This window comes from Ambystoma mexicanum, chromosome 9, assembly GCF_040938575.1.
Source record: "Ambystoma mexicanum isolate Mex_15411 chromosome 9, UKY_AmexF1_1, whole genome shotgun sequence".
Lineage (NCBI taxonomy): Eukaryota > Metazoa > Chordata > Amphibia > Caudata > Ambystomatidae > Ambystoma > Ambystoma mexicanum.
In genome coordinates, this window is record NC_090931.1 from 88,607,093 (window position 1) to 88,679,181 (window position 72,089).

Sequence of the window (72,089 nt, forward strand, 5' to 3'; positions counted from 1 at the left end):
ACAAATCAGCCCACAACCATATCCAACACGTCCTCGACTTCAATGCCATCCTCGGCAAAAGGCAATCTGCATTCTGGAAAGGCCACGGCACAGAAAACGCTCTTCTGGATCTTAAAAACCAAATCACTGAAATCATGCATAGAGGCAAACCAGCTCTCCTTTTACTACTTGACCTTTCGGCAGCTTTCGATCTTGTTGATCACAAAATTCTAACCTCCCATTTCTCCCATGCTGCGCACTTCACCAAACAGGCCACCTCTTGGATAACATCCTTCCTAGAAGGCAGAGCCATGAGGATTTTCTCGGATCAGGCAAATGCAGCTCTCTGCACTATCATATGTGGAGTCCCCCAGGGATCTTGCACAGCCCCCACCCTATACTATCTCTTTACAAAACTTTTCTTTGACAATTTAGACTCACTCGGCATAGCATATACCAACTATGCCTATGATACTCAGGTACTCCTCCCACTCTCAGGTTCATATGACCAAGACACCATAGCTCTCCTCCAAATATATACCACCATCCAAGACTGGATGGCGGCTAATGGACTGTGTTTAAAATTAGATAAAACGAAGATCATCCTCATAGACCACAAAGAAATGCTATCCAAACTCGACCAACAATACTGTAACTTCACCGTTGACAATTCCATCATACCTGTCTCATCATCAGTGAAGACTCTAGAGGTATTCTCAGATTCTACCCTGTCCATGACACGACAGGCCAATGCCATTGCCTCGGTCGCAGCCCACTCCACTAAGTTAATAAATGCGTTAAAACCCTACCTGTCCCATCAGAACTGCCTCTCTGTTGCCAGAGGCCACTACTGGGGCCAAATTAGATTACTGCAACGCTCTTTTAGCAGGCACCTCAGCAAAAAACCTAAGCCGACTGCAAACAGTCTAAAATAACGCACTCAGAGCAGCACTCAATATGCCCAAAAGAGACCATATCACGCAGGCTAGAAAAGATACCCACTGGCTCCCAGATAAGGAAAGGATAACTTTCAAGACCCTCATTCTTACACATAAATGCTTAAGCCTCTCTTCCCCTCCGTACCTATCAGAGACAATAGCCAGAGACACTTCCTCACACCCCAAAAGAACCCGCTACACCAATCTACTGTGAATCCCGCCAGTCAAAAGGGCCAAAGCGGGAGGGATTGACTTCCCGCACATAGCTCCCAACTCTGTAATACATTGCCCAACACACTCAGAGCTGAGACCTCCCACTCAGCTTTCCGCAAAATGCTAAAAACCACACTTTTCAATTAACCCTACCTCGTCACACCACGTCCCACCCCACCCCCCTCTCCACCTACAGGCACCCCTGTTATCTTAGTATGTATTTATGTAATGTCATCTACCCAAGTTTTGTATTATGTACTGCTCAAGTAACTAAGTATGCTTTTTATGCAATTTAAAGTTGTCTGTAACAGTGCCACAATGCCCAAGGGCTGCTGCACGCTTTATAAATGTTAATAAATAAATAAAAGTACATTTCTCTTCCTATTTGTGCAAGCAATTGTATATGTTACCGACCTGACTGCTCACCAGAACTTTGTAGATGTTATCGACCTGACTGCTCACCAGAACTTGTATGATAACAGTCCATCTAATGTTATGCATTACATGATTATCTAATTCAATGGCAATTACCAATGAAGCTTTCATTCAAAGTGCTTATACAGGATCAATGATCCCCATACCATTTTGTGCCGGGACATGCAGCTACTCATGCTTCACCTGGATGCAGACGTGCAGGTCAACCAGCCCAGGGGGAGGAGAAGAAAAAGGAGGAGAGCCCAAGCAAGTTGTGCACCCATCCCCAGGGTGCATGCCCTCAACCTGGACCCTCACTGACACCTAGTTGGTGACTCTTTACCACCTAAACCGGGAGACCATTACTGAGCTGCTCAGTACAATACAGGAGGACATAGGGAGCAAGATACACATCCATATTGCTGTGCCCCCTCCTTAAACTGGTATCAGTTTTTCAATTCCTTGGTACTGGCAGCTTCCAGCACTCCGTAGCCACGATGCACGGCATGGTATTACCACTCCCTCAATGTGCAGGTGACCTGATACCCCAACCTCGTCATCAGCCGCTGCTGTGACCGCTTCCCAGGTTCCACCCACGACTTGATGGTCCTACGGAACAGCACGCTGCCAGGATACATGAAGAGGCACAGAGGACAACAAACATGGATAGTGGGTGAATTAAACTGCCTGCACGCATGGACTGTAAAACACTAGACCAAATGGGGGATGGGAAGGATGAGAGTAATGACACAAAGCATGGCATGATTAGTAAATGCAAAAATAGTACCTGGTCAGCCCCCGCACCAACATCACAGTACAGCCCAGGGAGCATGCACATGTTGGAAACACCTTGACTGACATCCCGACGCAGAGATACTGCAGCAATCCAAACCACATGCATGACTACAGGTACCACAATGCATCATGCATGATACATATCAATAACAAATAAAGTGCCACTTTGGATCATACAGCAGCAGCCCTGCCAGTGCCACAGACATGTCCCCATGTAAACCAATCCTGTAATTCTGACCCACTGCCCCCAGAAACATAGGGAAGGCTGATAGGCAATCCAGCATGCTACATGCAAGAGAGCAATACACAGCCAAAAGACAGCCACCAGGAAAACATGTCACAGACAGACAGAACACAAAACATCTGCTACAACGTAAATGGGTGCATGTGAAGTCAAAACAATGAATGATACCAGTGACACAGCATGTAGAGACATTGTAGAGGCACATGCCATGTGATAAAGCCCCAACTGCATGCATGTGATGTCCATTGCCCTGATACTGTGCAAGTCCACACCACACCAATCTCTGCTCCATCTCCTCCAGCATCTGCAGCACGGTGCTGCTTGGTGGTGTGTGGCATATGGGTGGGGGCTATGCAGGCGCCTTGGGCTTTTGTCAGGGGAGTCATAGGAATGTGTCTCAATGTCTGGCAGAGGTGTCTGGCAATGCTGGCGGCTGCAAAGACTCTACAGGGTGTGTGGCCACTGGCGGAGGTGAGGGCTCTCTGGGATTTGTGGCCTTCTGTGGGTGGTGACACTAGGCTGGTGTCCCCCTTTGTCTCCACTACCACCCTGCCTGGAGATGTTGCCGCGGTGTCATGCCCTCCAGCTGCAGGAGTGCGTGCAGTGGGCCCAATGGGGGTTCTGGTGGGTTGTGTAGCTGACGTGGGCTTAGCCCTGATGGCTTGCAGTGTCTCACAGTGGTGACAAAGCAAAAAACAATGGTGATGGCTGGAAGGTTTAGAATGAATCTTACAGCCATCACCTCTTTGTTTTTGCTCAAGGCTGAAACATGTTTGTGGATGCTTGTGGTCTCGTGCAGAAAGGATGTGACCTAGCAGTTTGAGCTGGACTGCCCCTTTTGGGGTGGGACCAAGCCTGATTTGCATATGGTCTTTCCCCTTCTGTAATGGCTTGGCATGTAAAGAACGATACCCTGGAGGGTTGCCCAGAGCAATGCCAGAGGTTAAGATTCATTCTAAACCTTCCAGCCATCACCTCTTTGTTTTTGCTTTGTCACCCCGAGTGTGACGGGTATGCCCAGACGTGGGTCCTGTGCCTCCTGGGCCTAGAGACCCAAGCTACCCGTCACTGATGAGGCCCAAAAAGGCCGAAACATGATTGGGGATGCTTGTGGTCTCGTGCAGAAGAGATGTGACCTAGCAGTTCGGGCTGGATGGATTACCCCTTTTGGGGTGGGACCAAGCATGATTTGCATATGGTCTTTCCCCTTCTGTAATGGCTTGGCATGTGAAAAACGATCGTCTGGAGGGTTGCCCAGAGCAATGCCAGAGGTTAAGATTCATTCTAAACCATCCAGCCATCACCTCTTTGTTTTTGCTTTGTCACCCCAAGTGGGACAGGTATGCCCAGACCTGGGTTCTGTGCCTGCAGGGCCTAGAGACCAAGCTACTCCACACTGATGAGGCCCAACAAGGCTGAAACATGTTTGGGGATGCTTGTGGTCTCGTGCAGAAGGGATGTGACCTAGCAATTCAGGCTGGACTGCCCCTTTTGGGGTGGGACCAAGCATGATTTGCATATGGTCTTTCCCCTTCTGTAATGGTTTGGCAGGCAAAGAACGATGGTCTGGAGGGTTACCCAGAGCAATGCCATAGGTAAGATTAATTCTAAACCTTCCAGCCATCACCTCTTTGTTTTTCTTTGTCACCCCGAGTGGGATGGGTATCCCCAGACGTGGGTCCTGTGCCTGCTGGGCCTAGACACCTAAAATACTGCTCACTGATGAGGCCCAACAAGGCTGAAACATGTTTGGGGATGCTTGTGGTCTCGTGCAGAAGGGATGTGACCTAGCAGTTCGGGCTGGACAGCTCCTTTTGGGGTGGCACCAAGCCTGATTTGCATATGGTCTTTCCCCTTCTGTAATGGGTTGGCAGGCGAAGAACGATGGTCTGGAGGGTTGCCCAGAGCAATGCCAGAGGCTAAGATTCATTATAAACCTTCCAGCCATCACCTCTTTTTTTTGTTGCTGTGTCTCATGTGGCACATCTGCCTTGGCGTAGCCTGTCTGTGCCTTTCTTGGGTGGTGGTGGTGGCAGGTCCTTGATGGACTGGATGCGCCAATCCCAGATGGGGCTGCCCCCTGATCCTCCTCCGATGCCTCTGGCGATGAATGAGTGCCTGTAGGAGACATAGGTAATGTTGCCAAGTACAGTTCTTCAACGTGTGTTGGCAGGCAAGATACAATTTCTATGGTGCAGAGTGGGACCCCACCCATTTGGCCAGATGGCCATGGTTGGTTAGGGGAGATTTCATGTGGTCACAGCATTGAGGGGATGGTTGCAGCAATGAGTGTGTGACACAGGCACAGTTGTCCTCTGCCCTGTGTGTGGGGTGGGCAGGGTGTCCATGCTGGGGCGGCTGATGTATGGATTGCATGCTATGGGTCCTTCATACCGTCACATCCCCTCCCCGTGTGGCACTCATCTTGTGGGAGAGAGGTTGGTGGCTTACTCTATGGCACTGGTATGGCTCTATGGGGCAGTGTTGGTCAGCCAGCAGGGTTGCGCTTTGGTGTAGTGTCATTGGCTATCTGAGCCCATGTCGGTGTAGGGGGACGTGTACTTCCATGTGACTTGTCTGCCATGCCAACATGCGGCAGGCCAACTGGGCCTGCAACATGCTGGTGTGACTGCTACACAGTGTTGTGGTTGCTCACGCACCGCAATCCAGCTGGCACTGGTCGCACCAGCAGGGGTGTGGTGTGCATGAGACGTGGAGAAGTCATTTGCCACCCCTTCCTGCTGCATTGCCGCTGAGGGGTGCCCTTTGGGCCCTGACCGACAGTTGCTGTGGAGGCTGGCTCATGTGCAAACCTATCACTCCACCCTGTTGGCATGCCCAGCTTCTGGGTCTGCTGACATGTGTCTGTGTCCAATGGGTTCTCTAATGCTAGGCTGTGAAGTGCATGCACTTGTGCTGGGGGCGGGTTGACTCACCTCCTGCCTCCTGGCTGATGGCACCCACCTCCCCACCTCTGACACACTCTATTCCTTCCATATCCAGCACTGTGCAGTACTTTTCCTTCCAGGCGGTGAGGACCAGTGGCTCCACAGTCCTCCTCTAGTCGCCAGGGACTCCTGGCGGTGTTGTGACAGCAGTCTCTGCATACTGACCCTCAGGTCATTCCACCGCTTGCAGCAGTCCTATAGGTTGCGGGGTACACTTGCCACAGCAGGCTCCTTCTGGCTGATGGTGGTGTGTAGTCATTTTTTCGAGAAAAAAAATGTCGAAAGACAATAATGTCGAAAAATCAATGTAGGAAAAAAAAAGTCAAATTCCTTTTTTTTAAATTATATATTTATTTTGGGGTCCGGGAATGAAAAAAAGGGGTAAAATAGAAAAAAGGGGAGTGAGGGGGGGACCCCCCCTTTCGAATAAAAAAGTCATTAAAATTTTTTTTGAAAAAACGACTATGAACCGCTGATGGCATGCCAGATGGATGTCCTGCGCTGTCCTGTGGTCTTACACTGGTGACTGTCATATAGTTCTTTTCAGTGGACAATGAACTCATCTGTGAGGACCACCAGCTCCCCTCAGTAAACTATGGTTATCACAGATGATTTTCAGCCACTTTGCCTTTGGTCCTCTTCTGAGACATTTTGGCTTCTTTCCTTGTCCGGATGGCTGTAGGAAATGGAGTTATTTGATGGAATGTGTTTTTAAAAATGACCACCGCATTGATTTCTGTTTCGGCGGTAACACAATTCCCTATTAGCACCAGGAACCCAAATGGTGGCGCTGTTTGTATCGATGCTTCAACAGTAACCCTTTTTTCAGTGCTGTTTCTGCCAGGCGGTAATAGTGGTACCTCTGGAGTGGGGCACGTGTTCACACCAGGTTGTAATGTGGCGCTAATACTGCAGCACAACCCGAAAGCAATGCTATTTCTGCTCAGAAGAAATTGTGCCGGATCACTGCCCAACTCGTGATGAGGCCCACCGTCCACTTTTCCATCAATGTAGCATAAAAGTGAAGAGTAACGGTGATTTTGCCTATGTTTTACATTTTTCACTACGTGTTGGAAAACTTGCACAGAGGGACCTTTTTTGCACTTCAATGCAAATAGAAATGGCCCCCTCCATAGAGTAAACAATTAAAACCATAACGTCTCCCTTCACGTCTTTGAATCCATTGACTTTTTGTTCCTGACATAATGTGGTGGACTTCCCGGTCAGACGACAAGACGCACAATTGCAAAAGCAGTAATTTCCACGTGCAGGTGGCAGGCCACACAGCATGGTCCAAAGTAATTTAGTTAATCCACAGAACCTATATAGTGTTGCATTGATACGTAGCCTGTGGTGGCACTGTGTCTCCACCTCTTGCTTTCCCTCTTCAGGGCGGAGATGACAACGTGCACATCTGGGTGCCATTAGAGTGCCTTGGGCTGGCAGGCTTATTATAGACATACTTGGGTACAGAAGGTCTGATACTGAGATGCAACTCTGTAGCTTGCATAATAAGGAGGTCGAGGCGCATGTTCATCTTTAGAAGTTGGAATAAGAGAATACAATCCTAGATGGACTGGACGTCTTTGGAAATAGGCACAGGGTTAAATATTCTATGACCATGTGTGGTGCCTGAGGTCAATGTTCTTCTATGTGATGATCCTGAGCGTAGCCTAACTGTAACCCTCGTACCTCTTAAAAGTTTGAGATTTTCTTTAAACTCTGTATATGCTAAGGGTTTGGTTTTCACATAGTTATAGATGATTACGTTTACTCATGTTTAGTTTCTATAGTTACAGAGAGGAGGAGATAGACCTATAAGGCTGTGTTTGAAAGAAGGGCATGAAATGTCAATAAGGTTCTAATAATAGAGCTGAGGATGGAAAGGACCTTAGTGAAGGGCCTCTAGGTTTTAATAGTGGTATAGACATTTGAGGAAATAGCCACAGATCTCTGTGCCATTGCCCTGGAGCTCTAAGCAATGTGGCAGGAGCAGAGACTTAGCCTGCAGCAGCACAATTGTGGATCATGGGTTAATGTTGGTGATGTTGAATTTGAAAAGTTGTCTGACTTCACTTTGTAAAATGTTTTGATTCTGGAGACACGTTGCCCTAAAATAAAAATATCACACCACTTACATGATTTCAATTATTTATTACGATTATTTGCAAAGCGAAGTTAACACACACTGTTGCTATACATACAGAGTAATCTGAAGGTTCATGATGGTCCCTGAAGTGACATTTGTCTTGCACTTTATATCGAATAGACATATTGTTATCATAAAGCAGAGGCTATGACAATTATCACTTACTTTAGCCCCATAAACATACTCTGATTAAACACTGAGCTGCATTTTGTAATTGTGTACTAGTTCTGTTAGAGAACCACAAGCAACCTGGGCATCTCTGCGTAGACTAGAAAAGCCATCACCAACCTAAGCAACACGAACCACAGCCTAAATCTGTATTTTGTTGTAGATGACATTTACATTTGCAATCAGTAATTATTTTCCTGCAGCGCTGGGCAAAGGCTGCCACATGCCAGGTGTGTAAAATGGGGCATTCATTTTTCTTATGTGGCTCACATGAGTACCAGTGAGATTGTAAATGTTACCATAGTGACAGTGAATGGTACCCCTGAAATTCCACTTAGTCTGGGGTAGAGCAATTCACATGTAAAGCGTGTATCCTCTATTAACACTTACATGAGTACAAATGTATTTGGTCTTATTATAGTAGGGGAGAGTTCATGGAATATGTGTACATCTAAAAGGCTTGAGAGCACCTCCCTTATAATGTTTGAAAGTCAAGTGAAATGTAAACCTCTAGCTCTGCACTGTGGGAGCAAGGCTGGATCGAGAAAATAGAAAGACCAAAAATGAACATCGACTATATGCATATGCTGGAATAGGGCTGAGAGCTCCGAGTGTCATACCTACTAAAGGTTCCACGCCAAAAGATGAGAAATCGCTTTATGAGATTCTGCTTAAATATTCTTCCCACAAAACAAATCACAGTGACCTACAAGAAGGGAGATGGAAACTGCTTCTGCAGGTTCTGCCAGAAGGCGGAAGTGGTGGAGACCTTACAACACATCACACTGTTCTGCCCGAGCCTAACTAATAAGCAAACTTTCTACATAGGCAAATTCATCGGCAGATTCCCCTCCTACGGATCAGACGATTGGTGGAGATTGTTGTTGGTGGGTGAAAATACACACATAGCATTTGCCCTTATGAAATTATTTGGGGACATTTTATATACTAACTAAAACCAGGCATGTTGGGGAAGTGGAACGTTTGTTTTTCTTTGATTTTTATAAATGATTTCTGATTATGGAATATTTGTTATTGTGAGCAATTGTAATGAAAGAGAGAGGTTTGCAATAAACCAAGTGTCTAAATAATATTAAAAAAAAATCAATTCAATTAAAATAAAAAGCTTGCAATACTTTGCAGGGTCATTTAAGTTTCAAGATTTCAGTATTTAATGTTACCCCTTCTGTTGACTGTAATACCATACGGGGAGTTAAAAGACTGATTACATGAAAACCTTTGAGCTAGGTCAAATTAATAGAGGCAGGGTTCATGGCAGGCAATCACTCCACAGAGGCGATTGGGGCTGGGGGAGGATCAGTGTCAAATCAAGCACAGATGATGCAACCCTTCATATGTCTGAGGTTGCTTAAATGAGTCCATCAAGATTTTTAATATACCAAAGAAATAGTGCATTGTGGGTATGTGCGCATTAGGAAGTATGTAGCACAAGCCTAGCGGGTACACATTGGAGTGTTCTACAGAGAGGAAGGTATAGCAGAATGAAGAGGCAGATCAAGGTGCAGTGGGTTGTGGTAACAGTGGTGTAGGGAGAAGTGTCTCAGAATCATGAGTCTTCAATTAACAGTGGGGGAAGGCAATAGTGATAGACTCAGCTTGTACCTTTGAAAGGTCTACAGATCTAGAACAGAGCCAATCAAATGTGAGCCATTTATCCTTCAGAGGTTACTTACACGAGTACTTACGAAGTTAGTAATATTACAATAGCGATTGTTTATGGCTGGCAGTAAGACTGCATCTGTGAAAGCCCAGTATGTGAAAGTATGAATACCTGAAAGAAATGTGTTGCTTGGAATTTGGTTCAATGTGCCTAGTAGAGACTATTGAGATGAGATGAGGAACCTTTCTGATTGTGCTTGATAGGAAGACATCTATTTGTAATTAAGGATCGTAGAATGAAATAGGGAGAGGAAAGTCTGAAAATAAGGACCTACTTCTGAACCCTGGGGTTACACACTGCAACTAGTGACTTCCATTTGAAATCTTTTTATAGCCCAATCATGGTTGCAAAGCTTATTTTTAAATTATATCTGTTTTCACTCATTTACTTCCAAAACACAAACTGCTATATCCTTGAGGGAAAATTAGTAAAGGGAATGAATCTAACACATGACCTGGCTCCCAGAGTTCTCTTTTACGGAAGTACACTTTATCAGATGTCTAACCCTCAGTTTCTTTGCGTGCATATAACATCATGAAAGCCGTGTAATCATTCACATCGAACAACTCTTCACATTTCCGTGGCAACACGGTTAGTTCTTCAATACAATAACCAATATCGGTAACAGCTTTCCGCAGAAAACCCTCATCAAGACACAGGTGAGGAAATTTGAACTTGCCAAACATGTAAAATGTGGTTTCCTTGAGAACAATCATGATTAGAGCCCCCCCAGGTTTTAACAGTGATGAGATATTTTTCAGGGCACTGCAGAAGCCCTCTTTGGTTAGGGTATGGACCTCTAGACAGTGTGTGAGGAACAGGCAATCCACTTGGGGCAGGACTATGGGAGCGATTGGGTTATGTTTGATGACATTATACTTGAGTGCTTTTTTCATCTTGCTTCGTATCATGCTTTGCTTCTCCATCCATGTTTCCCTGCAATAAAAGACACATATATCATGAATTGGATATATTCAATGAGACCTGCTGTTTTCAACTTCAGCCAACATCATGCTTGCTATGCATACAAAGCGTCATGAGAGGTTTCATAATTTGCAAGGATTCATAATGACCCTGTATGCAAGGTTTCACAATGCCCCCTTAAGTACCTCCCAGCATTCCATTGTTATTGGATAATTAAATGGAAAAATCTGTCTTCTCTCATGAAGCTAATGCTAACCATATATCAATTCATTGTGACCCCCCCCCCCCACCGACCAGTCTCTCACTAAACATGTTGTTATTGATTTTGCTTTTTGTATTGGTTATTTCCTAAAGTATTAAAATTCATCTTGATGCATATATTGTAATGCCTGATTACTTATGAGTACTTGTCATTACACTGAGTTATACTCCTCCTCATCCCAGTCATTAAATAATTAAAGGGATTCACGGCTAGAGAGATGCACTTAGTCCTCCCGCCCCCTCATTTTCTCTCCTGAGGATGTATGAATAAAAAAAAGAGCCCTCCAAAATGGTATTCTGAGAAGTGGCACAGAGTCACTCAAGCCTCATATTCGGGGCATTAGCATTTCCTATCTGGCAGGGCGGATAGCTCAGGGGAAACACGTTTGTGTTGTGAGCAAGACAACGCAGATCAGTACAGGTTTGCATCCCAGTCCCACACTTACAGGCTGGACTCTGGGATTAAGCACGTTGTAAAACATGAATGAACTAATATATATTCTGGAAGGGCCAGGAGGATAGCTTAGCAGCAATGCAATCGTCTTGGAATCAAGACAATGCCGAGCAACATGCTTTCAATTCCTGGTCCTCTGCTTAGAGGCTGGACTCTTTGATAAGGAGCAATATAAAAAGCCAATTTAATTTGTTTTTCTACATTTTAGTCCTTAATTAATGAAGGCACAGCAAGTAGTATCAAATGGAAGTCATCCTCCAAACCAATCAGAATGCCTAGAATGCAGTGCATACAGAGGTAATTTAACCCCAGGTTGGGCAACCATAACAGTAACAGCCCACCACACGATTTGGACACTAGCAAAGTACAAAGCCACCCTAACAAGCGTGGCTTTGTCATTAGTGAGAGGGTCATCCCACCCCTAGGGCGATATCCCCATTGGTACCCACTAAAAATAACATACAGGTAGGGGCTGCTGACTCTTTGGAAAAAAGAACGATAAGTAGAACTTGCCTTCGTTATTCCAGAAGTTCTGCTATCATTCTGAAATGTGTTTTCTGTGCTGATGACTATGACATCATTATTAATTAGCACAGACTTCTGTAAGTTTACCTTTGTTTACAGGAGTTCCAGAACTGTTGCCCCACATTCCAATCTGATGATCTGCTTCCCAAAGAACACACGTCAATGTAAAGATGTTACATGTATACATGTTATGTCTTTATACAAATAAGTGAAAGCATTTTATATTATTCATAATGCATTTGGACTTTGTATGTAACACATCTCTTTCCCTTTAATATTGCAACCAACCCAACAACCAGAAGTGTGGATCGAGGAGATGGTAGCCTTGATGCCTGCCTGGAGGGTTCTAGATGCTAGGCTATGAGGGTTACTTGCTTGATCTATGGCTGATGGATTGGTTATCATAAAAGGGAATAATAACGAGATAAGAGAGATCATTTAAACAAATTAAAGTGTAGAGTAATGTTTTCAGTTGTGGCATATAGCGAGGAGACAGTGGATTATTTAATCTCATTCCTAGATTCCTCAAAGACATGAAGTCAGAAGGCAAACAGGTCCACATTAATAAAGTTGGCAATTTAAATTTATGATAGTGCTGAGTTCTGTAATATTCCAGAAGCAGACAGGAAAAAAACTGTTCCTAGAAATACAGTTGTAAACACTGTAATTCAAAGCATCGCATCGAGAGGTTATAAGCCATTTAAAAGACACATTCAGAGAAATAGGGCAGAGAATCCCACGTTTAGATAACCAGTGTACGCATTTGGGCAAAATGATGTTATGGTTAATATGGAGAGTTGGAAAATGATCAATACATTAAGGGTTATCTTAAATTGGAAGAGTGATCACGACCCTCTCCAACCTTTATTGTCTTTAATTAAGTTCGATATCTCAAACAAAATGTCAATAACTTTATCCAGAAATGAGATGAATTGGGATAATGTAATCACCTGCAATAAAATCACTGATGTGTATTTGGCAATTTTTCCCATTCTAGAACAATATTCTAGAACTGATATTAGAGTAACATTCGATAGCATTTGATAGCATATGCACTACACTTACTGAGGTGCTAAAACAGATATTCACTACTAGCTCTAAAGTTATTAGAGAACTTCCACTCAGAAAGCTAGATCAGGAATGTCAACAAAGTAAAACCTATCTTATAGGTATAATTAAACATGTAGAGCAAAGAGGTAGTACAGATGTTAAAGAATTGAGGAAGGATTATAACTGGCATGTGGGAAACCATAAAAAGCGCTAGCACTAATAAAGATACTAGGAAATGTTGGCAAATAGACGCTAATATCTCCGAAGGAAGATACTACTAAAATAGATATTCACATTGCAAAAGAAATGTGGGAGCTGCATTTTTCCGGTCTGTAGAATAAAATATTTTTTCCAAATGATAATGGTTTCTCTGGAAGTAATGGAAAGATATTTAACATGCCTCCTCCTTTGGATATCACCATGACAGAAGTTCATATGACACAGCTTTTTCAGAGCTCTAATGAAGCACCTGGCCTTGATACATTGCCAGCTGAATTATTCCAATCTGAACCTCGACAACTGGATCCCCATTTTATGTAAATTGCATAATGACATTCAGGATTGAAATCAAATTCCCAAATCATGGAAGTATGCTCATTTTATTTGATTACAACTCAGACTCCTTAGGCTTCACCATTGCAGAAGCCTGTTCTTTCAGAAACATAGTCAAGAAGGCCTTAATAGCCTAACTCTGAATCTCAAACTTACCAAAAATCAAACCCTTCATCCCGCCGCACGACTTCCAGACAGTAGTGCAGGCCCTGCTGCTCTCGCACATTGATGGGGAAATGCTCTACTGACAGGGCTCCCAGCTGTTCGCTTGGCTCCCCTAAAAGCAGCCAGCCACGACGGAGCACATCTTATTACGGGAGCATGGAAATTTGACCAAATCACCCACATCCTACGCAAACTACATTGGCTTCCACTCCAAGCCAGGATACTGTTCAAGACTGCATGTATCATCTACAAATTAGTCATGAGTAGTAGACCAGAGTACCTGGTGGCTAAGCTCCCCATATCTGGTGGCACATGCAGCAAATCGATCAATTGGCTTGAACCACAGTTCGTTCACAAAGAAAGGTGATGCAAACAAGCCTTCTCTTGTCATGCCCCCACAATTCTCCAATTTTGCAAATCTCTCAAAACATGGGTCTTTCAACAACACCTGCACAAGGACTAATTCCAATGGTAGCACATACTGACGCAGTAGACCTCACAGTACTGCGCTACTGTTGTACTCTATTGCATTGTATTTGATTATTTATATAGTGCTCTTTTCCCATTTGTATGGACTCAATGTGCTTTGTGGTTTGAACAACCTTGGTGACCGTAGTCAATGTGCTGGAGGTTCTAAGAGTTTTAAATTTGGAAATGCATGAGTGTATTTCTGCCGGTCTAGGACTTAGGTGGCAGGCTAGGCTTGACTAAACAGCCCAAAAAGGTCAGGCACTTGGGTGGGTGTTGTTGGTGATTTTCGATAGAGTGCTATTGTTGAAAGAGTCGATGTGTGGCCAGCTATACCAAATTTATTTTTGTTGGTAGTCGCTGTATGCTAGTGGCAGAGGTGTTGAGGTACCTCAGGTGTTTCGGTGTGGACGGCTATGTGCGCTGCTAGACCGGATGAGCAGAGCCATAGCTGCATTCTACGGTGCATGGATGTTTGGCCGCAGATGTAGTGTAATGAATATGTGCCATAGGCTTCAATGTTGTTCGGCAGCAGCAATCTTTGTCCAGTACGGATAGCATGGTCTCATTATTCGTGATCTCTCTGCTGCGAGAGTCTGAGCAGCAAGTGCGAGTGAGTATATTGCAGTGCGCCACTGCGAAAGCTGCTGGATTCCCTGGTTTATTTGACAGGAAGGAATGTTGTTAATGGGGTGATAGTTTGTCAGGGTGAGCCGATGTGAATGCTGTCGTTGTTCGTGATGTATTTGGAAAAGGAGTATGTTTATTGTGGTGTGTCTCAGTGAATGCTGCTGTTCTCCAAGCAGTATTAATCATGTAGGAGTGTTGTTTTGCATGGGTGCGACAGTTTGTCAAATCGAGATGCTGCGAATGCGTTGTAATTGGTGTAGAGGAATGTTGGAATGTTGGGTTCAGCAGTGTAGTTTTGAGAGGGGAGGATTCAGGAGGATATTGGGAAAAGCCTGGATTTTAGGGCCTTTCTGAATTTCCGGTGATTTTCAGTGTTGCAAATGTGTAGGGGTAGGGAGTTCCAGATAAGTGGTGCTTGGACAGAGAATGAGGATCCGCCCAGCCTGGAGCAGTTGTGAGGTGGGAGCACTAGGCAAAATGCTATGCGAGAACTGAGATTCCTTGAGGGCTGGTAGGGAAACATTTTGTCTCAAAGGAATTCCAGTCCGGTGTTGTGGGTGGTGCGGTTGGTGATGCACATGGCTTTAAAGGTAGTGCATCATCTAATCGGGAGCCAATGGAGGACTTTTCGTGTAGGGCTGATGTGTTCTCTGGTGGGTAGGTTAATGAGCTCGCGTGCTGGCGCATTTTGGATTCTTTGGAGTTTCCTTAGTTGAGATGCTGGAGCACCTAGGTAGAGGCATTTTGCGTAATCTAGGTGGGACGGAATGATGGAGTTGATGGCTGAAAAATGGAGGGGATAGGTGATGTAAGGGAAGATACACCTGAGAATCCATAGATGGAAGAAGCAGGTTTTAGATATGATGGTGGTGTGTTTGGCGAAGGATAAATCTGAGTTAATGTGCATCCAAGTTTTTTTTACCATGTTTGAAATTGTCGGTGTTTGTCCTAGGGATTGAGGCCATGGAATCGGTAGGGGAAGGAGGGCAGTTTTCCAGCAAAATAGGATTTCAGTTTTCTCAGGGTTTAGGATGAGGTGGTTGGTCATCATCCAGTGGTCAATATCCAAGAGGCACGAAAACAGGTCTGGATGTAAGATTGTATGAGTGGATGATAGCGGGCAGGGGTTTTAGGTAGAAATTGAAGATTAGGAGAGATAGGGATGCTCCTTGTGGGACACCTTTTCTTACTGGTTGTGATGTGAATGCGAACTGGTGCAGGAGATCCATGAGAGGGCTGTGTTTCTGATTTCTAGTATTTTTAGCATGTCTACCAGGATAGTATGATCAAGGGTATCGAAGGCTGCAGAGAGGTCCAGTAGGATGAGTACAGCTTAGCCTTCTGCGTTGACTGTTCTTTTTGGGTCATCCCAGATGGAAACTAGGGAAGATTCTGTTCCCCTGATTGGGTGATTGTGCAGGGTGTAGGAGGTTGTTGGCTTTGTTGAAATGGCCAAGCTGTTTGTATGCTGCACGGTCCATGAGTTTGGCGATGAGGGTGTAGGAGATTGGCCGGTAGTTCTGGGGAAGCAGTGGGTCGAGTGTCAGTTTTGAGGATTGGTTTGATGTAGGAGGTGTTTAGGGCTTCCGGGAAGGCTCCTGATGTGAGTGAGTGGTTGAGGATTGTGTGTGCAGCACTACCTGCACAGGTAGAGGTTAGGATTTTTTTAAGAAGTGAGGGTGGCCTGGTATAGTCAGGGGAGTCTGTAGGGTGGCTATCTGCTATGAGCGAGAGGAACTCTTGGTGTGTGACTGGAGAGAAAGAGTCGAGGATTTGTACTAAGGGGATTTTGAAGGTCAATCTGTGGACTGGTGGGTGGCGGGGGCATTTAATTTAGAGGTGATGGTGCAGTGTCTGTCATTAGCAACATTGTGGAAGTGCAGTCATAATGTGGAATATGGGATTGGGAGATTGGTGGGGGCTGGCTTGAACATGCAGGGGATTTGAATTTGGATATGATTCTATGTAGTTCCTTGCTCGGGTTTCAAATATTTAGGATTCTTTTCCCATAGAATGTTTTCTTGATTTTCTGATTTCCAGTCTGTATGTTCTGGTTGTTCTTGCTAGGGCGGTGATGCTCTGGGCTGTAGGGCCATCTCTCCAGGTCCGTTCCAGAAAGTGCTTGAGAGTTTTAAGTGATTTCAGTTTGGCAGTGAACCATCTGGGTGTTGGTTCTGATAAATAGTGGAATGGTAGGGGGGTGGTTGATGGTGGTTGTGTGTGGCCTTGAATGACAGCCGCTGTGCTCAGTGGTATGGAGAAGTAAATTGCTGAGTGATCAGTCCATGATGGCGTGCAGGGGGACTGGGTAGATATGGTTGTGGTGCTGAAAATCGCATCAAGGGTCTGACCTCCCGTGTGGGTGGTTGTGTAGATGTATTTTGTCAGGTTGAGTGATTTTAGATTGTCTCTGAGTGATCGTGTCACAGAGTTGGAGGGTGAGTCAAACTATATTTAGAAATTTAAGATGATAAGTGTTGGATGTAGGATGAGGTTGATGGCCAGTGCTTCACCAAGTGTGTCTACAAAGATTTTGTTGTAGCCAGAGGGTCTGCAGATGAGTAGGAAGCTGTAGGAGGTTGAGGGTGAGCGTTGCAGTTTGACGATGAGGGATTCATAGTCTTTGAAGATGGTGGAGGTGTCCTTAATTATTAGCGGGAATTGGTGTTTGTGTAGTATCGCAAGCTCCTCCCCCTTTGCGGTCTGTTCCGGACAGTCAGGTTGTAGTCAGGTGGGAAGGACTTGTGCGTGATGGGCTCATAGTCGGTGGAAAACCAGGTCTCAGTAATGAAAAGGATGTCTGGGATTTCTTCTGTGATGAGGTCAGAGATGTGGAATTTATTTTTGGAAACTCACCTGGCATTGATGAGGATGCAGGATAGTTGGTGGGTAGCCATTGTAGGTTCTGGACGGGTATGTTTGTAGGGGGCTGCAGGGACCGGAATGAGGCTGGGCAACAAGGAAGGTGGGGCACGGTGAGGGGTGGTGGTGCAGTGTGGAGAAAATGGAACAGCGGGAATGGGGGAAGAGGGAATGGGAGAAGAGGGGAATAGAGCTAGGACTGCACCGTGTGCGGTTGGGGAGGTTTGGGTCTTATAGTGTGGTGGCAGTGTTTGCGATCTGGGTTGGAGAATGGATGATGCTAAGAGGGGCATAAGGTGCCTTTAGTCTCAGCCTTTCCTTGACTTTTGGACAGTCCAAGGGGTGTGGTTGAGAGTGGGAGGGGCTATGGAGCTTGGGGTTTGGCCAGAGCTGCTCTTTGCGCGCTAAGCCTGGGGAAGTCCGAGTTGGAGGTGCTTTGTTGTTCAGAGATGGAGTGAGCAGATGGTATGAGTGAGTGGTTGATGGTGGGGGTAGTGTGTGGTGGGTGTTTTATATGGCTTGATGTGCAATGTTCTCTGCTCCCTCTCTCCATCTTGCCGTTATTAACTGCACAGAGTGGGATATAAATGGGGGGATAGCGGGTCGGGGTGAGGTGAGTTGCTCTGGCGAGGAGGAGGGATAGGTGAGGTGTGAGGGTTGCAGGTTGATGGTGTGCAGTGGTGGGGTAGTGGGCTGTGTGTTGGTGGTGGTAGAGTTTGTCTGAGGTGGGTCTCATGGGGCCTACTGGTGCGCCAGCATGCTGCTCTGCTTTGACCAGTGTGTGGCATGGTGTCTGTCTGGTCTATGGCACTTGGTCGGGAAGTTGGGCGAGATTCAGAGGAAAGCTTAGGTTTCACAGAGCAGTTCACAGAGGTATAATATCCTTAGAGTTATGGAATCCCAGATGGATTGCCTTTTAGTCTAAGCTCCACTGGGTGGAAGGCAGTAATCAGTCCGTGCCAAGGTTCATGATTTCTGGCAGTTGTAGAAGGCTTAGGCTTCACAACATGGTAAATGTATAGTGCCTCCTTTATATTTATATTGGCCTAAGCCTAGTCGCTCCACGAGGAAAACCGTGTTGCAAAGTTCTGAATTAGAATTGACTTTAAGCGTCATCTTGGAAAAAGTCCTCCATCTTGGTTCTAATTTCTGCTCACTCTTCGGTAATGATTAGCTATGTTTTCAGCTGCCAGAGCAGAATCGAACCTTTGAGCCTATGTCAACACTGGGGCTGGCAGAGCAGACTATTTGTCCTGTGCAAAATGACCTTGTAGTCAGAATGAACTCTCATTCAAAGTGTTATCTATGTCTACAAAATACATCCTCCCACAAACAGTGATATACGATGCATGCATGTTCTTGAAGGAATCCTGTGTGCATTTCTTGAAATAGAATTTACTTTAAGAAGTTGAAGATCCACACAGCTGACGACAACAAAGTTTGTCAATATGTTTAAGCAACCTTGGAGCTAAAGTGAACTCCAATTTAAAGTGTTTTCTGTATCAATAGCCTCAGCCATATTCAAACATATGAAATGAATGTTAGACAAACTAGAATTGTGTACCTTAACAATAAGCTATTGAATTTGTTTCTTGAAACTAGGGTCAACCTAAGCTGGAGAACTAACAGAACCATTGAATCTTCAAGGATGGGACAACATGTCAAAAGTACAAACCAATATTTTATATTTGTTATGTGAACTGGGCACGAAACCAAATTTGTAACCTATTAGTTTGGAGATGGGCTGAGGTATGACCAGGACTGTGTATACATACTGCATGTTTTGTGATGACCAGTACTCACTCCCCTCACAGTGTTTTCTGGTACACACTGTGAGGTTCTGGGAGCCAGATAGCTATCTGCTTTGATAGTTGAATCTGTACAGAATAAAGTTATTTTTGGTGGTACCAAGCCTCGATATTCCTTGCTTGATCTTACAGGGTGAGACCTATGTTTCATAGAATGGCAGATACAAACTCAATCACATTTGAGACCACTAAATAACAACGCAATTAAATTACAGATTCCTAGACAGCGGGAGAGGCCTATGTTTCAAAAACTGGCAGATATGAACACCCCAGTACCTGAGACTCCTAGACAGCGGAAGAGAGGCCTATGTTTAACACAGTTTCAGGTCTAATAAGCAGTTATGTGGGGGATAAACCTTGATTTGAGGGTCCTGTATAGTGGGAGTGAAGCCCAGGTTTCACAATGCACTTTTGGTATGGGAGAAACACAACTAGATTAGGGAGTTCTGTATAGTGCGAAAGAGGCCTAAGTCTCACAATACAATTTGGGTATGGGAGAAGAGACCTAGATTTCTTTAATAGTCCTGTACAGTGGGAGAGAGGCCTAGGTTTAAAATACAACAGGTTTCACAGTATAATAGGCATATATGGGGGATATACTTGCATTTGAGGACCCTGTATAGTGGGAGAGAGGCCTAGGTTTCACAAAACAGTAGGTTTCACAATATAATAGGCAGATATGGGGGATACACTTAGATTTGGGAGTCCTGTATAGTGAGAGACAGGCTTAGGTTTCAAAATACAATTGTGGTACGGGAGAAACACACCTAGATTTGGGAGTCTTATATAGTGGGAGAGAGGCCTAGGATTCACAAAACAGTAGGTTTCACAATATAAAAGGCAGATATGGGGGTTATACTTACATTTGAGAGACCTCTATAGTGGGAGAGAGCCATAGGTTCCACAGTATGATAGGTTTTTAAAACATTTTGTGTTGACGATGGATTTCCTAGTGCATGTGATGGATGTGATTGGTTGGTGTATTTCTTTACTGGTAGTGCTTCTTTGTGGTGGGTTGAAATGTTGGGTGGTTATTAGTATCAGTGAAAATTGTTCCTACCTCATACGTTGATGCTGGTTGACGGCAGTCTGTTACTCTTTTGGCGCCTCTGGGCAATGCAGCTGACTGCTACTGCTGGTTTGTAGGTGGGATCATGCCTTTTCAACCACCTAGTTGTTGGCTGTTGTTGGGGGGGATGATCAGAGTATGAAACTGCAGGCACTGCTGGTCCTTTCTCTTGAGCTCAGTGCTTTGAGCAAGCTAAGGTGATGGGGCACAGAGCGCCTGTTTGTTTTTTGGTGTCACTGAGGGTTAGTTGGTAGTTTAGGCTTGGCTTATATTAGTGGCTTATATACTATTGGGTGGCCATTTTCCCTGCTGACACTGTCTTGAGCCATCGCTGTAGGAGCCGCCCTTCGCCTTGGGTCCCTGAGTCGCTGGGGCTGCACGTGCAGATGACTGTCCTGCGAGGGTGTGTTAAGCGTGGCAATTAACCAATAATGAGAACAGGGGCAGGAGAGAGGAGGGAACAGGGCTGTGTCCAGAAGCAGGAGCGCGAAGGGAATTTTAACCCTATAAAGCTATCAAATGTTTGTAGTGCCTTAGCAGGCACAGGCTTACCTCACAAAGAAACACCAGCAGAGTGCCAGATCTGCAAGCGTGCATGGCCTAGAGCCTCGCACAATACGGCTTGCGGATTTGCCAATCATCAGAGGGGGGCAGAACTGAGGAGGGAACATGGCTGGGTCCGGAAGTGGGAGAGGGAAGGGGATTTCACAGCGCACAGAGCGCTTCTGAACATTTAACCCTACACAGCTGGCAAATGTTTGTAGTGCCTTAACAGGCACATGCTTTACTCGCAAAGAAACACCAGCAGAATGTTAAAAGATGCCAGTCCAAATGGCTACCCACTCTCTCGCTCCACTGCTCTCAAGCAATAATAAAATAAAATCTACACATTAAAAAAAAAAAATCTACACATTAAAAAAATAAAATCTACAAAAAAGGAGATTGTTTATACAATAAACTATCGACTGATTTCTGTAATTTAGATTAGTCTAAAGAGTTATGGGAAGATACTGCTCAAATGTTTAGAAGATTGGTTCTCAACTAACCAAGAGTTATCTGATTTACAAGCAAGATTCAGAGCTCGCAACAGCACAATTGACCAGGTTTTTCCGATTATCACTACTGCAACAAACAATTCACCATTCCAGTAGTCATCCTTTATACTTGATTCTCATAGATATTCTGCTTTTGATTCAGTCCCCAGAAGAGGATTTTGGACTGCTTTCAATATTGTAGATGCTATCACAAATATTATCACCACTATAGCTAATATTTACTTTGACAAAATGCGGAAGTACTATAACTCGTGTGTGCAGCCTTCCTCTTTTTTTGCTATTAGTTTACACACGCCTAGCACGGTGGCTCGATAATGTGGGTTGCACCCCACTCAGAAATATCAACAAATCAAACAATTGAAGGACTAACATATTAAAAAAGTGATGCTTGCTTACTCTCTCCTGCATGCAAAAAATCAGCATTTATCATCCTTGCCTTACTATGCCCTCTTTCATCCCATCCCTTATCTGACAACTGAATTGCATCCACATTTGATCCTGTTAAGTCAGATCACATCCTCAGACTTCTCTTTGATTACAAGCTCTCACTGCGTAGCAGGATACATCATCTTGTTTAATCCAACAAATTCATCTGGGCTGCATCGTCTCACTCTACGTTCCTTTCTGCCATTTGCTCCACAGAGCCATCAACCCTTCTAGACTTGCCTACACAAACAGCCTCCACACTGGACCTTCCACTGTCCTCTTCATCCAAACCTTAGAGTATCCAAAACAATGAAGCCTGACTCGTCCATGACTTGAAACCCTTGTCCACACTTGCTTCTCACAGTCACACCCATCACTGTCACAAATTCCTTAAATCTACTTCTCCTGAATTCAAAAACTACTCGCTCATCCACAATGCAAACCCTGACCAATGCACAATTTACCTTTGATATTGAATTATATCAAACACTAATGACTTCAACAGCCCCTAAGATATGTTGACACATGTCACTGCTCTCTTGATTGCTACATTCTAAAAGGAACAGCTTGGTTACGTGTTATGAGTGGTTCAAAGTCCTTGCCTGCATCTTTTGGAATTACTTACCATCAGAACTTTGGCAAGACGAGACCTCCCTCCCCTTCAATTGCCCACTATCCACACATGTGTTTACTTTTCAAATCCAGTCACTCCTTTGTGTGTTCTTGTTTCCTTCCCTTTTTGATTTCTCACATTTCCTTCTACATCTTAACTAGATATCTAAATAATAGACACACTGGGGGTTATTTTAAAGGCAGAAGAATCCCACAGAAAGGACTGTGTACACTACCGTGAACCTATCCATGATTTTAATCAATTACTGGGCCGACAAAAGATACTGGAATCTGACATGTCCAGATTCCTCTGCCTTTTCTCCACCCAGACCAGTAAAGAAGTGGCTATGCGCGCCACCATGTGTGCCCCTGCATTGCAGGTGGCATTATAATGAATCTCAGTGGTTTCTGCCTGATCTTCATAACAGAAGGATGGTTAAGTGTAGGTCCCCCTGTGTCCATGCTCTGCACAAGACACCTGCGAGCATCTGCGCCTTCATCTAATTTAAAATAGAGTGTGGAAACACATGAGCCAGAATTTACATTATGCACTTCCCCTAGGAATCTATACAAAATGGCATGGATCATGTACAAAACAGTAAGCTTGCTTACTCAGCTGTTTTTTTTAAGAGCTATGTCATTCAGTAATTCATTTGAAATTCTGTGGTGCATATGATGGATTGTTTAACTAAATGATATCATGAAATCCATAAAAGGAGGGCTAGCTTGCTGTTTAATACATGTTTAATACATGAATGTATGTTCTACTAATTGAAAAAGTTCAAATGCACTATAGTTTTAGACTGCTTTGTAAATGTAAAACTCATACATTGTATTATATCAGAGGTGCACATCAATATTTTAATTTCGAATTCTGAGTATTGATAAAATAGACTTAACTTTCATATTTTACAATCAATCTCAATGTTTAAATGTTTAGTACGTCCACAAAGAAACGAACACACATATGTTCAATATCTGATTGATTATGAGTTCAGTTGAAGGCAGGGAAATCTTCTTAAAATAACCAGAAAAGGGGAAGTCATGTAGAGGGTTTTATCCAGATGCAGGTGCACCGCCCAGACCACGCGTGCAGGTACCATCTGAGAAAGGCCCTTAGCAGGGCATCAGACCCCGTCTTGTGATGTAATGACCACGTATAATGGCGGCGGTGGCAGAGTGGAGATCAGAGCGGAGGTCAAGAACTAGTGTGGCTACAGGTTAGGGAACTTTGAGCATATGTTAGGATATGGCATATTGATACCCAAACTATAGCATGGGGCATAACATAGCAACATGTTTTTTTTTCATATATATGTAACTAGCATGGCACATTTTTGTTTTTAACAGCTGGCACGGGGTGCTCTGGTAGAGCAGTTTATAGCATTTTTCTTTTCTTTGCATCACACCTTTCAAAGGAACACATCACATTATTTGCCCCACTTTTCAGAGCATGTATACACACCCAGCACACAGCACAACAATCCTATGGATACTCCTGTTCAGGATAGCACATGCCTGCACACACCCTCTCACGCATCGTGCATGACGAGCTATTATCTATCGGGCACCCCCTGACTGGAGATTCCTTATCATGTTCAATATATATATAATAGGTAGCACTTGGCACATCATTATTATGCAGCGGGATTGTAAAGATATTAGGTATTATGGAGTGGTGCTTTGCCCCCTTTTTTGTAGTTATAGCTTCCAATAAAGAGCAGTTATTAGTGATTGCAGAAGAGAACTAGCTGGGGAATTTCCCTTTTTCCCATTTTTGAAGGCCAAGTGTGCAGGGAAGGAGATGAGATACTTGCTGGCTCACCTTTGCAGAGGGCAGAGTTTCACAAGGAGCGAAGTCCTAGTCCCAGACAGCAGATGCTGGCACCTGAGATAGAGAATGAACATGAAATGGTATGAAGGACGCCGTGAGGGGCGGGACCAGTTCCCAGACAACCACGAACGGAAATTGCCTAAATAAAATAAAGAAATTAGCAGAAAATGATGGTCCAGCAATAGAGCTCAGCGGTGGACGTGTGGGTTTTTTCTAAGATGGCCTTGGATCCCAGGGAGGTTGTCAGAAGGAGATGAACCAGCAATAGTAACATGTCAACTTATGGTGTTAGCAGGACAACTGGTGGGAACAGGGAATTCATGGAAGGGGTGGGCACCTTGACAGAATACAGTGGGTTTCAATCTTGGGCACTTCATCAACCTGATCTTCACAATTCTGTCTAGATTTGATACAATGCTGGTCCTCACAATTCTGTTTAGAAGTGACGCAAGCTATTATTACAATTCTCTCTAGATGGGACAGAGATTAATCTTGACAATTTTCTAGTTATGATGCAGGCTAGTATTACATTCTTTCTTGATATGAACACAATTCTGTCTAGATGTGGTGCAAGCCGAGACTTGCAAATCTATCTAGATGCAACACAAGCCAACCTTCACAATCCTGTCCAGGTGAAGTGATATCATTACAGGGCCTGCGGTAGCAGCCCTGTAGTTATGGTTAAGTTGCTCAACTCATAGGAAGAGCAATTTTTGGGCCAGCCTATCCTATAACATAGCCCCCCCCCGGACAAATCCTCATGAAATTTTGCAAAAAATGTATATGGCCCAGTCAGATTGATTCTGCAAAGTTTGGTGAGGTTTCGTGCAGGGGGTGCAACGATATTGGGGGGCTTCCAAAATGTGTTGTTTTTTGCATAGACGCAATGGAAACAATATTTATGTCTACAGACCAAACCGCTGGATGGGTTTTCTCCAAATGTGCGGCAGTAGGGGTGGCTTGGTCCCAAAAGCGTGCTTTTGTAAATGTGGTGTAAATCCATCCAGTATTTTATTTTTAAAAAGACAAAAAACTATTCCCAAAAAATTAGTGATATCCAGGTCTGGACTGCAGACTCACTTCCCAACTAGGTCTGCAGAAAAACCTCTGATTCGTCTAGGGGGAGATGTCAGGTCCGCGCACATTGGACGTGGTTTCTGATTGGATGGTGAAGAGCATGAGGTGCATCAGATTTTGTGGAATCACCCGCCATGTTGGATCCGTGGGCGGTCGCAGCTGACCGCAGACAGCTTGGTGGGGGAAAAGTCTGGAAAATATATTTTGGGTCATTTGGTGGTGGAAAGTGGGGCCGGGACGGCCGCAGGAGTGGAATAAAGATGATATGAGGCTGTTTTTGTAGGTTTAAAAATGCCGGGCAGGTGCCATAGTTGTCCGTGGACACTGCAGTAGTCTGCGGTCAGCGCAGTGAATGGACAGCTTGGGAAAGACATTTGTGATTATTTGAGGTTTGGTAGAGGGCATCAAAATGGTAGGGAAGTGGAATGAAGGCAATGTAGAGTTGCTTTATAGGTGAAAAATGGGTTTGGAAATGCCTCCCAATCTGCAGTCAATGTCTTGTGTCCGCAGACATCATTTCGATTGCAGGGGCGTGGGGGTGAGTTTTATTGGTTGACCTTGTCTGATACGTTCTTGTTATGGTTCATTGTGTTGTGGTGAATATGTGCACTCAGTAAAATCACCACAGTTCTAATATGTGTATTGAAATTATAGGTAATGTAATATCAGTAATTGTACATAATGTATTGGGAGTACAAAGCGTTTGTAATATGGAGGAATTATTTAATTGAATTGTATATTGTACTTATGATTTTAGTACAATTGATGATAGTGCTCACAGAATATGCAGTTTATAAAGATTGCTTTGGCTCCTTAGTATTGTAGCGTCATGCATCTGCCTTCTGTGGTTTGTTTTCTGTGGAAATAAAGTACGATTGGTTAAGCATGAGAGTTTAAAAGCTGCACTGGTATACAGTTTATAATATACATTTTCTTTTTTAAACCCTCATAAACAGTACATTTTAAGTACTATATTTGCTACAACCTTAGTGTATGACAAACTGCTGTTGTTTTTACTTTATATAATCATTGGGAAAAAATATCCTTACTGGATAACAAAAAACAATTACAGTTACATGAGTGCAAGGGTGATAGTATGTTTCTTTCAAGTATGTTGTAATGGAGGTAATGCATGAAATAGTTAGATACCTGTTGGTTTATTCTAACTACATTAAAGGTTTCAAGATGTTTTTTTAAATAGTAATTTAGATTTGAAGTACTGCAGTGTAGTGTCCTGAAGTAGTTGTGGCACCAGCGTGGTATATTATACCTACTGTTGTGAAGGTTTTCTTTCCAAGAGATACTTAGCCATGTGTGCAGCCTGTAAGATTACAGTTATTTTTGTTACCATCTGCATTATATCTTAGAAGCATTAGTAGCATTAGTAATTAGTAAGTATTAGCATGCCATATAGGTCACTTTGTGTGGTTTCTCAAGGGATGTTGCAGGTCATGTATTTTTCAATACATTGTAAAACAGTGGCATCAGAATCATGGCCATGTTGGAGCATCCTTTATCCAAAAAAATATGTGGATGTGTGCTGCTCCTCTGGATTGAAATTCTTTTCTCCAAAAGAAGTGTTGTACTTCCCGATCGAAGGGGTGGTTTTATTGCAGATAAAATGCAGCATGGTTATGAAGCGATGGTGAAAGTACCTTGATACATTTACAGGGTCAAGAAAACATAGTTCTCCTGGTGTTTTTATTCCTATTCCCTCTTTATTTTGTTTTTCAGTGTGTAAGATTTCGTGCAAGTCATCCCATGCACAACTTAATGTAACAAACCATGTGAGTGGTCCTAGGTTCCTTAGCATATAACGTAGATCAGTATGACATCGGAACCAGTATTATTTTGTAGCATGCATGTTTGCCAAGAGATTTGCAATGCTTGACTGCAATACTGTAGTAGTTGGGTAGTGGATATGTTTAAAATGTTAGAGCCTGTTTTTAATGTTTTTAATGTGTGTGCAACTCCATAACAGAGTTGCTAGATCACTTTCAAAGAGGAGGTGGAAAATGTATTTAACATTTTACCTGAATCTGGGGTCTTCAGAATACATTCAATATTATGATACACTAATTTTTGTGGACCTTTCATCATATCGTCCTCCTTTTCCTGTAGGAAAGAGTAGAAGAAAATAACTTGCTTCTACACTTTTTTTGCATATTATCATTGGGGATCCTTTGGGTTGATGCATTTGGTATGTTTTTAATGCATCATCAATTGTGTCTTTGGAGTGCAGTTGGTGAATGGTGTACTGGTCTAAAATGTCAGCTGCTGTAACAGGATCTACATGTTGAAATTGGCCACTTTCTCTTGACTCTTGAATAATGTGGGTGATTTCTCGTAAGTTTTCCTCTATGTTTATATCTCTGTAGTACTTGTTTTATTTTAGATATTGTAGGGCTTTTATACCTTTGTTTATTTGCCATTTATTTTGTCTTTTGTTAGCACATCATTAACTAGTACAATTAAAGATTGATCTACAGTCCGAGAGTTTGAACATTTTCTTTAAGATCCAATGGTAAATATACTACTTTGCCATGGATGCCCTTTAGTAGTTCAGATGGAGGTAATTTGGCTGATTTTGGTTGAAATATTATAGCCTGAAATGGGTGCACTGTTTGTATTATAATGCTCTAGTACAAGTTAAGCCGTTGGTGAACTTTCGGAAGTGGGAATATTTGATAGCACGTGATGGCATTTGGTTATTGTCAAGATTTGTGTTGCAGTACTTGCACACTCTTGAGGGGTTAGTTATTGTGTATTTTGCTAATACTGTTCGATATAAAGCTAATTGGAACCATTGGGATTCTTCATTGCCTTCTATTTTGTAAACTAGATTTACTATTTTGTGCTATTTTTATAAAATGTTCTGCGGCTGCAGACACATATTTGGTCTGGTATTTCAGCAGATGTGTTTTGAAACTTAGCTATTTCATTTTTGTATGTCTTTATTAGGAGGTTAGTGTTTATGAGGTTTTCAGTAATGTTTTTGCAAGGTGCAGAGTTTTCAAAGCCATCTTCAGTTCCAAAGTATTTACGTTGGATGTGCTTATTTCATCAAGGAGTTCTTTGGCGGTTCCATGTAGGAGAATGTTATCAAATGTTCCAGTTGTAGAACAGGACTTTTTGCATAGTATAGTTGATGCACAAGATTCTGTATAGTAGAATGGTGTGTCGCTAACATTTTAATGTGATGGAAAGTGCTTTTGCTAGCAGTTCCTGAAATGCAGGCTAATGAATGTCCTTGCAGACCAGTGTGGCTGCGCACTGGACAGGAGTCTGTGGTTTGTAAAGTTTTCATTTTTCCTTTTGTCTTATAGTTTCACATAGAGATTGAGGAATTGTCATAAAGATTTAAAGGATTGTTGGCATACATTACACATTGACCTGCATGTCCATTTGTAGACTGGGAGGTATCTTTGGGTGAATAGAGCATTTGGTTCAAAGTTTGTTGGGGATTTATTTTCAATAAGGGTTTCTTTTGCCATAATGTTTTGATCCACCATTTCATACCTGCAACCACTATTGTCAATGGCAATAGTTTTTTCTTGTTCTTGTTTTTAAGCTTCCTCATTGAAGTATGGTTCTGTGGTGCTTGTGTGTGTCCATTCACCCTCGCAGAAGTTTGAAAAGTTATGGATATTTCCACTGTGCATGTTTAGAAGTACTTGTTGTAATGTATTGATTGATTTAGTTAGTGGTTTCATTCTGTTTAAATTCAATATAAACAATATTCTCTTTAGTAGAACAGTGCTTTCGATTAGAGCTTGCATGATTAGTCTCCAGCTGGTGTTTTTAAGGGAAGATCCTGACTTTTCAGATGTTTTTATAAGATTGTGAAAAACTCTACAGGGGAAAATTTTTTGGAACATTATGTATTTTGATTGCTTTACCATGACTCTGTTGACACTGGTAGATAGAGGATTGGGTTCATTAGTAGGTGCACATTTCTTTGTACAAGATATTTTACTTTTTGTTTTTGCAAGCAGGCCTTCCTTCTTTAAATGTGGTTGGTTTCGTTTTGTTGAGTGAGGTATTAGCTCTTTTGTTTAAAGGTTTTCTATAAATTGTTTTAGAAGTGGATGACTATGTGGTGTACCTTTAGTCTTATCTGCTCTAGTTTTTCTTTCTTTCCTACAGAGTTGGTGTTTGGTAGGCATTTTGTTGTATCTGTTTAGAAAAGAGAAAGTTTGTATTGAGAAGTTTTGCAATTAATATGCATGTATGGTGCATGGGTGTGATTGTAGAGATGAATAGAGCACTATTTGATTGTGATGTGGTATATTAGGTGTGGTTGGGAAGGTTGTGACAATACGAGTGCAGTGAGGTGTGATGGTGTTGGGTTAGTGAGGAAGGCAGTGGTGGTGCGATGGAATCTATACAGTGATTGTGCTGATTTGAGAAAGAGTTGGTGTTGCAATGGTGGTTTGTAGATGACAATAATAGGAGTGTGTATGGTGGAATATAATGGGCTAGAGTGAAAGAAATGTTGGTTTGACAAAAGTAGTCAATAATATATATGGAATAATATATATAGTGGCACTGTGTTGCTATAATAACATATGCTCTATTAATGTACTTATTTTGTCGGATGCGAAGGGTATTTGTTTTTCGGTTCGTGATTGCAGTGATGTGCTTCTTTCCTGTAATTGTAAAAAAAAGTTAGTGGGCAAAGAAAGTTAGTGTGCATATGTGGTAATGGTAAAGTACTGTTAGGAAGGAAGGGTTATATTTGTAATTGAAGGAGGGTGGTGGGGAAAAAGTTAATATGATTGTTCTACGGTTACAAATGGTTGCTTTTAGGAGCATTTTCTTGAAATTTAAGAAATGTGTCTGCATTTGCAGAAACTTTGTAACAATTTGTAAAAGCAAAGAAAAGTTGATGAACAATATCTGTAGAACACTTTAAATGCCAGTTGGTGCGTCATTGATGTGTTAGGAGTATATGCATTCTTGCCAACATGATGCATTATAATCTGTAAGTGTTTACGTAGTCATAGAGTTTTTGTTTGCATTATGGGACTTGTAGTTGCACTTTTACCATTATATACATTGAAGTACAAGTCACAGAATGTAGAGACCGCAGCAGAAGACTGGAATGGTTTATGTTAGAAAGTATATATGTACTGTTAATATATTAAACTGGCACACACTGCGCGCCAGTTACAAATGGTGTTCAAATCTATTTTTCCTGCTTTTGCTTTCTTTTATGCAAAAGGTAAGGTAAATTTATTGAATATGCATTCAGCAAAAGCTTTGTATACCATTTGAACACACATTTAAAACAGATAATAAAACTACATATGTAAAACTTCTCAATTTCATCACATTTACAATATTTAAACCATATTACACTAGTGCAGTTATGTTAAACATTTAAAAATCTCAACTAGATACACATAAAATCTGACAACGAAGTAAATAAGATTAATATGATCACCCTGTAAACATTTCAACCATAAGCAAGGAATATATTTTTCGGTTGTTGCATTATTGTTAGACTTAAAATATTTCATACGAAGATGGTGAAGACTTTCACATTCAATAATTGGGTGGACCAATGTTTCTTCTAAGAGATTTCCACAAAGTCTGCAAAATGTATGATTGTAAACCATCTTGTTCCTCCAACTTGTTGGTGATAGTGCAACTGATACATTAAATTTTAAAAGGAGGTAAACCCTGAATATGTTTGGGTTCGGGTATGCTAAGAAATATTTCGGAATGGATTTTCCAGCCCTTCTATATCGACAATATTCAGTGGCAGACGGCAAGGTCTCTAAATGAAGGATGTTTTGCAAAAAGGCAGATACAGAGTTTTCTCTTAAGCCAATATTTGAGGTTGCCTGTAACATACAAATTGCTTCCTTCATATAGCCACTGACAGTGGAAGCGCTTAAAAGTACCAATTAAACCCAATGGTGAAATAACATCCAGACGTAGAAAAGCCTGCATGTATGGTACAATTATTGTATCAGTTGACACCGTAATTAAACATTGGTAGAACATTACACATTGAGATAAATGTACATTCCATATGCCTTTTATATTAAACTCAAGGTACAGATATTCAATGCTTATACATTTTGGAAGACGCAATAGTCGCCTCAAAAGTTTGGCTTCAAATTTAACAAGAGCTTTATGGAATTTATGTCCCCAGATGCCTATTGCGTATGACAGCATGGCAACTATTTTCGAGTTATAAATAGGACAGAAGAAGCGCTGTAGCCATTATTATGACCAATAAATGCACTTAATAGGCTAACCGAAGCCTCGCATTTAAGTTTAGTTTCTGCCCAATGAGGGGCCCAATTAAGCTTATCATCTATAATTACGTCTAGATATTTATAAGTGGAGACTTGCTCCAATAAAACGTCACTTATGAACCAATGTAGGCGCTTAGGCCTAAGCTTCTGTGTGAAGAGCATGATTTTACTTTTAGAGTTGTTGATTATCAGGCCATTGTTAGATGCATAGTTGGCTAAAGCATTCAACATAAGTTGTAAACCTGCTGGAGTATAATCAAGAAGTAAAAAGTCGTCAGCATAGGCAAGCCATCCCAAAGCTACATTCTTGATTTTAATCGGATTAGCAGCATGGATGTTAAATGAAGAGAACATATCAGCCAAGTATAGGTTGAAGAGAGTCGCGGCTATCATGCAGCCTTGTTTAACACCGCGTTTGGTTGGCATAGATTTGGATAATTACCCCAGGGCGTTAAGACGTACACTAACTGATGTGTCTGCATGGAGAAGCATCAACATGCGAAGCAGACAGCTTGGAATTCCCCAATCCACCAATTTGCGCCATAGGAGATTCCTACAAACAGTGTTGAACGCAACAGAAAAATCAATAAAGGCACAATGTACAGCTAAGTTCCGCCGTGCCCAAGAATGTTCTATCGCTGAGCTTAGAATAAGTAGATTGTGTAAGGTGCTAGATTTGGGTCTAAAACCAATTTGATTGAGAGGAAGAATCTTTAGTGAGTCAATCCAAGCGTTTAATTCATAAAGTAGAACTTTGGTAAAAACTTTAGAAGTTGAATCTAACATGGCCAGCATTCTAAAATTAGATGGAACATCCCAAGCTCCCTTTTTGTGCACAGTCAAAATGTTACTGAGTTTCCAAGAAGATGGTAGAATACCGTGCATACTCATATGACCAAATAATATGTGTAGAGCAGCACCCCATAATGGAGGATCACTTTTTAAAACAAGATTGGATATACCATCGGGGCCAGCAGCACGAGATGATTTTAAATTTTCAATAATTGCAATGATGTCTAATATAGAAGCTTTACATTGCCACGGTGTATCAGGGATGGGCATTGCCATAGCAACAGAATCATTACTGCCTATGGTGGAAGCTATATGGTTCTTCATTTATGCAGTTTATTGTCAATTCTCTTTTGTTTTTCGCTAATAGATGCCATTTCGCATTACCATCACTCAATAGGGAAAGTCTGGCTATCTTGTGGCAAAGTTTTAATTCAAGCTCTTTTTTGTGAGATTTTAGCCACCGATTATGGCATTTTTTTAGATCACAAATTTGTTCCATTATCGGCGACTCATCAGACACCCCTCTCTTGGAGTAAATCAACACCTTGATGTTATGGCGTAGTTTTCTTTTTTCAATTTGAATGGCTTTGTCGTTGTCTTTGAGTATAGGATGCAAAATATTAACTCTCTACAAAACAGATTTGTATTGACGCTGCTCGACAGTAGAACTTTGAATATTGACCATGGTATCCGAGAAATGCTCAATTAATTTTTCATCCAAATGCGGCCAGGAAGAATAAGTTTGAATGAAGGTAACAGTTCCCGAGCCATAGATTTAGCTTGGTCGATATTGTGGAGTTTCTTTTCTTTAGTATATGATTCAAGCAATCATTCAACAGTATCTGACCATTTTTATTGTGCGTTGATAGTGTGTGAGCTTTTTGGTTGATGTCAAAAAGAAAACATAGGGGCAGGTGACCGCTTTCCTCACGACACACAACTCCCATATCTTTGATATAGGGCAAGCCTAGCGCATAAGAAAATATATAGTCAATTGTGGTTGCAGAAAAGCATGCTATGCGCATAGGGGCCATAAGTGGATCACTCATAGTGGTACCATTCAAACATGTTATATTATGAGATTGAAAGAGTTTGTGCCACTTTTTACCTTGTATGTTGGAATCTTGTTTAATGGGGTTAGAATTCTGTGAGTGATCAACAATTAGCTCAACTGGGATAATCTCACCTATTTTGGCATTAAAATCACCAAGGAGCCAAACTGGAAAGGAATGGGAATATGTATTTAATGCAGCATCAATAACTTTGATGTTTTAAGAAATGAGTGACATTTTAAGCGGGTCATAGACATTGATTAGTATCACGCTAGTATCCACATTCGTGATCTTAGCTATTAAGATGTTTGGGGACGACTGAGGTCATTTTTCTATTGTCCATGGGCTCAAGACCGATATAAGGAGCCCACCTTTCGGACGACCCATCGGACCTTTAGTGGCCACTTTGTGGACTGTGGAACGATTATCAATTTGGATCTCAGCTGTTATCCAAGTCTCTTGGAGAGCAATTATATTATATATGACGATGTTGCTTAAAAGAACATCAACATCGAACATATGTGTATGACCCCGGGTGTTTCAAGAACAGAGAAGTTCAAGAGATATTGGTCACTTCCGTGTCCCAGAGAAATGGTCCCTAAAGGATAGAGGCAACCATTGGCAATATCCTTCAGGGATTGCCTCAATGGACGGGGAGTCTTTGGCAGACGGATTCCGAGATATCATCTTATGGGTCTCACTAGCGCATCTTTATTTTAATTTGTTAAATTAGTAGTAGCAGGAGCAAAGTTGTAATTCTTAGTTGTTTGCGCTGCCACAGTCGCCAAAGTGTTTATAGGTCGTTTGATAGACGGAATCACAACAGCTTGGGCGATATAGCCAAGTGTAAGCAGGTTTTCTTCAAATCCGAGGACATAGGTGAGAGTGGCGTCATTTTTAAAGCACACATTAGATGTGTAATGGTTGGTTAACTCAATTTGGTCCACAAGGAAGATGTCATTTGAAGTTATAACACAAAGTGGAACTTTCTTGTGAAATAGCTTTAAAATTGCTGCTCGAATTGTGTTAATTGGAGGGCTGCCATAAGAGTACCATGCAGCGAGATACCTTTGCTCAGTAGAGTTTGATTCTCCTTTCTTTTCAATAACACCTTTAAGCCACTCTTTCGGTAGAGTCATTTGACGTTCTTCAGAATGAACGACTTCAGTGGGCAATAACAATGTTTTCTTGTTTACCCCATATTAGATGTGGATGGCAGTGTCTTGGACTGTGAGGAATTATCTATGGTAACAATAGGGTCGACATGTCTAAGAATACTAGATGAATTTTGTGAAAGGGAGGTTTTGGGAGGGCCGAGGAGGGTAGCATTTGTTTTACATGTTTTCGCTTTGTTTGTAGTTTTGTTCCGATACATAAATGCCTGGAAGATACGATTTGGTTTCCTCTGTTTACGCTGTAACAATAATACACAAGCCGTAGTCTTGCTTATAGCAGATCGAGGAATAGATGGTGTTAACCTAGGCTGTGGCATAGAATGAAAGCCGCATTTACTACTCAGACTCTTATGTAAACGCAGAGAATGAATGTCGATTTTTGATTCCAATAAAGTACATTTTGACAGTAGGGATGTGAGCAAGTTTTCCAAAGCATCACATTTTTCATCAGAGGACATACTAGAATCGAGCTCACCATCGTCAAGAATTGGACCATGGTCCGTAATTACACTTTTTGTTACTGGATCATCCACATAACTTGATGACTTACCAGTTGACTTAAATTTAAATAATGATAGTGTATTCAATACTGGATCAGCAATATTAGAGTTTTCTATTGTAGGAAAACAAGGCACATGGGGGCCATGCTCATTTAAGACTGGCAAGTTCATAGGTTTGGACGGGGGCGTAAAGTATAAAATATTCAACCTCCATTTCTTCCAGTTTAGAACCAGGTAAATCTATGGTACATGTGATAAGAGATGCAGGAGCAACTACAGGGACAACATCAGATTGTAATACTTGGGCGGCCTCAGGAGATTGCTTAACCACATCGATCAGCATGTCCACATTTTTTTGAAGTAGGTCTTTGTCTGCATATGTAAGGGTAGCTTCTACCATTTCAGAATTCAGGATGGGGGCTTTTGTTCCACCCAATATATCATGTAAAAGCTTAGAGCTGACACAACCTAGCTAGCTCACTGGATAGCTTAGTTACTAGTGCATCGGCGATGTCAATACAATGCTTATTAGACATTGGTAGTAACAATTGTGCCGCTAGGGCAAATTGTTGTTCATTGTTTAAAAGCAGAGCATTTTTGGCAAAATAGGTAGTAATATGGTTGTCCTGGAATGGCACATGCGTCATAACCTTAGGAATGCATATTCGCCTATTCCTCAGGGTTTTATGCATTTCAATTTCGCATATGTGGTCTGCCATAGCGTTAAAATCAAGTTACTGCGTGAATGTAACGGGACTAAAACAGTCTGAAGAGACTGTTAACTGGGGACTGATAAGGGTATAAACAGTGGTATAAATATTGCCAGCTAAATTTGAATAAAGCCTGTTAAGATCGCTGGTTTGTATCTAAATCGCAATGCACTTATCTCTCAGTTTAACTAGCATATATTAAACAGGGCAGTGATTTGCAAAACACATAAAGACAAATAAAACAGATAAAACTGTACAAACTGCAATGGTGAGAGTACTCCTAATGAGATGTAAAAACACGAAGTAAAATTCAGTCAAAACTTTAACCCCCTAACAGTGTACACTTTACATTTAACAGTGGACAATGCACGATCATAAAAATATTCACAATCACAGCGATCATAAGAAGAAAGGCTGAAGTTTTGAAATCGCTGTAACTGGCAAGAAAAATAATGCCTCGCACCTCACCTTGCACCTCTCGCCTCACAGCATCTGTGTCAGCCTCACAGCGTCTGGGTCAACAATATGAAACTGGTTTGGGGCACATTCATAAAGGGCTAAAATTGAAATAGGCCACACCAGGAGGCAAGCAGGTTTAATAGGAGCCAGGCTGCACACCGTATGCGCAATGTTAACAACTAGCAAGACGAGGATTCTAGTGTAACAAAAGAGGGGATCTGACACCGCTGTTCCACTGCGAGCAGCGAACAGAGAACAGCTACTTCGAAGCTACTTCTGGAGCGCGCGCACTGGAGCGCGCGGAGTCTCCTTAATGTAGCGTAATAAAGGGGGCAGAGCTTGGTTCCCTAAAAAGAGTAGAAATATAATAGTATTAGGTACTATAATGCTTAAGAAACATATACAATTATATGTTTCTATGTTACAGTGCATATAGAGTCCATGGGCAAAGAAAAGTCCATCAGAGTCTGTAAAAGTTCAACATTGCACGTCGTACCAAGAGCCATGTAGGAAAGGTTCCACAGAGTCCTCCAGCGAACAGCTACTTCGAAGCTACTTCTGGAGCGCGCTGAGTCTCCTTAATGTAGCATAATAAAGGGGGGGAGCCTGGTTCCCAAGAGCAGTGTAGGAAAGGTTCCACAGAGTCCTCCAGCGAACAGCTACTTCGAAGCTACTTCAAAAGTAACACACTGCTGCTCGAAATGGAGACATGTATTTATTTACATTCTTAAAAAGGCTTTAAAAAATATTTAGAAAAGCTCAGCATTACATATGTTTATTTAGAATACATGTCACATTTGGAAATTGTGAAGTTTAGTCGTGTTTTTTCCTTTGCAAAGGAACAAAGAAAGACATAAGAAGCACCTATACATTGGAATGGGCTATATTGCAAGGTATGCATGTGCTGCCAAGTTATTAAACTGTGAGACAGTAATTGGCATTTCAAAATGGCATACAGGTCTATTTTATTTGGTGTTCCCTTATTTTATGGAAAAGTAAAAGAAACATTTTGAAATGCAGAGCATTTTAATTGGTTGCTGCTTTATGTGAACAGGTGATGAATGCTGCACTGAATGGTATTTGCTAGAGTGGTTAAAAAAGACAATGGGCCTCATTATAAGTTTGCCGGTCCGGTAACAATGGTACTGGTAAACTATGAGTTCTGCTCGCGGGTGCCTTCCCGCCTGCAAGGTCTGACCTGGTGGGCATACCGGCACCCGAGAGCAGAGCATATTGGATGCATCAGCATCATTCTGAATGGTGCGGGTGCATCCGACCACGCCATTCCCATTGAGCCCTCTTGGGCTCAATGGGAATGGGGAGCATTTTTTTCTGGCGCCCGCGAATGGCCAATTACCGGGTCCAGCGGGCCGTAATGACCCGGTAATTGCGCATTCGCGGGCGCCAAAATGAAAATGATACCGCAGCAACCGTGCCAGTATTTACCGGCACGGCTACCACCAGGATCATAATGACCCCCAATATGCTTATTGGGAACCTTATTTCAGGGTAGGTAGCAGGAACCCTCTATACATGTATATATTTGTGAAAGAGTTAAAGAAAACATTTTTTTAAATGGAAGCATTCCTGTATTATATTTTCTTAGATGCAGATCTCAGTGAATCTGGAAATAGAAATGTTGGCCAGTCGCAAAATAGTTTTTGATGGAGATGTGTATTATTAAGAGGAGATGTGTACTCTGAGATTCAAAGTGTTCAAGAGAGATGGCAGGGTTATGTGTAGAGGTTTTAGATGTTATTGCTGGATGGGTGTGTGACTCTTTGAAAGAAGCCAATGAGGGAGTGTTCAGAAAATGGAAGTGGAAAGGGTAGAAGGGCATCCTTTCAGTTCTTGGCCCCCCTACACTGGAACTCCTTACCTCTCTCTATCCGCTCCATCCCCACCTACACCTCCTTCCGCGCCTCCTTGAAAGCCCTTCTTTTTAACCCCCCCTTGACTTTCCTTCTATCGTCACTCCTCCCCATCTCCCCTGTTCCCCTCTTATCCCCTTCATGCCTTCCCCTTCCCATTCCTTCTCACACCTGCTTGAATTTAAATCAGATAACTGAATTATTGTTCCTCTTCCCTTGACTACCTGCTCTCCCTTCCTTCTCACACTCCCTCTAAGGAAACTGTTCTACATATTGTTTCACTGGTTTGTCTCATGATTGTAAATATGCTTCTTCCATTATTGTACCTTGTTGTTATATTGTAAATTTATATTGCTATATAAACCTAATAAACATAAACATATTTCTTGTCTCTGCATGTATTGAGCAAGAACCATCTCGCATGAATAAAAAAAAGATGGCTGCCACCCTACTGAATAGAGAGCAGAACGTCTTACATGGAAGGATCAAGGGAGCTTGATTGGTGCATCCCGAGGACGGGAAGCAAGTGGGGGGTGGGTAAGGTGGTTAGGGGGTGATGTGTGAGTGGAGGGGGGACAGGCATGGGGGTTGGCAGGTGGCTGTTGCTAAGTGCCAAGGCACCTGAAAGAAATGCTGATTTCCAGGGAAGGGGCTTGGGTAGCTAGTGGTACATGGACGGGGCAATGTAATTTGTTTCCTGCGTTTCCAGTCATCTGATTGGCTGAACACCCTTCTCCAGGTGCAAATAAGATGTAAATCAGTCTCAGACGATCCCATGCACTGGCCAAAACATGCGCTTGAGTTTGAGCATGTTTACCTTTATTTAAACTTGAATTAAACCAAATAAGATTTTAATTTTTAAAGAATAGATCTACTGATTCTGTAAGAAATATTTTAGAAATCTATGTGAAAGAATGATATTCAGTGAGAAAAAAAGAAGTGTTGGAAAACGTGTAATCCTCCCTTTAAATCAATTTCCTTTATTATTCTTATGTTACGTGAGCATCTCAGATTGGTCCTTATTACCTGATAACTGATTCCTAAGCCCTAAAACTGGAGCAAGTGTCACATGTCTGAGATGCCCTTCAGCAAATCCTTGTGAATCAGATTTGAAGATGAGCATCTCAAGGATAGTCCGGCATCCCCAGATCTGCTCCACTTTCAGTGTTTGAGAACCACCAATACGGAAGGAGAGGCAAATCGGAGTTGCTCTAGTGTGTATTGAAGAGAAACTTCCATAAAATGTGTTATCTGGAATAAATATCTGTGGTATCTTGAATAACACTAACAGATTTGTAAAAACATGTTTAAAGACCCTGTATATTTTCCCCCAATTGGCTGCCAACTGTCTCGCCATTGCTGCTCTTATGGTGTATCAATAATGTATATCTTTATTATTATAATGCCATATAGTCTAGAGTTTAAGCCTAAGCAACTCATGCAATTAACAAAAGAAGAGTGATAAGACCAGTAGCAGAATCACCACAGTTATGAAAATATAAAAGAACCTAATAATTCAATGTTCCTAACAAATATATGTTCTTGCTTCTAAAATTCACACCCCATAATATAGTTACATTACTTCCACTAAAATTTAAGTAAACCAAATATAAGTGATATTTGTTGTTCATTCGTGGAAAGTTCCTGGTATATTTTACTGCAAAGAAATAGAATGTCGTGAACAAATCTGTTGAAGTATTTAATTTACATTGAATATCATTCAAACTATCAGAGTGGGTGAAGAGTTAGCAAATTAGGGTATGGTTTATTCTGCATAACCTGCAGAATCTCAAATCTCCTGGTATTTGTAAATAAGGTCTCAGAACTTCCAAACCATACCGTAGTTTGAACCTAAATTTCATAATAGTTGTCATTTTTGCATATCATATTATACTAACTTGCACCAGTGCAAGTACAAAGTTGCACGGTGTTAGCACTAGGGCAACGATTTCCATAGTAGAAACACTTTACACCATGACAAGTGCAATTTTGGATGATATTAGCACAAGTACAAAGTTTACCCCTGGCCAGAGAACTATCCTTTCAATGTATTTTTGTGCCAGGGCAAGGTTTGCACTACTGCTAATACTGTACAATTTAGCACTTGCACCAGTGCACAAGTTTCTCTAATCTGGCCCTTGCAAAGCAAATGATGTATGGCCCTGATACATGTTAATCCTCTGGGATCTATGCATGTTCATATTCTAACTTTTTTCTCTCATATTGTTGAGATTACAATTTCAATCAACATCTAAAACGTTCTTATTAATAGTCCAACAGGTAAGAAAGAAAGAAATGAAGGAAGAAAGAAAGAAAGAAGGAAAGAAAGAAAGAAAGAAAGAAAGAAAGAAAGAAAGAAAGAAAGAAAGAAAGAAAGAAAGAAAGAAAGAAAGAAAGAAAGAAAGAAAGAAAGAAAGAAAGAAAACCTAGAGGAGGCTAAATGAAAAGCAAGGAAAATAAGACAATGAGAATAGAAAAGAGAAAAACATCATGAAAAAAAAAGAAGGAAATTAATAAAAAGGTAGTAAAAGGGAAGACAATGAACAGTTCAATAACAGGTGGAAAGACAGCCACATTATCATTGTAAAATGTCATTATACATTTACTTTTTGCGAATTGTCAATTTCAGATTTGGATCATTTCACTATCAAGGTAAAAAATGTTTCCTGTAGTTAAGCCCATTATTGATACATTATGACTGTAGTCAAAATAAACTATTTATAACTGGAAAACTGTAAAGTGATCAAGAAAATTAATATAATATATGCAGTCGCCTAATTTTTGTCTAGAGCTTGGCTTGGGAGTTCAAAGTGCATTTGGTCGAAAAAAATTGGTCGACCAGACAAATGGTCGAACCAATTTGGTCGAAAACCAAATGGTCGAATTTTTTATTTTTTTTATTTTAACCCTTTTTTTTATTTTTTTGGGGGGGTCCCCCCCAACCCCCTTTTTTCTCTAAAAACCCCTTTTTTTACTAAACGAAAACCCAAAAAATAAATATATAAATAAAAAAAAAAATTCGACCATTTGGTTTTCGACCAAATTGCGTCGACCAAATGTCATTCGACCAGTTTTCAGTCGACCAAATGACTGGACACCATACATGATTTCCAGGCCACTTGCTTGTACATATTTTAGAATTGTTTCTGTAGCTTAGCCCTAATGACCTATGCAAAGGGATTTTGCTGCTAAGCAAAACTATTGATACTTGAATCTCAAGTCTTCTCGCACCATGCACTTTAGAAATATAGAAACAATTAGATAAAAGGTATATCCAATGCGCAGTTCCAGAAAATACGCAATCACATCAGAATATGGAACCAAAGGTCATCTGCCTGTATGCAGGGTTTATTGGTTATAAACAGCTGACACGTGTTTCGACCAATCTGGTTGTTATGAAGGCGTGAATCCAGTAGTAAAATGAGCAATTGCACTAAATGATTAGAAAGTAGTAAAGCAGGATAAATACCAACAATTGGTAAAATCTTAGAAAAAGTCAAATGGTAAGGACATCCGAAATAGCATAGATGCTAATAGCAGTCAAAGGGTCCAATCCCCTTAGTAACATTAATGTGTACACCTGAATAGTGATACCCGAAAATATTATAGACTTGATGTGCTAACAAAAGTAGGTTCTTTATCTGTGAATATATACATTTAAGTTAAGCTTATTAAATGTATTTTTATATATATGAAATAGTGTTTAATGAGGGTTCATCAATTATGTTTATTATGTTTTTTATGATTGTGCTGTAAATGTGTTTTTTGCAAGTTTGACACGTATCGGAAAAACTATGAATGATGATCGATACATTTTAAGAACATCCTTGGTGTCTCATTGTTGTAGAAAGTGTCCCATAGTGATCAGTTCAGTTTATTGTTGACACTTTGTCACCTGAGCCGTAGCATCCTGGAAGACAGTGGGCAAATTGGCCCACCAACTGTCGGGATCAATTCTGGGGCTAATTAACATTGTTTACAGCTATGTTAGTATTCTCAATGAGTCACTGGTAAATAGTATAGTGATTCTGAATCAAATAATTCATGACATTTCCCCTTTAACATCGCTGCCAAATCATTTTGAGAAAAAGCTGTATGTTATATAGATCATTCATCATGAGGTATGTTCTGCAGCTGTGTCCCGTTAAATGCAGAAAGGAATTCAGCCTACATCAGTGATAGGACATCATTTCATTTCTGGTAATCTTTCTCACTAACTGTTGTCCCCTAAAGTGTTTTCTGGTTTCCATGTTTTTGTCTTTCTTTTGTGCAGAGAGGTACTTCAATTGAAGACTCATTATAAGTGCAACCATGTTGATTGTGCGCTCACCTTAGTAGCTAACATGGCTACCAGGAAAGGGCTTATATGTAGGCAAAAAATGTTGGTTCCTGGATGATCTGATCAGCCTGAAGGTGTGGTGTGGGAAGTTGATATCTGAAATGTAGTATTGCTGCACCATAGTTGTAGCCACTTTTACTGCATTGGTAGCCCAATGTACATATGTAGTAACCAGTGGATACAAAAAAGTAATTTTAAGCCATGTTCCTGTCCATTTTGTTTTGTTGTCTTTATTCGTCTTGGTGGACAATAGTCAAAATGGCAGCTTTGCTAGCATAGACTCACCTTGAGTCACCTTTAGTCACATCTATCGACGTTATAACTAAAACAAACTTTTTTAAAGTCCACTAGACATCCCAATCTACACTCTACCCGTGGGTGATTATGTGTTTGGCCATTTTTAAGCCCTGACTGATTGATTAGCATATCACCATCAACTATCTGTGCTGCAAAGTATGTGATTGGTGGGTTGGATTTGGCCGGCCTCTGACTGAATGTGTTATCAGTGATAGACCCCTCCATTCTTCAGATTCTTTCATGAATCTCTGGACGTCTGCTGCTGAGATGGGCTGCTGATGATCCAGGTTTCGGCAAACTGATTGGGTTCTGACTCTTTTGTTCTTGCATCCCTGCTTCTCCTGGCTGTTGGGATCTTTTGCTGGGATTTTCCTGACCTTCTGCCCGTCCTCATTGCTGGTTAAACTGGCTGTCCTTGCTGGACTCTTCCTGCCATGCAGTTGTATATCCTAAACACATCATTCGGGCACATGTGTGTAAAGGTAGAGTATCCTCCTTATGTCCTCATTGCCTCTGTCTCAAGACCATTTTCGTGTTGTCTGACTGAACTGTGCTGCTCCCTACTGCTCCCTGCTGCTATTCCTGGCCTACTGTTTCTTGAACCTTGGGCTGGAACTCTTATTATGAGGGGGATCCCTTAGGCTATAATAGTAGTCCAAGAGGTAAGACTGACATCTCACTGCATGTGCAATTTAGAATGTATATTAATGAGAGCTGTCAATGGGAATGTGCAGATGTGCAAAACATGTAAAAATTTGGTGGAATTTGAGTAGGGTACAACACGTGGGAATAGAATACAGTGTGTTTTTCAATAGAAATAGTTAGGAATGATTGTGGTGCATGAAAGGGAGAGAAAGGGTGAAACTAAAAGGGACAAATTGGTGAAGTTGGAAGCAATTCGGTCCATCTTTGGTGATTTCATTTTACGTAAATGCAGATAGGTGCATCACGGGTGATTGCATACCTGTTGCCTTCCCGTTCACAAACAAACTCAGCTATATGACTCATGTCGAGGGCATCGGCTTCGTTCTTCCGCCATTTCTCTAGCTCCTCCAAGCAGTTGTTAGTCGAGGTTGCAACAATGATTTCTTTAAAATATGCACAGGCTGGAAAGCTGTAATAGATGTAGGGGCCCAAACTGAATTGAATCATAGTGTTTCCTTTCACACGACCTGGTTAGAAAAATACAAAAAATAGACATCAGATCTGAATACATTAAAAGTATGAAGCATGTACTTCCATACCAACATGTGTGACCAAATGAGCATGTCTGGTCCTCTTATGTTCATCAATTTTATTTTACTGGCTGTATCCACCAATGAATGGCACATCCCTGCACAACATAAACGTGCAACATATGGAACAGGACTTTAAAGAAACATAGTTTACATGGAGAAAATAACAAAATATTGCTTAATATAAAACGATAAGTAAATAAATAAAAATAAAAAGGCTGTTTCCTTATTTTTTTATTACTTATGTACCAAGTATATAGACAGGGTCATGAAAAAACAAATAGATTTTTAATAAATATTTTAATATATTAAATATCGATTCAAGCATAATGCTATTGCCTTGTTAGAAATTAGATTTTTGACTAGAATTAATCTATTTGTTTATCACAAATGCAAAGTAAAAATAAAAATAAACAATAAGTATATGACACTTATGTTTCATACAGTGAACAAAACTCAAGCCAATGTTAAGATGCATGCTTGAGAAATGTTAACTCCCTGGGAGCTGCACCTTTAAAGGCCTAATACTTCCCATGTTGGACTCAAGACCCTCAATTGCACCCATCTCCACCAACCCCCTCATGAACACGTTAGTTGGTGTCAGTTTCCTTTCACCCCAATGAGTATTCTTAGCCACGCACAATGAAAAGCTACAGGAGGCTTGTAAGAGAAAGCTTAAAAGTGAAAGAGAATCTTTCATAAACAGCTGAAACATCACTCAAGCAATATCAGTGCATGCTGGGCTGAGCGAGTTCTAAAATATAGCATCCCCATTTGACCAACACACATCCCTAAGGTTCTAACAAATTTGATTCTCTAAATATATAAGACCAATGGCAAGCATTGATTTAAGGCCAATTAACTCAATTTGAGCTGAAATGAAAAGGCTCCTAAAAAGCCAGTGTAGATCCAGAAGTGTAGGCGCTATGCCTTTCAAATAATCCAATCACTCTACCATTAGTGGGGCCTTTTCTGCTCTGCTTGATGGTTCTCTCCGATGCCAATGGCAGATCAATATAAGGTATGCGCTTTGAAAAGTCAAGTAACACTGACATTCAAGGTGTGAAACAATCTAATGGGTTCCAGGATAGTTAATATTGTCACTTGTGTCTTTTAATCAAGATCATATGCAGCAGAAGTAGCAGTCTGTTCTCTAAATCCCCAATTTCAGATGTGATCACAGGAAGTGACATAACATGACATGTGACCCTGACAGAATCACAAGAAGTGACATCAAACAGCCTATAATAGGAGCAAAATGAATACATGAAAACTAAGAAATAATTAAAAAATAACCCAGTAGAATATAAAAGTCAGACACAAGAGATCTAAGGAACACATTGGTTCTGTTGATGCAAACCAGGTTGAAAGCGAGTGGCAACCTTGCCAACAGCTACTGTCTCACAGAATGTCTGGAAATCATTTCCTTGGTAGTTCCAGCAGGGCCCTGTCCGGTCACTCTCCCCATGCCTTGCCAATTGTCCTCATTTCCCAAAGCAGGTTGACTGGTTCATTAGAAAAGCTGAATGCCCCCTTCTCCAGGTGCTTTAATTTATGTACTGAAATCGGGATGTCACCATACTAACAATAATGCACCAAAATTGACATTTCATGAGACGTAATGCTGGCTTATTCTAAATAGCCCTTTTCTGTATGTTTTTTTTTTTTTACATCTATTGATATACATTCTTAGATACTGGTAACGAGTTATGCTTTTTTGACTTTTTGAATGAGGAGCCTGTTGGGTTTTTCACAAATCATTTACAATGAACTTAGCCTGTGGTTGTAGGCTAATTCCTTAAAGGCATCCGCCCTCCCTTATTTGTACTACCATTTACAATTGGTGCGGCTCCAATAAATCTGACAACTTCTTTCTCTTTCCTACTGGAGGCTACCTCTTTTTTTCAGCCAGACTCTATAATCGGAACGGAAAGTCACGGACCAAGGTTATTTGGTCGTGATACACCTGCATTCACACTCAAGTCAATAAATGCAGGCTGCATGCATTTAAATGTTTGTGTTATATCTGCAACTTAACTACCTTTAGGAATGAAAATTCTGGAGTCGCAGTGAATGAAGTTGCCCTACCGCCCTCCTCATGCTCCTTTTTCCCTAATGTCCTACTCCCTTTACGTTTCACCAGAGGCGTTGCTGCGTGGGGGGCTGAGGGGGCTATAGCCCCTGGTCTTTTGGTTGTAGCCCCAGATAGAATTTCCGGGGCTACAGCCAAAAGGCTAGCTAGCCCCGAGTCCTGACAGTCCCGGCATTAGCTTAGCCCCACAACTTTTCCATACCTAGCAACACCCCCGCGTTTCACATCAGTGCCCTGAAACAGAATGTTTCTTCCTGCTGTCAATTACAAAAAAAGAAAAATAAGGAAGTAAAACAGCACAGTACAGGAATACTTTTATAACTCCCTGTGCAGTAAGCCTGGGTTAAATTGTATGCGGAAAAGTCGAAATACCTGAATTATTGGATGGTTCTGTGTTTTCTGAATCACTGATTCCACCCTAAAAAGTTCATCTGAACCTTTTCAACTCTAAACAGAAATCAAATAATCTGTGAGCGAATGATGACTTTAGCCTGGCACCTGTAACTACTGTGGAGCACCGTTTCTTTCTCCTTTTATTTTACCCCTCTCTTATCTTCATAGAAATACAATTTGTAGTGCGGATCCATTTTGAGATGGCAAACTTCAGAACACAAATATGGGTCTCTAGTGGAAACTCTGAGCCAACAGTGACTGGCCATTAGCACCCTGGGAGGGGGCTCTGGGCAATCAGGATGTTTGGAACACAGGCGGCATTGTAAGATACAAGCCTGCATTCCGAGCAGCCTGGGCCCCTTCCATTCCCCGCTCCCCCTTCACCACTTTGCACCCGTGTAGTTTCCTCCACGAGTGCTAATGGTATCTCTTTTATTTCAAAAGAAAAACAAAGAAACGTATCTTTGTTGCACGGTCTGGCGCCGCGCACTACTGCTATCAGCAAAGTCCATTTTCATTTTGATGACATGACAGTTATCAACATGGAAAACAGACTTCACTGACAGCAGCACTGTGTGGCGCACAACAAAGGTACGTTTTTTTTGTTTTTAAATCACAATTAGCAGCCATGTAGGGAACAGCATGGGTGCTAATGGCAATATTAACCTCAGTGGTGGGCTGACCATGTCAGTAACGTCACTGCTGCCCTCATTAAGGGACCCTTGCTTCGCTCAGGCCCTTAACTTGGGCCGTTATCGACAGGGTCGGCTCACCACCTTAATTAATATCTCCTCAATTTTAATGAGTTTGCCAACTCTTCTAGGGGTTGCAGAGTGATTTTTTAAACCTAACCTATCCCTTCTCCAGAAATTCACCCTGGCCTAATGAACAGTTTAGTGAATGTTTAGGTGACATTAAACACAGCTGGAATGCCCCTATTATTTACCCAGTGATGAAAACACTTCACAGCAATTACGCCAGCATGGGCATTGCGTTGGAATTATGCATCAATAGCAAAAATACTGACATTATAATCATAATGGCAACAGAATTTTTTTTCAGGACTGTTAAAGTATACGTCACAGTAGTGATTTCATAGGATTATATCTCCCACCATAGACAAAGAAATGTGTTTAGCATATTTTAATTATTATATCAAACAGCATGGTAAAACAACATCAAAAACCTATTTCCAGGGTTCGTTATTTGTAGAAACACAAATGGGCGGAAGAAGCAGACACCAAAACATTTGTAATGTACAATTTGCGTGATGTTAGTAATGGTGTATTTTGATCGCATTTTCAATTATACAACAACATGGTATAATAGCGTCAACATTTGAATATGTTTCTAGGGATAAAGACAACACTGTTGCAGTTTAAAGCTTGTCAGTAAAGTCCAACGCCCCGTCTTAAGGACACGATAGGTTAAAGAAACACGTTACACTGGCAACATGGCGTCTATGTGTCAGTGTGGTGACCTAAAGAGATAAATAAAAATTGTTTTACTCAAACATGATAAAAACAGTGATGGTGGTGTTTGTGAGCATGCAAAACAAGTAGCCAGGTTGCTAACCTTAAAAGTGATTTCTTTTTGCGTGATGTTAGTAATGGTGATATAATCCTATGAAATTCCTACTGTGAGGTACATTTCTGACAAGTAGCCACCTTTCGGTGTGTTAGAGGTGGGTAGCTAGTGGTATATGTACTTTTTTTTTCTGCTGTATCTCTCCTCACATACCAGAGCCCCCTTAAAAAAATTGAGGAAACCCTTGTGCTCACAACACTTGCTTATCCCTGTTAAAGTATACAGCAAACTTTTACACCACGTGTCCCACTCCCTGCTTGCACTGACAGGGTTTTCTGTGCACTGGCACATGTTTTACATACCCTTTACCAAGCAATATCTGAAGGTCACAAAGTTCCTCTCCATCAAGCATGGAGCTATTAATGCAGTTGGGGGTTCTGGATTTGTTGACCTAGATCTAGAAATGACAGTATAGAGCCTGCTTGAATCAAGAGAAATGTCAACCATACATACCTGAAGAGAAGAGCTTGATCAAACAAGAAAATATCTGGTCTATCGTATCATTACAGAATCCGGATCCTTTCCTAAGGTATGTTTCCAAAAGCAGCTTTCCATCAAGATATTTGTCGAGGAGTTCTTGTAGGCTCGAGCTAGAGGTCTCTTGCTCTTGTACGGTGTTCTCCATCTTGAGATCTACAATGACTACACTTGCCTGGCACTTATATATAGCAAGAAAGCTATATGGTAATTTACATCTTAAGACATATTTTTAATCGCTGTGTTTTCAGCCTTATTCTCAGTTCCTTCCAAGAATGTGAGGCAATGTTTGTCTATTGGCATCCTGATATGATGGTAGTTTTTTTGTATTTTCTATTTGCCAAGTACACACCTGCCAATGATAGCAGAGATGCCAATGTCAAGTTTAATTTTCAACATGAGGTAAGTGTCACGGGATGATCACGAGTGATACGCATAAGATGAGTCAAGGGTCTTTTTTTAATCACAACAAGAGATGTATTCTATTTTCACAGAGGAATCACAGTCTCTCACTTTTTTCTGTAGGTGCAAACATTGATTTTACATATGGCTCTGTGAGCTTTCATCTGAGCCTGGTGTAACATCTACTGAAGTACTGCAGAGCCCTATTTTTTGCATTTGGGGTTCAGTTTTCCAGGGGTTCCGGCTCTTCGTATACTCCCAGGAGTTACTATCAACTGCGATTGGCTAGGAAAAGATTAATAACCCTCATTGGTATTGCACTGACTCATTCCACCATTCACTACTAATGTCTATCCGGGTTCATTGTTATTTCCACAAACACTTTTTAATCGAAATATGTTACTTGTGGAGCGTATTTCGAAAGGCATTTCACCAAAGCTGTTTTATTTTCGAATTTGAAAGCCTGTGTAAAGCATTCTGAAAACCCTACACATTGAAGGTCAGCTGTAGATTTCACAAAGTGAACAGAGAAGGTCCAGCAATGATCCATTTGTTATCATAGAAACTGAGTAGAATGGAGCTTTCAGACAGCAAGAGAAATGACAGTTTAGAAGGTTGGTTATTAACTGCCCCAGAGATTCTTTCAGAGGGAGGTGGAAATAGAAGTAGAGCTAAAAAACAAAGGAGATATTTTGCCAAGGTAATTGAATAAAAGGTTTAAGCAAAATTTAAAGAGACACATGGTTTATTGTAGAATTAAAATGATGAGGTTTAATCTATTTAAAAAAAATAGCCATGTTTTATAGTTGAATTACAATTATTCTACTTTTAGGTATGTACGAATGGCATAGAGTAGCAGCATAGTCGTTGAAAAGGTGAAATCACAGAGAGGCAAAGACCTGCTGGATCTTCAAGAATACCTTTTAGTAAAAGAGAAAACAAGAGAAAGTACATATTTAAAAAAGGTTGCAAAGGAACGGCTACTGAAGCAGATGGATTATTTGTGACTGCAAGTGAACATATCCATGCTCCAGATATTGCAAAATAGAAATTAGACACAAATTAGCTGCTATTAAAGGGGCCAACATCTAGCAATGCAACCACAAGTGGGATTTTAAGATAACATTTGGGAAACTTGCTTCACCTTGTATCCGGTCGGATACCAGGAATTACATTGCTTAACCTCTTTAGTGCCAAGGACGAGGTATCTCATCCTTGACATTAGGTACGCAGTTCCAAAGACGAGATAGCTCATCCTTTTTAGCACTCTGTTTTGAGCGATCCCTGCAAAGCAGGGATCGCACAAAACCATAATCCAACCCCCGGGCTATGTGAGGAGGAGGTTCCTCCTCACGGGCTGGAGGTTGGATTACCTTCAGTTTCACGTCGGCGTGCATAATGCACGCCGACGTGAAACTGAAAGTAATTTTCAACATGGCAGCCGAAAAAGGCTGCCGCAGTGAAAATGAAAGGTGAGTCTCCACATTTCTCCCCATCGATCTGCAGCACTATTGTGCCATTCAGATCGAGGGAGGTGTCAGTGGAAAGGGGACACTCTACCCTTTCCAATGAAACCTTTTTTAAAGCATTGCTGGGTGCGGATCGGGCGAGGAGTGCTTGATCCGTGCCCAGAGATTCCCACTAGACCACCAGGTATCTGTTTCTGTATGTAAGCAGCCCTCACCCCCCAGCCCCCAAAGCATGGGGCCAATACCCTGGGGGCTGATGGGTGATCATCTGCCCCCGTGGAAGGGGGCAAACAAAAAAACAAAAAATAAACTGAGTTTTGGGTGCAGGTGGGGGCCACCAGCCACTAGCAATTTATGGGCAAATGAAAGGGGGGAGGGGGGTGGCCCTCTCTCCCACACCCTAAGTGGATGGGGGGCAACTCATGTAGCTCTCCCTACGGGCAGATTTCTGCCCCTGGGAAGGGGTACAGGAGATGCCCCACATCCATTTGGGGTGGGGTGGAGAGGCCACTGGAAACATTGGTAGATCCACCCCATTAAGCCTGAGGCAGTACGTATGCACCCCCTGGGGGAAGATGTGCACACTCATGTGTCCATCTGACCTAGAGATGGGGCCAAATAGGGGGGTGGGGGCCACTAGCTGCCAGGAATGTTTTGCCAAATGAAAGGGGGTGGCCCTCTCCCCCCTACCCTAAGTGGATGGGGGGCACCTCATGTAGCCCTCCTTTGGACAGATTTCTGTCCCTACCGGCCCCCAGGAAGGGCTACATGAGATCCCCCCATATATTTGTGGTGGGGGGTGGGGGCCACCAGAGATGTTGGTGCAGGCCCCCCCAAGCATGGGGCTGCAGGGTTGGGCCCCCCTGGGGGCCGATGGGTGCCCATCTGCCCCTAGGGAAGGGGTCCCAAACAAAACAACAACAAAAACAAATTATTTCAGGTGAGTGTGGGGGGGCCCAGGGCCACTAGACCACCAGGCTTTTTTTTATCATGAAAGGGGGTTAGCCCTCCCCCCACCCTAAGTGGATGGGGGCACCTCATGGAGCCCTGTGTGAGGGCAGATTTCTGCCCCTATCTGCCCCCAGGGAGGGCTACATGAGATGCCCACCCATCCATTTGGGATGGCAGGAGAGGGCGACCAGAAATCTTGTCACAGCCCCCCCAAAGCCTGGGGCAGTACGTCTTCCCCACCCTGGGGGCAAATGGGCACACTAATGTGGGGGGGCACTAAACCACCATGGATGTTTTTAGTGGAAAGGGAGGTGGCCCTCTCCCCCACATCTCAAATGGATGGGGGCATCTCATGTAGCCCTCCCTGGGGGCAGATTGCTAGTGCAATCTACCCCTAGGAAGGAGTACATGAGATGCCAATCCCTTTGGGGTGGGCGGAGAGGGCCACCTGAAAACATTGGAATGCCCCCCCAATGCTTGGGGCAGTACGCTTTGCCTATCCTGGGGGCAGATAGGGACACTAATGTGAAAGGGGCAAAATAATAAGAAAAATGTTTATAACTTATGTTGGGTGGGTGTGTGGGCCCACTAAACCACCATGGATGTTTTTAATGGAAAGGGGGGTGCCCACGGGTGTCTTCTTTTTGGAGGTGCATGGGGTTCCCAGTTTTCCTTGGTGGCTTCAACACCCTGGGCCCAAATCTGTAGGTTGTCACATGAGCAAAATCTGCTCTGTCGAAAGGCTTGGGCTTACCAGTGGGTCAGCCTTATCCTTTTGGTGCATCCATACATGTGAGGTACCGTTTTCATCGGACACCTGTGTGAACACAGGAAGGTAGGACATGTGGGGATGATGGCGTGTTTCGGTGGCTGGGCAGAGTGAAATGTCTGAAAATTGTGATTTCTTTGACCAATTTTTGGATTTTGCCGGGGCTTGTGGGTAATACATTCTGAGGGATTCACAGAAGTCACACCTCTGTGGATTCCCACGGGTGTCCTCTTTTCGGAAATGCATGGAGTTCCCTGTTTTCCCTGGTGGCTGCGACACCCCAGGCCCAAATCTGTACGTTGTCCACATGAGCAAAATCCCGAAAAAATCTGCTCTCCCGAAAGACTTGGGGTTACCAGTGGTTTAGCCTTTTCCCTTTGCGCCCAGGTAAGTGCACCCACACATGTGAGGTACCATTTTCGTTGGGACACCTGTGGTAATGCGGGTAGGTAGGATATATAGTGTTGGCAGAATGTTTTGGTGGGTGGGCAGAGTAAAATGTCCGAACATTTGATTTGTTCGCCAAATTTAAGACTTTGGCAGGTTTTGTGGGTAATAAATCCTGGCGAGATTCACACAAGTCACACCTCTGTGGATTCCAACGGGTGTCTTCTTTACGGAAATGTATGGGGTTCCCTGTTTTCCTTGGTGGCTTCAACACCCAAGGCCCAAATCTGCAGGTTGTCTGCCCAAACCCTTTGGGCGTTACCAGTGGTTTAGCCGTTTCCCTTTGCGCCCAGGTAGGTGGACCCACACATCTGAGGTACCATTTTTGTTGGGATACCTGTGGGAATGCAGGATCGTAGGACATGTGTTGTTGGCAGAGTGTTTCGTGGGTGGGTGGAGGGAAATATCTGAAAAGTGTTTTTTTGTCCCTGAATTTCGGACTTTGCCGGGGATTGTGGGTAGTACATTTGGGGGAAATTCATATAAGTTAGACCTCTGTGGATTCCCACGGGTGTCTTCCTTCCGGAACTGCATGGGGTTCCCTCGTTTCCTTGGTGGCTTCAACACCCTAGGCCCAAATCTGTAGGTTGTCTCCCCAAACACTTTGGGGTTACCAGTGGTTTAGCCTTTCTTCTCTTTGCCCAGGTAGGTATACCCACACATGTGAGGTACCGTTCTCGACGGGACACCTGTGGGAACGGGGAAGGTAGGACATGTGGTATTGGGCGCATGTTTCAGTGGATGCGCAGAGTGAAATGTCTGAAAATTGTGATTTTGTTGCCAAATTTCGGACTTTGCCGGGGGTTGTGGGTCATAAATTCAAGGGCGATTTGCGCAAGTAACACCTCTGTGGATTCCCACGGATTACCTCTTTTCTGAAATTCATGGGGTTCCTTGTTTTGCTTGGTGGCTTTGATACCCTAGGCCCAAATGTGTAGGTTGTCCACAAGAGCAACATTTATCAAAATCGGCTCTGCCGAAAGACTTGGTGTTACCAGTGGTTTAGCCTTTTCCCTTTGCGCCCACGTAGTTGCACCCACACATTTGAGGTACCATTTACATCGGGACACCTGTGGGAAGGTAGGATATGTTGTGTTGGCTGCGTGTTTCTGTGGGTGGGCAGAGTGAAATGTCCAAAAATTAAACATTTTCCACAAAACATTTAAAACTTTGCCTGGGGTTGTGGGTAATACATCTGGGGCGATTCGCACATTCACACCTCTGTGGATTTCCACGGGCGTCTTCTTTTCGGAAATTCATACAGGTCCCTGTTTTGCTTGGTGGCTGCGACACCCTAGGCCCAAATCTGTATGTTGTCCACATGACCAAGATCCCGCAAAATCTGCTCTGCCGAAAGAGTTGGGGTAACCAGTGGTTTAGCCTTTTCCCTTTGCACCCAGGTAGGTGCACCCACACATGTGAGGTAGCATTTACATCGGGAAACCTCTGGGAACGTGGGACGGTAGGAGATGTTGTGTTGGCGGCGTGTAACAGTGGGTGGGCTGAGTGAAATGTCCAAAAATTGTGATTTTGTTTTGCAAAATTTCGGACTTTGCCTGGGATGGCGGGTAATACATTCTTAGGCGATTCACGCAAGTCAGACCTCTGTGGATTCCCACGTGTGTCCTCTTTTCAAAAATGCATGGGGTTCCCTATTTTCCTTGGTCGCTGTGACACCCCAGGCCCAAATCTGTAGGTTGTGCACAAGAGCAAAAGACTTGGGGTTACCAGTGGTTTAACCTTTTCCCTTTGCACCCAGGTAGGTGCACCCACACATGTGAGTTACCGGTTTTGTCGGGACACCTGTGGCAATGTGGGAAGGTTGGACATTTGTTGTGTTTGCATGGTTTTCAAAACGTTTTTCGACCATTTGCTGCTGCCCTTTAATTTCCCAAATGTAACCGACATTTAGTCGCTGCTTTAGGCACTATACACTTTTGTAACCTGTACAAGTCACCTACCCTTCAAAAGGGCTCCCTGTGTATGTATGCGTGCCCTTCCTCACCACATTTGTTTTCTTTACTTACACATTCTAAGTATGTCTGTTCAGGCCATAATCATAAAAAAGCTTTGTACCATGGGTCAGTTTTTGGCTTGTGGTATTGCTTGTTTTGTGAAACATTACGAAAAATGTGTGATTTCCTAAACTGGAAGAATCGGGGGAATGTAGCAGAGCATTGCTTTTCTCAAAATTCACAGAAGCCATTGCCTTACCAGGCCAACCATGTCCACCACATACCTTTTTTTCTCTCATTTTCCCAATGTTTCCCCAAACGACGGAATTTTTCCCTACATAGTTGTTGCCTGACCTGCGCAAATCACTGCTTCCTAAACTTGGAATTGCGTCTACATTTCAGAAATGTATGCCTTTCTGTCCTCCCATTCAGCTTTGCTACCCTTTTCATCCATTCCGTCGACGCATGTCCTATTGGAAAAAAAAAGCCAAAATTGCCTACCTCTCACAAAATGATTGGTTACCAAGTTTTATTTTTAATTAGCATATCGATATTTTACCTTTAAACTTTTTTATGCTATTTACTAAAAAAGAAAACAAATTTCCATTAAATTACAGCCAGAATTAAAAGGTATATAAAATCAAGAAAACAGAAAAAAGGAAGAGAAAAAAAAACAAACATAAAATAAAAATAATAATAAAAATAAAAAACAACAAATAAAAGTTACCCTTCCCAACGTTCCAATAAAAGCTCTAAATTTCCATCAATTTTTCATCTCATTTCAGTGAGTCTCTTCCTTTTATCTTCTTCCACTGTCAGTCTCTCAAAGATTTGTTTGACGAAAGCCAGCAAGGCTAAAATCTCTGTGGTTCTCCTCCCTTTTTAAATTTTTTTTTTATTTATTTAGCTTGGCAGCACAAGAGCAGGCGAGCAACATACAAGGCAGGTTCAATATGGCAACAGTACACATAATGCAGGTGTTCAGAGGCAGCTTACAGCTTGAATATACATTCGGGGTGTACAAACAAAGTGGGTGCGGGATCGGAAGGCAGCAGTTCGGAGGGGGGATCAGGAAGGAGGGGGGTAGGACGCTGGAGACGTGGCTACAGATGAAGTATCCATGGAGGACATGTAGGATCGAAATTAGTGCCAAATATCTGGGTCAAGAGTGAGTTGGCTGTTGTAGAGGGGGAGCGGATGAAGAGAAGCGCATCATCGGCATATAATGACACTATGTCAGATTGACCTGCAGTTCGTAAGCCTCTATGCGCGTGGGATTGTCGTAGCATGTCCTCAAATGATTCCATCGCTAAAGCGAAGATTAAGGGGGATAATGGGCAGCCCTGCCTCGTCCCTCTAGCAACATGGAAAAGGGGAGAGTATCGTTCCTCAGTGCGGACCCTGGCCACCGGATCGGAGTATAGTAATCTGACCCAGGTGTCAAAAGATGGGCCAAATTTGCACTTTTCAAGAACCCGCCAGAGATATTTCCATGACACAGAGTTGAACGCCTTTTGCATATCAAGTGTGGCGGCTACTGTGTGGACATCGGGATATATTCTACTAATTATATTGAAGAGGCGTCTCAGATTCAGGGAGGTGGAGCGACCTGGAATAAAGCCAGCTAGACGTAGCACCAATAGTTTAGCGTAAATTTTGGCGTCACAGTTAATGAGTGAGAGTGGGTGGTACGATCCGCATTGTGTGGGGGGTTTGCCAGGTTTGAGTAAGACAGTTATCGTGGCTTCACGGAGAGAGGGGGGGAATTTGTCTGCCTCCACTGATTCTTCCCAGAGGGCTATTAGGCGGGAAGTAGGAGAGACTTGTAGCGTTTATAAAATTCGATTGGAATATCATCCGAGCCTGGGGATTTCCCTGAGGAAAGTGAGTCTATGGCGTCTGAGAAATCTTCAGTGGTAAATGGAGAGTCAAGAGAGCCGATGGTCTCAAGAGAGAGCACAGAGAGGGGAAGGGCATCAAGGTAAGAATCTATCTCCGGTATCGGGGCGCTGTCCGCATTGGTATATAGGGTTTCATAGAAGGAAAGGAATGCAGAGTTGATGTCTTGCGATGAGGTGGCCAGAGAGCCATCAGCCTCTCCACCCCAGGGATATGTGGGGCACCAAGCTTGCGTGGGAGGAGCCGAGCCAGGAAGCAGCCAGGACGCTCACCTTCTCTATACCTTCTAGCGAGGCCAGGGTTATCCAAGAATTTCAGCTCGCGATCTGCCAGGGATTGAAACGTGTCGAGTTTCGCGCCTATGGACACTAGCGTGTCAGGAGTTTGGTGTAGGGAGCATTGGGCTTCGAGAGTTGATAGTGTGGACTAACTTTCTGCAATGCTCTTAGGAATCGCTTTAAGGGTGCTGTTTTCCTTGGAGAGCGCTATGGCCCTGATGTAAACTTTAAAAGATTCCCATAGGGTGGCCTGAGAGGATACCGAGTCAGTATTTATTTAGAAAAACTCCTCAATGGCTGTCTCCAGCTCAGAACTAAATACCGGGTCAAGGAGGGAGTGCGGTTTCATTTTCCAGTGTCTAGTCCGGTCGCGGTCTGGACCCCAGGAAAGTGTGATAGTTACTGGTGAGTGGTCTGAAAGGGTTAGGGGAAGGATCATTAGGCGGGTCACGTTCTTTATTAGCACATCAGATACTAGCCATCTATCGATTCGAGAATAGGAGTCATGTACCGAAGAGTAGAAGGAGTAAGATCGGGAGTCGGGATAGATAAGCCTCCATGCATTGACCAACGCTAATCTGGGAAGAGATGACAGTGTTGTATAGGCTGCTTTGGTAAGTTGGCGGAGTCTGGAGCCGGATCTGTCCAGATCCACATTGAAAATTGTATTAAAGTCCCCCCCCCAAAGAATCGGTATCAGAGGGAAGCGTGGAGGAGGGATGTGAGGTGCAAATGAAATTCTGGATCGTCGATGTTGGGACCGTAGATATTTAGTAGGATCACCTCACTGTTCTGAAAGGTATCATGAAGCAGCACATATCTGCCCTGGGGGTCGATCTGTGAGGATATGAGATCAATCTTAAGGCTCTTATGAATTAGGGTCATGACCCCGCAGCTTTGGGTAGAGTAGTTAGTAAAGTATCTCTGGGGGCCCCAAATCTTAGCAAAGTTTTCAGTGTTCAGTGCAAGCATGAGTCTCTTGCAGAAAAAGGATTTTGACCCTGTGACGTTTCGCCTGCAGTTGCAGTTGTCTCATCTTCTTATAGTTGCCCAGACCTCACACATTCCAACTCATAAGAGTTAGGTTATCTTCTGTTAAAAGTGTACACATATTCGTTGGGGAACAATGTTCGTCGGATCGGTGACCCTGGTAGATGATGGATCGATCTAGCGGCCCTGTAGTACCATCGGTACAACACTGCCTCACACTCAACCTCCTCTGTGGGCGCCAAGCCTTTTATAACATAACATTCAACAACCCTCACCCCCACCCACATCCCTCCCCAAACAGAGGAATGATAACCCTATACCCCATTAACCAGGTCCAAACAAAAGGCATCAACGCTGGGGGGCCTGTGGATCGGCCTGTTGGCGATGCTGCGGACCGGGAGGCAATTTAAGGATAAACATGGTGCCTAACAGTAACTTCATGCACAACTTAGAGAAGATTTTGTGCGAGTGAGCTCGGCACGGTCGCACAATAGTGAACCAGTTTGTTCATGATCGAGAGAAATAGTCACACGAGTTACAGATGTAGAGGGGTAACTAGTTTAAGTAATCGTTCAACAGAATGACATAACAGTCATAAACAAGTGGTGTAGAAGGGTGTTTAGCCATGAAAGTGTTCATCTATAAACCTGGAGGCCTCCCCCGGAACTGTGAAGAGAAACACCTGATTTGCATGTTCAACTCTCAACTTAGTACGATATAGCATGGAGTATTTAACACCATGGTCTCTTAGTCGCTTCTTTACGGCCAAGAAGGTTTTGCGCTCTCGTTGTACCGCTACCGAAAAATCGGGGTATAGATGGATCCTGGCGCCTCCCAGCAGGAGTTCGCCCTTAGCCCTTGCAGCTCTGAGAAGGGAGTCACGATCATGGAAATTCAGGATCCTGGCTATGATGGGGTGTGGGGGTGCGCCTGGCCTAGGCTTAGCCACCAAGGAACAGTGGGCCCTCTCAATAGCGAATTGCAAGGAGAGCTTCGGGGAATCAAGGAGTGATAGCAGTGTACGTTCGACATAGTCCTCCATGGGCTCATTGACACTGTCTTCGGGAACACTGATGATGCGGAGGTTATTTCGCCTCGAACAGGATTCCAGGTCCTCGTTCTTCTTCTCGACCTCGAGGAACCGGTTGGAGAGCGAGGAGACCTCCACACGGAGGGAGCCTAGATCATTTTCGGTAGCGCCCACTCTCGTCTCGATCTCAGCCACTCGGCCATCAATTTTCTCCATATGGGCTTTAATAGAGGAAATGGTGCCATTTATGTCATCCAGTTTACTGTGGAGCGTGGTGAAGCCCTCACGAATATACTCCATCATTTTTTGAGAATCTATTGGATCGGAGGCTGTTGAGTTGGAGGGTTCCTGTTCAGGCAGATCCCCCGGCGGTTTTTTACAGGGTCTTTGTAAACATGTTGATCTGACACTGCTTCTTTCCCGCTCCCTTAGTCATGTCGCCAAGTAGGGGGGCAAGCACCAGGGACCCGGGAATAGCGTACCAGGGTAAGTTGGGAGGGAAGAGTTGCAGGCGGCGAGTCGAAGGGTCACCCGGGAGGCTTCACAGGGTGACAGTAGAGTGCAGGATTACGGTAGGCGGTAGGGATCCTGGGTCACGATGGGTCCTTAAGGTATAGCTCTGGGGAGGCACATCGGGCTACGGCAGTATGTACGCACCAGGTGCTCAGTAGGTGGATCCCCCGGTGTAGACCAGCTTGGTGGAACAGGGCAAGTGAAAACCGGCTAACAGATTATGGCCTGCAGTAAGGGTAAAGGTAACCCGTGTTCTCATCTCAGGGTCTGATGCAGTTGAGAGAGCCAGAGGGACCAGTTATTGCATCGGGGGCAGTAACACCAGGTGTCCAAGAGCAGGAGGTGTGGCCAGCTGAGGCGAGGAAGGGCACTATATGCCAGGCGGCAGGTGGCGGCAAGAATTCGGGGCCGGGAGTGACCTAGCATCCCTCAGTAGTGGATGGCCCCAGCTCAGCTGGCGTGGTTAAGGGGGTCCGCCCAGTACGCCGTCATTGAATAATGTTAGGTTGCAAGCACTGTGGTCCTTGGAGGCATATAGAACTGGGGCCGGAGACCCGTTGAATGTTTGCTGTACAGAGTAATGTTGCAATCACGATGGGGCTGGATGGGTTTCAGGGTTGAAGGCCACTCATGGATGCGTGGTGACCTTGTCTAGTGGCGTGGAGCGCAGTAGGGGGCCCGGTACAGGGACCGCGTTCCCCTAAGGTGGTGCCTGCTGGGTTGTGCTGGTATCGAGAGCTCCCGGTATCACAGAGGGTCAGGGGACCGGAGAAGCGCAGCCACAGACCCATAGGCGCTGGAAGAGAGGAACAGAAGAGGCATCAGTGGTGTATCCAGGTGGGTGGTGGTGAAGATCGATTGCAGGATCACAGCATCCGGGCTCGCAGCTGATGTTTATGGACTCATAGGAGTAAGGGGTAAAGATCCACAGTGAGGTCTTCACCTGCACATTTCAGTGAAGGATGAAGCGTTCAATGCTGGGAGGCTGTGGAAAGTACGGGTCATAGATGCAATACTAGGCATGTCATAACTGCCATAAGGCGAATGGGCCTGCAGACCAGGAAGGCCGCATCCCCCCAGCAATGCCCGGCGGGTCGTGATGGGGGCATAAGCCCGGGTGACTGGCATCGTGGAAGGAGAGCAGGAGGACTGCCCCAGATAGGTCTGATGGCATCCAGGAGGAGCGCGGGAGGAGCGTGGTTGTCAGCCGCACAATGAGGGCCCGTGCGGCCCGCAGCAAGCTCCCCCACAGTGAGGGTGTGCGGAGCACTCTGGGCCCCCGTGGACTCACCACAGTCACCGAGGGAGTGGCAGCTCTCCCCGCACAGGTCCCAGGTGGGGCAATCCCCTGAGGCGCCGGACAACAGCATGCCGCCTAGGAGGGGCAGCGAAGCGTACTGCTCTGCTTTCAGAGGAGGGCCCCTGGCCCAAGGCAAGAGGCTGGTGTCCACGCACAGGAAGCCTCGCTCTCCGGAGGAGTGGATGAGAGGAGAGCACCACGCGGCCTCAGCACCCCTCCCCCACTGCAGGCCCTGGATCCACGGAGTCAGAAGCACTTGACTCTGGAGCGGAGGGGCAGACCGGAGGAGCGCAGGCTCCCGGTTAGTTTAACCAACAGGATTTCTCCGTGTTTGGGCTGAGTTGCGACGTTTGGGTCGGACAGCACCAGGCCAGGACCCCCACCCGCCGAGTCGGGTCCAGGATGCAGGGTTTGAAGGTGCACCAAAGGAGGATTTTGCAATGAAGGTGCCTCATTGGATCGGAGCTTGCAGTCAGGCGGCCATCTTTCACGAGCACAACAGCACCCCCTGTGGTTCTCCTCCCTTGACACAAGTTAGCCCAGAGTGAATTGGGGGATGTTATTGTTGAAATTTGAAACAGAGGTCACAGGTACATCGTTCTTAGGTCTTTCAGTGACTCACATTCTGTACTTAGATGTTCAAGGGTTTCGGGCATGCCCTTACAGAGCTGACACGTGTAAATTTGCAAGGACTTCGTTTGTTGGATACAGATTAAAACGGAACCTCATGAAGTCTTGTCTCAGGGTCGGAAAGGGAAACTTTGTCAAGTATCTTGGAATCTGGCCTCGTTTCCTAGTGTCTTTCGTTATATCTCCACCACATTTCATGATCCAAATCCATTCACCAGTGTCTATCCAATCCTGATCATAAAGTTTCTTCTTGACAGGATCCGGATTTTCCAATAGGAGCTTTTCCCTCAATGCTAAGCTTTTTAGTATTTCTACACATGTAGATCTCCATTTGGTTAGGGACTTCTCACTGTTTGAGAAAATAGCCTTATGTAAGACTTCATACCCACCTTCACCTGGAGGTTGTAAACATTTCCCCAACAATGACAGAGATCTCCACACCATGATGAAGTACAATGACACCGTTCCCATTTCTCTCCTAATCACTTCAACCGGGAGAGAATTTGGCATGTTCAGGGCACGTCACCAAAACGCTCCCTCAACCTGACGCCACAGAGAGTCTGCAAGTTGTAGTTCAGTTTCAGAGCCATACGTCAGAATGGGAGTCACCTTGAGTTTATAGAAGTTGATGATGGGTAATAGAGTAAAGTTGCTGTAATTGCCATTAATTATTCTAGCCTGGGTTGCTAGGTTCATAACTTTTGACTTCACGGCCATTACCCCATGAGAGTTCACCATACTGCTGTTCACGGTTAGCCCCAAATACTGCATTGATGAGACCTCTAGTATTTTTACCCCCTGGAGACTCCAGCTTCTCTTCATTCTGCGAGTTCTATTTGCATCTCCTATGACCACGACTTTAGACTTCTTCGGATTGGTAGTTAGTGAATTGTCGTCCACATATTTGGACAAGGCATTGAACTGTCTCTGCAGATCCACTTCAGTTTGGTCCATGATTAGAAGGTCGTCAGCATAAAGTAGTCTTCCTACTGGGATAGCTGCAATCCTTGGGCAGAAGCATCTCACATCTTGAAATGCCTCCTCAATCTTGGATATGTAAAGGTTGAATATGGCTGGTGCTAATCTACAGCATTGTTTTATACCCGGTGATGTTCCAATTTCTCTCCACAGAGTTCCTGCCCTATCCAACCCTATTCTTAATGTTGATCCAGAATGCAGGAGTTCCAGGGCTTCTCTCAGATCTGTCGGACAGCCCCATTTTAACAGCTGTTCCCATAGAGTTTTCCTGTTTATTGAGTCAAATGCATGGGCCAGGTCTATTGATACTATGTACGTCTTGCTTTGATTAGTTACTTTTGCCCTGCATTTCAACAAGTTTATAAGAAAAAGGTTTAAGGAGGTTCCAGTACCTTTTTTAAAGCCATACTGCCTGCGTTCTTGGTGATGTGGTTGTTGGGACCATGCATTTAAATATTTCAGGAGTATGGCTGAACACAACTTTCCTACCATGTCCAAAAGAGCGATAGGTCTGTAGTTGGCAGGATCAGAACTACTGCCCTTTTTATTGATAGGGACCACAATTGACTTGTTCCAGGAAGTGGGTATTTTCTTTGTCATTTTAATTTCCTAAAACAGAGACAGCATGAAGTCGGCCCAATGCTCCAGATGTTGCTTCAGAATAGCATTTGTTAGGCCGTCACGGCCCGCCGCCCTTGATGAGCTTGCTTTTTTTATTAAGGTAAGTATCTCCTCCCTATCAAATTCGAAGGTCCAAGGTAAATTGGAGAGTGTAACCTTGTCGTGTCTTTCCCCTGTCTTGTTGGAAAGTAAACCCGCAAAATGTTTCTCCCATGTAGACGACGATATAGAGTTTTCAAGAATCGCGACTTGTGGAACCGTTGAAGAGTTCAGCAACTTCCAGATCTCAACCGTGTTTTTATTGGCCATCAGACCTAGCATTCTCTCCATGTCAGCCTGCAAGAGCTGATGCATTTTCAACCAATTTTTAAGTGACTGTTTCTCTTTTATTATCTTTTCACTTACATCAGGGAGCATTCCTTTTCTAAGTTGCACAGTTAGTTTTTTTATGGACTTTTTCTTTTCATAGATGTCCTTGTTGAAGACGTGTTTCCTTGTGAACACACTTTTCAAACCCTTTCCTGGCTTTGGCCTGAAAGATTTTCAAAGCCAGTGGATATTGAAGTAGTAATATAATTTTGCCATAACTGTCCCTGCTTTTGCCATTAAACAAGGACGTGGTTAGATTACTAAGGGCAGTAGAAGAGATTCTTAACCGGTTTAGACCCGGTGTTACCTCAATATTATCAGTATTGTACGAGTGAGAAAACTGGCCAAAGTATCTTTGACGTAACTACCCACCATCTCCAACAAATTGTGGTCACTATTGTTGCACGGTATCACTTCCAAGGGACTCATCTGGCCCAAAAGGATCTCTGATGCAAAAATGCAGTCAAGGATCTTTGTGTAAGGTCCTCTTTTCCAAGTTGCTTTTGGTGGGATGTCAACCCTTGTATTGCCATTCAACAGGTTTATATTTCTTTTTTGTAGGTATTCTCTCAAACTAATGCCCATTAATATCTTCGAGGTGGCAGCTCTTGGTGGATTATTTATCAGTTAATTCCTGGAATTAAAGCATTCAATGTTTAAGTCCCCACATACCAGAACCATCAATGTTGTTGTAGTTAGTTTTGGCTTCATCGATATAATTCATGACCGTTTCTGAAGCATTTACTGCTAATGGAAATGCAGGATTCCAGTAGATGTTACATATCAGTAGGTGCCAATTGTATTCAATATACCTTTTTACCAGCAACACAAATTGAATCAATGGCAAAGGGTTCTGTAAAGAGAGCTTAGTCCAACCATTTGTTCTTTTACACACTGTAATCAGTCCTGCCATAGGTCAACCTAAGTTCCCTTTAACAGCGGGGTTCAGGAATACTTCATAGCCTTCCAGGGATGGTTCCTCATTCAGCCAAGTCTCCTGGAGGCACAATATGTCGTATTTCTCAATTACAAGATCCCCTTCCCCAAATAGGTGCGCAAATCCCCTGGTGTTCCAAGAACAGATGGTCAGGTTCTGGAAGAGAACAGATTCTGTGCGCTTTGAACATCATGACTTCCTGGCCAGTGTACCCGCTAGCCAGCTCCAATCTTCTCTAGGGCTATCCGGGCGTGTCCCTCCAGGCTGTTTAAACAGTGGTAGGTCATTTCCCGGGTAATCTGTTTCTATGCAGTGTGACTCTTGTCTTTCTCCTACTGCTTGCTTCTGGCTTAATAATTCCTCCAGACGGACCTCCCTGCCTCTCAGGCTTGTAGACTTCCCATGTACCGGTTTGACAGAGCGATGACGATCCTCTTTGAATACAAATGTTGATGTCGAGACAGTATTTCTATTTCTTTTAGCCAAAAGCCCATGGTGAGGAGCCTATGACCTTCTTTGATGAAAGTGTCTTTAATTCTGTGGTCTGTTATATAGATCAGAGCTCTATCTAGGCGCTTGTCCTCTGGAAATTCAATTAACAGTATATCCCTCGATTGTATTTTCTTGAAGTCCTCGACTGACCCAATGAGTCTCATAATAGTGGTTCTGTTGAGCATTAAGTTGTCTTTGATGTTTAAGACCATTACTAGCAGAAAACAAGAGGGGGACCTGTTGTAACAATTCTCAACCACCCTCAAATGCGAGGGAGACCTGTTGTCACAATTGTCAACCACTCTCATTATTCTAATGCTGTCTTTCTCTTGTGTTACGTGCCTTCCCCTCGATCTTTGAGCCGCCTCCTTCCTTTCCAGCTTACCATGTCTATTCTGATTCCAGATTTTGCACTCTTGTATTACCAGTTGCTCTGAGCCGAGATCGTCCTTTTTGGTTTCATCGTGGTTCTCATTTGTCTGGTCACTAGTGCTTGAAATCTTTTCTTTAGTTGAGTCCGTTGATTCAACAGTTCTGCAATCTTTAGAGAATCTAACCTCTAGAGTCTTTTTCGGAGAAGACCCCTGTTTATTACGTTGCTCCTGTTCCTCTTCCGATTCCTTGGCCTGGTCCCGTCCTCCTCGTCGGAGAGTTTAGAGTCAGGTTCTCCACTCTGTGACTGATTTTCAGACCCAATTGAACATATTGAATCTGAATCATCAGAATAGGTAGATAGATTTAGTAGGCAACCTCAATATCATCGTGCTGCCCTTGAACTTCAGGTAGTAGTATCGCAGTTTTTTGTACATTGACATCTTGGATCTCTTTCACACTTACGCTGGCAGTAGGCTTCTTTGATCCTCTGTCAAACATCTCTGGAGTTTCTGGTCTCTGAATATTTCAAACAGTAGTACTTACATTTGATTGTGTCCCCTTCATCATGTCTTGGTGGGCGCTACCATTCCCCCGATTTTCCTCACTTCAACTTGTGGCTTGGCTCGCTGTGTCTTGGCCGGTGTCTTTTCCGCCAGTACTTATTTTGCTTGCTCAAGTTTTTTCCGAAAGGCTAGTCTCTTCGACTGTGGGGCGTCTGTCTTTTTTACAAAGCCTTGGATGCCCTCACCTAGTTTATCAAAGATGTTAAAGATCTTCGGGGGCGAGTGGGATTCACTTGTTGGTTTTTTATTCTTTTCAACTGGTGGTACCAGCACAGTGTTTTGGGTCCCTACAGGCGTAAGTTGGCTTAGATTTTGTCTTGTTCCTTCGGCCTCTGTGTCTACAATGACTATAGTTACAGTGGGAATTGGTTCTGTGAGTGTCGATACAGATGTATATATTTTCCCTGATTTGTTAGTGATCACACTGTCCCCCACCCGAGGCCTTTTCTCATTAAAGCCATCCATATTCAGTGGCTCTCCTCCCAATGGATGTTGTGAGTGTGTGAGTGGAAAGAATCTTTCCGATCTTCTTCTCTCTTTGTCTTGAATTACGGGCTCTAATATACTCTTCAAGATGTTTGAAGTTTGTTCCACGTTTTTATCAATTTTTGTTTGGATAGCCGTAATAAACCCTTTTACAAAGATCATTTTGCTGTGCAACATTGCAATCACTATAGTTTGGTCTCTTATCTGTTAATTTTGGGTTTCAATCAACTTCATAAAAGGTGCCATGGTTAGAGAAAAAGCTGTTATTAGTTTGGGATCAATTGTGCTGTGACTACTCGATTCATCCTTGCTTTGCTCCACCTGGGAGGCTATTAAATCCATCAATAGATCCTCATCAATGGGGTAAGATATTGCTTTTTCCAAGTCAATCCTTTGTCGTTTATTTGCGGGGTTTGTCTTTGTTAGTTTTGAGCAGAATGTTGTGTGCTGATTGTTGCCTATTTTTGAGCCTGCTAAAGCACATTGTTTTGCACTAAGTCACAAGGTTGCAGCTTCCAGCCGCTTCGAGTCAACTGCCAGTGTCGAGCTGCACCCTTGAATCCGGTTCATTGTTCAGAACAGCCTCCCCCTCCGTTATGGTGTCTACACCTGGGAGTGTATCTAACAAACTGTCTTGGGTCCCGGCAGCCAAGCAGGGTAAAAGGTCTGTGTGCCCTTTACACCTCTTTCTGTGGGCATTACACCGTTGTCCTTAGTGTTCAAATTGATTTGAGTGTTACCCCAGTCCCATCCTTGTTTATCGTCTTTCGTGTAGTAGTGAAAGCACTGATTCCCTTTCAACAGAACAGGCGTGATACCCCGGGGTCTCCAGATACTTTCCAAAGTGCCTTGAGCCAAATGATTATGTGATTGATATTTGGCAGTTGTACCAAATGTATATGAGGAGGTTGGTGTGGCTGTCATGATCTCTGCTTCCAAAAGATCAGGACTTGCCCGACTCCCTTGGAAGCAGACCCATAACCCCGGTTCCGAGTGCCAGCCAGTCCCAATTGGGATCTTTTGGACCCTGTCCTGGCGCCAGTGGCACCAGGCTCATAAAGATGCCCAGTCCCAGCGCTGGAAGCGCCGGGCTCATAATGCTTGGGTGGACTTACCTGCAGCAGACCATGCTGCTTACTTACCTGCTAGTTGAACCCCTGATCCTCTTCTGTTTGGGACTACTTTTCCTGTTGGGTGGGGCAGGAGCCACTCCCTAGGTTCAGAACACTGGAACTCTTCTGGAAAGCAGGAACTCTTTTCTTACCTAGGCATGGCTGCGGAAGGAGACACCTAAGCACTACAGGAGGCTATTTAAACCACACCCGATGGATGAATCTTGCTTTGCGTTATTCTGCATTCTCTGCAGCAGAACGCTCATCGTGTCTTCTGCTTCTGATCCTGGGCCTAAGGGAACAAAGGCATACCATACCATCCTGGAATCCAGTCTTCAGCAGCACCTGTAAAGACAATGAAAGAACAGGTTAGCACTACGGTCTTCAGTGGCAGCGCATCTCTTGCCTGGTCCATCGGCTGTCACCAACGCCTCGCGCTGCATTCCGGCATCTGAAAGACAAAGGCTTACCTACTCTTCGCATGCTCCGGAGGTCTTCGCACTGCATTCCGGCATCTGAAAGACAAAAGCTTAACAGCTCTTTGGACGCTCCGGAGGCCTTCGGCGCTGCATCCCGCATCTGAAAGACAAAAGAAGGTGCGTTTAAAGACATTAGCCAATTTTATTACTCACGTGCCATTACTCCTTCCCACGCCGAATCCAGTGGGTATTCCAGCACCCTTCAGCTTCTCTAAAGCTCCGAACTTGTACCTGCAAGATAAAAGGGACAGTTAGTGCGCATTGTGAAGCAGGCTACAAGCGCTTACTTACGTGCTTCCAGGCGCTTCTATTCCTCACGCGGGTTCGATCCTCAACGCTCATCAGCCCGCCATCCGCCATCGCCAGAACCCTGAAAAACAAGAGATATCATTACAAAAGACTTTTAAGACATTTGAAGTGCCCAGAACTTACCGTTCGTGCAGTTAACGACGGACAGCAGTCCTCTGAGGTCAAGAGGCCTGCACCCTTATCCAGTGAAGAAACTGGTACGGCACCCTGCCCCGAGGCAGATGGAGAGCTCGGCGTTCACTTACCTAAGGTGAGGGTGTTAACCTTTGGGGTTCTACAGGAGAAGAGAAAGGGAAGAGGAGAGAGGCACCCAATAACCCCAGTTCATTAATCCCATATTTTCTATCTGCAGACATCTTACTCTTCGAGTCAGACATACAGTGCACAGAGGTCCAGCCCAAAGAGCCAACCGTGTGTTACACATCACCTTTGAAGATACGGCATTCACCCAGTCAAGACCGGCGCCTCTGCGGGAATCAGGTGAGCGTTACAGTGGCTCCCCTATGTGCCTCCTGGGAACCGTGTAGTGGTTTTACATATTCTACTACTTTGGGATTTTCTATCACTCCTGCAGAGAAAAGAGATGTAGATTTGCTCTTGCTGATGTTAGGACTTGGGGGGTATATAGGGCTTGTGGTCTCCCCCAAGTTGAGTCCATTGGCTTCTGCCATGGGTTCATGTCTGTTATCGCTCTTTTCCTCACTTAGAGGTACAATAAAGTCAATGTCGTTTTTGAGCACCATTGCTGCCTCTGGTATTTGTTCCACCAGTACCATCCCTTCCCTTTGAATGGTATTTTCGTGTGTCAATGTTTTCTTAGTTATTTCCACTGTGGGGATCAAGGCACTCCAGACTATGGGTCACTTGAAGGCTGCAGGTGGGGGGTTTGGGGCAAACTACCTTCATCGTCCATATTAGATGTAATGCCCCCCCCCCACCGTTCCCCAGTACAGTTCGACTATCCTCAATAGTGGAATCAACCGTAGCTGACACAAAGTCTGAGTCGTCCTGCATACTAAATTGAGGCTTGGAGTCACAATGGGAAACAGGGAAGTATGAGTTTTGGATACAGTTACAATAAAGTTTGAAAGTAGCCTCCAAGGCACTCCGCAGATCAAAGGGTCAAAGCCCCACAGTCTATGCAGTGTAAGTGTAATAATTGTCTAGTTGTCACAGGCAAGTGTCAGGAAGGTGAGTGGCTGGTTACTTCTGCTGCTAACTTCCAGGGGTACTAAGTGAGCGCAATAAGCAAGCAGAACATGTGCGAACAGAGAATCTCCTGCTCCAGCCCCCACACAGCCCACCAGCCACCTGCTCCTTACTTGCAAGTTCGCTGATCCAAGACTTTCTTTTTTCCCTTTATTATCCTTTTCTGCTCTTGGGTTCGCCACGCCAAAAAACTGAATGGAATTTTCCAGTCCTCGGCCCAAAGGTGCGAAGAACAACGGAGAACAACACAACCGCGTTACCCCATGGAACACTGTGGAACACTTACTCACTGCTCCTCTCTGCTCCACCTCTGGTGTGGGCTGGGCTGATGTGCACAGAAAAGCCACATGGGTAAACTGCTTAAAGCTGTAGCAGCACCCTGCAGCACATGGTCAGTTTACAGCCTCTCACACTGTAGAACACTTCCTCTCTGCTCCTCTCCGCCATACCATATCAAAATATGTTTTTTGGTTGCTACTCAACCTGTTCTTGAAAGCCTGGAAAATTGGGAATTCAGCACAGCAAACCATTTTTTTCCTAGCACACAAGGAAAAAAACACAGGCTTCTTTGTACATCATTTTATTGCCATTTTCTGAAGAAGAAAAAACATTTTCTCCCTTTTTGGTTATTTTCTCTCACCACCCTACAGAAATCTAGGATTCTTTGGTGTCGTTTTGACCGCCTACATGTGGGAGAAAAAGGGGCCAAATTTGGCTGTGAGATCTCATGTAACAAAAAAACGTACAAGGCATTGAATGGCGACATACCAAAATCACCAGAAAAGGCCTTGGCACCGGGGGAAAACCCATGGCAGTAAACAGGTTAAATGAAGAATACAAAAGACAATAGCAAAGCACACTAAAAGGGGAACTATACCGAATGATTATTCATAAATAGTAATCCCACAAGAATTAAAGTGCACAAACAAATATTATTTATTTTTACATTAAGACAACGAAGATTTAGAGCACATAATAACAATTTATTGGTACAAATGAGAACGTTCTTCACTTAAAAAACATCACCCATTGTCAAATAGATGCAACTTTCAAACGCTGGCCAAAGCCAGTTTTTCAACTTTACACCATTCATGGTATATTACAAAATCAGCTGATACCCTTGGCATATTCACTCCTGCCTAATAAAACAAAGAAAATATATAAAGAATATTTTGCTAAAATAAAAGATTTAGTGGGTGCCACAGAACCTAAAAGGTGCAAGCATGACTTTGAAATGGCTGCTAAGCAATCGTTTGCGTCAACATTCAAAGGGACTGAGACTCAAGCGTGTTATTTTCACTTTGCACAAAATCATTGGCGGAAAATGCAACTACACGGACTGCAAGGAAGATTTGCAGAAGATGCTGGCTTAGCCCATGAAATAAACAAATGAGGTTCCTTAGCCTTCATGCCATCTGAGGATGTAGTGACCTGTTACCATACATTAATAAGCACAGATTTTGTTGTCCAGAATGAAACAGAATTAACTGAATTCTCAAATTATTTGGAAGACACATATATTGGCAGGCTTTACAGAGGAGAAAAAAGGAGAGAACCACGTTTTTCAAGGGATTTTTGGAATTGCTACAATGCAGTACTCAACAACATGCCAACAACAGTGTAGAGGGGGGCTTAACTCCCTATCAACATCTTTTTTGCAAGCTCACCCAACCCTGTGGCATTTCTTGGAAGAACTAATAAAAGAGCAGCACCTACGGGTAGTAGAAATTGCCCAAATTCTATCAGGGGCAGATACTGGCAAAGGCAAATCTAAGTACAGCGATGAAGCAGGTAAATTGAAAGCTTCTGTATCTCAATATAGTAAATTAAGTCCATTAGAATATCTGAATTGTGGCACAATGAATCTTTATATGTAGTGTGTACTCTATAATATAATTGCATGCATATTACTTACTTTTTTGTAAACCATTAAAAATCAGTGGACACACATCCCACTCCCCGTAATTACAGAAATTATGATTATTTTGAATATTAGTGCAAAACCCCCTATATTTCACTAAGCCCCACTCGCTGACATCCCAATATTACACTTACCTTTTTTTCTCGTGAAACCCACCGTTTCAAGGCCAGGACGGGAGGTTAATCCTTGTCTCGACAGCCCCAGCGCCCCGTAAATATTAGTTTACAGCTTCCTTCAGCTGCACCTGCATGTCCTGTTCTGGCTGGTGCCCTCTCTGTAGCCAATGATGTGGGCTGTGAAATCACTCGGTGGAGGGGGGTTTGCCCAGGGGTCAAGTCCTAAAAATTAAAGTGGGGGGACTCATCAGCAAATGAAATTGGATGTGACGTCGCCAGAAATTGGCCTACCATGGTGTAATATGCATATTTCATCAAATTGGCTTTGCATAATCACCCAAATTGCACAGGACGAGTGGCATTTGTCTTTCATAAAATCAACACACACAAATAACCAAGAGAGGATATTTTCTTTTAATAGTGTTTTTGAAAACATTAAAAAGGTGTGCATGTTTTAAACTCCAAGAACTGATACAAATGTTTTCCCTGGGACTTGCAGTACCGAAATGGAACATTTTATCTTTAGTTGTTTGTTATTTTTCATCAGGTTAAATAGTGCAGTGGTGAAGTGTCCGGCCTACAACCCTGACTACTGTGGTTGGCTTTAATGCATAAATTCAAAGAGGACATAGACTGTTTCTCATTTTAGCTGGGGGGGACTGAGTCCACCCTCTGAAAAAAGTGGGTGGACTCAGTCCCCCCGCGTGTACCCTCGACTTGAGCCCTGGGTTTGCCGCAGCAGCATCACAAGTCTGCCAGGGTGGAAAATGAGGCCTCAGGCGTTCTGTGTGGTGTCACGTCTGTGCCTCATTAGGGCACTGCAGACGGTGCACAAATGCCTGACCAGCCGGAATCATGCAGGAACGGCTGAAGCCCATCTTTACATGGTAAGGTGCATTCGAAAAGGGGGCTGTCGGTGGTTTATCCATGACAAGTTTAC

General features: G+C 43.3%; 1 protein-coding gene across 1 annotated transcript; it reads right to left on the reverse strand.

Moving 5' to 3' along the window:
- Window positions 1-7,670: 7,670 nt before the first annotated feature.
- On the reverse strand, window positions 7,671-48,718 carry LOC138487688 (nicotinamide N-methyltransferase-like). The gene is made up of 3 exons (XM_069614213.1): window positions 48,526-48,718; window positions 43,730-43,937; window positions 7,671-10,465 (listed from the first exon to the last, which is right to left on the reverse strand). Exons 1-3 carry the CDS (start codon window positions 48,695-48,697, stop codon window positions 10,030-10,032), a joined length of 816 nt encoding a protein of 271 aa, XP_069470314.1. The 5' UTR covers window positions 48,698-48,718; the 3' UTR covers window positions 7,671-10,029.
- Between the last annotated feature and the right edge of the window lie 23,371 nt (window positions 48,719-72,089).

Excerpts from the sequence above, each read along its gene's own strand:
- LOC138487688 (XM_069614213.1), bottom strand. The coding sequence starts at position 48,697 with ATGGAGAACACCGTACAAGAGCAAGAGACCTCTAGCTCGAGCCTACAA. Across the intron at positions 43,938-48,525 it reads GATCAAGCTCTTCTCTTCAG|GTCGTGTGAAAGGAAACACT; the intron begins GTATGTATGGTT and ends TTTTCTAACCAG. Across the intron at positions 10,466-43,729 it reads TGTGAACGGGAAGGCAACAG|GGAAACATGGATGGAGAAGC; the intron begins GTATGCAATCAC and ends CTTTTATTGCAG.